Source organism: Diplotaxodon limnothrissa, linkage group LG10 (genome assembly GCF_057381915.1).
Source record: "Diplotaxodon limnothrissa isolate DT_005_m linkage group LG10, D_limnothrissa_male_GT1.1, whole genome shotgun sequence".
Lineage (NCBI taxonomy): Eukaryota > Metazoa > Chordata > Actinopteri > Cichliformes > Cichlidae > Diplotaxodon > Diplotaxodon limnothrissa.
The window spans coordinates 13,991,534-14,061,797 of NC_140605.1; the positions used below are offsets into that span (position 1 = coordinate 13,991,534).

At 40.5% G+C, this 70,264-nt stretch overlaps 6 protein-coding genes across 7 annotated transcripts in view; 4 read left to right on the forward strand and 2 right to left on the reverse strand.

Moving 5' to 3' along the window:
• Positions 1-894, forward strand: part of LOC146624017 (short transient receptor potential channel 2-like) — a 7,848-nt gene extending 6,954 nt beyond the window's left edge. Inside the window, exon 13 of the mRNA XM_085363606.1 lies at positions 14-894. Coding sequence (XP_085219732.1) covers positions 14-894 — 881 coding nt within the window. The remainder of the gene's footprint in view (positions 1-13) is intronic.
• A 3,715-nt stretch (positions 895-4,609) lies between these two features.
• On the reverse strand, positions 4,610-13,000 carry LOC146624018 (ribonucleoside-diphosphate reductase large subunit-like). The gene is made up of 19 exons (XM_085364873.1): positions 12,916-13,000; positions 11,419-11,507; positions 11,131-11,308; positions 10,324-10,424; positions 10,174-10,233; positions 8,479-8,518; positions 8,227-8,389; positions 7,999-8,140; positions 7,825-7,908; positions 7,567-7,728; positions 7,388-7,467; positions 7,096-7,297; positions 6,838-6,987; positions 6,531-6,752; positions 6,364-6,440; positions 6,140-6,275; positions 5,954-6,049; positions 5,653-5,841; positions 4,610-5,559 (listed from the first exon to the last, which is right to left on the reverse strand). Exons 1-19 carry the CDS (start codon positions 12,998-13,000, stop codon positions 5,368-5,370), a joined length of 2,448 nt encoding a protein of 815 aa, XP_085220999.1. The 3' UTR covers positions 4,610-5,367.
• Positions 13,001-14,874: 1,874 nt separating this feature from the next.
• On the forward strand, positions 14,875-22,307 carry rnf121 (ring finger protein 121). Its single transcript, XM_085363607.1, has 9 exons — positions 14,875-14,973; positions 16,419-16,456; positions 17,150-17,291; positions 17,651-17,805; positions 17,927-18,034; positions 19,319-19,439; positions 19,517-19,650; positions 20,390-20,491; positions 21,036-22,307. The coding sequence occupies exons 1-9, from the start codon at positions 14,896-14,898 to the stop codon at positions 21,154-21,156; spliced, it is 999 nt and encodes a 332-aa protein (XP_085219733.1). The 5' UTR covers positions 14,875-14,895; the 3' UTR covers positions 21,157-22,307.
• A 198-nt stretch (positions 22,308-22,505) lies between these two features.
• Positions 22,506-23,255, forward strand: LOC146624020 (interleukin-1 receptor accessory protein-like). Its single transcript, XM_085363608.1, has 5 exons — positions 22,506-22,533; positions 22,611-22,652; positions 22,732-22,794; positions 22,879-23,008; positions 23,105-23,255. Exons 1-5 carry the CDS (start codon positions 22,509-22,511, stop codon positions 23,253-23,255), a joined length of 411 nt encoding a protein of 136 aa, XP_085219734.1. The 5' UTR covers positions 22,506-22,508.
• Positions 23,256-27,114: 3,859 nt separating this feature from the next.
• nlrc3l1 (NLR family, CARD domain containing 3-like 1) lies at positions 27,115-33,165 on the reverse strand. Its single transcript, XM_085363609.1, has 7 exons — positions 33,125-33,165; positions 31,212-31,446; positions 30,092-30,190; positions 29,762-29,839; positions 29,568-29,673; positions 29,227-29,467; positions 27,115-29,099 (listed from the first exon to the last, which is right to left on the reverse strand). Exons 2-7 carry the CDS (start codon positions 31,394-31,396, stop codon positions 27,499-27,501), a joined length of 2,310 nt encoding a protein of 769 aa, XP_085219735.1. The 5' UTR covers positions 31,397-31,446; positions 33,125-33,165; the 3' UTR covers positions 27,115-27,498.
• A 4,930-nt stretch (positions 33,166-38,095) lies between these two features.
• LOC146624022 (connector enhancer of kinase suppressor of ras 2-like) lies at positions 38,096-69,231 on the forward strand. 2 transcript variants are annotated; one of them, XM_085363610.1, is made up of 22 exons: positions 38,096-38,159; positions 43,290-43,453; positions 45,853-46,055; positions 47,114-47,219; positions 48,127-48,168; positions 48,260-48,379; positions 50,423-50,482; positions 50,604-50,672; positions 55,331-55,477; positions 56,848-56,981; positions 59,742-59,944; positions 60,132-60,221; positions 60,980-61,170; positions 61,269-61,317; positions 61,451-61,629; positions 61,726-61,799; positions 64,155-64,226; positions 64,459-64,529; positions 65,664-65,764; positions 65,865-66,345; positions 68,906-69,096; positions 69,184-69,231. In XM_085363610.1, the coding sequence occupies exons 1-22, from the start codon at positions 38,096-38,098 to the stop codon at positions 69,229-69,231; spliced, it is 2,859 nt and encodes a 952-aa protein (XP_085219736.1). The 2 variants fall into 2 exon arrangements, with proteins under 2 accessions (XP_085219736.1, XP_085219737.1); XM_085363611.1 differs by having other exon boundaries at positions 56,863-56,981.
• The last annotated feature ends 1,033 nt before the right edge of the window (positions 69,232-70,264 follow it).

The window sequence follows — 70,264 nt, forward strand, 5'->3', positions numbered from 1 at the left end:
TTTCTTCCCTCAGATATTGGAAATCGAATGACTGAGCTGAGCAAAGCGGTCGCCAGGATGCACAACGATCTGAAAGTCGCCCAGCAGTACGCAATGGACGATGGAAACGATACAAGCGATGCACCGACCAAGAATGGCTCCTCTGTACTGGGGAAATACATCATTGGTGCCAAGAACAATTTCAGAGGTTTTACCACCAGACAAGATGACAAATGCACAGATCTTAAGGTGACTGTGCACAGCATTGAGGAAAAGCTGGATAAAGAAAAGTTTGAAGCACAGATGGAATCAGACATTCAACAGAATGAGGTGGATGAATGTAGAGACGAGGGACAGTTTCCTGACTCTGTTGTGGTGAAAATGGAGGAAGGCCGAGCTCAGGCTGAACAAGAGGAAAAGAAGGAAATTAACTCAGATGAGAAGGAGAAAGCAGCCAAAGGTGAAATTAGTGTAAATAAAGTGAAAGAGGAGAAGAAAGGAGGAAACGGTTTTACTAACACAGAAGAAACGTTGAGTGACGAGGCCACGGATGAAGAGGCAGAAACCCTAAATGAAGGAGGGATGAACAAGGAGGGAAGAGTGCCGGATGAACACATGACCTCTGCACATGCCGAGAGCATCGAAGTGAGTGACGAAAAGATAGAAACCCAAAAAATAATCTGCAAGTTCAATCACATTGAGCTGCAAGAAAAAAAAGCAGCACAACCGAGCTGGATGAAGGGAAGAAAGCCTGAGCATAATGTAGCAGAGACGCCTCACAATGAGAAGAGCAATGAAAAACCTGAAATGAAGAAAATGATTCCTTCACCTACAGGAAGCAGCAGCTCCCAGGACATGGGCTTTGGTTCCCAAGAAGGGGAAGAATCGATCGATGGCACACCAGTGAGACCTTAACCTTTGAGGTGACCTTGCTGCCTCATTGGTCACTTTATGCAATATCTGACAAAAGTGCAGTTGATCAGAGTTTTGAGATGTCCACTTTTTCCCCATGTCTTAAAAAGTAAACAAAGGATCAGCAGAGAAACTGTCAGTTTGCATGCAAGATATTTTCCACTACCTAAAAACATTTACTTTTATCCATTCATCTTTAGATTGCCAAACATTTTGTCATGTAGTCTATTTCTAAGCCCAAGGATGAAAACTGCAGAGGCTTGCCAGCAATGCTTTAGACCTTCTTCATACCTTTAGAAAACCCCTCTTTAAATGTCTTGCAGTTTTTGTGCAGATCAAACAAAGTATAGTTGAAAGTTTTAATAAATGAGCTTTAAGGATGTTTGAGTGCAGATGTGTGTAGCAGCTGTAGCTCTCTGGATACCTGTGCACAAACTTGGAAATGTGTTTCTCAAAACCCAGAAGCTTCTGAGCTTGTTTTCATCTCCCAAGACTATTCCATTTCATTTAGGTTGTTAGTTATTTATCAGACAGACTGCTGTTAAAGTTTTCAATTTACATTCATTGAAATAAAACTCTCCTGTCTTAAAGTGTCGCCTCCTTTTATTTCCATCAGGCAGCTAACCTATACCCGTTGCTACATTGTGACAATACAGGTCTCAGCTTGCTTTATACATAATACTCCCATGAGGTCTCAGGCAGGAACACACTGGCTCATTACTTCATCACCTGCAGCAGCATCGGTCCCATGGCACATATCCAAACTCTTGCACTGGAAAATCACCTTGGCTTATAACCTTTTCTATCACAATGTCTCCTTAAACTTTGTTTTTGTTCTCATCAGCCCAACTTAAGCCCAGCGCTGCTGTCCAACAGGTTTTGATGTCTTGTAGCAAAATCCAAAACTTGTATGCAGTATCTTTAAAAATAATTATGCACAGATTGTGTTGTCATTGTAAACTACTGTACACTTGTCTCTCAATAAAAAATAAAAATAATTATGCTGAATCTCAGAGCATGGATAATATTTTATTTTCCATTCATTTAAAATGCAGGTCAACCTGAATTCATTAGTATGACCCACCTGAAGCTAAAAGAAATATTAATTCATTATAACCTATTAATTCTATACAAAACACGCATGCAATGCTTCATGATGTAAAAAAACCCCCAAGAAAACAGAAAAAATGTTTTAAAATCCAAAAAAAATATTAAATTATGAAAACTGTAAATATTTGTAATCTGAAGACATCAGCATTTATAAACCACATGTTACATCTTATACAGATAAAAAGCACCAAGTGTTTCAAAAACAGAGTGTAACCCAGTGTTAAAAACGGGATTAAAAGTATAAATATTCATACTCTCACGATGGGAATAAATATTGATAAAAACAAAATTAATTATAATAAATACTGATAAAAAGCATGTAAACATAAGTTTAATATGTACATATGTATATGTGGTATATAGATGGTGTGGGGGCAGGACTTAGTCCTTTAGAGTGTGTTTGTCAGATCCACTGAGCGACCAATCATTGGCCGGTCTGACCCTCCCCCCAGTCTGTGCGCTGCTGAGACACCTGTGCGTGCCTTCGTGCGCCAGTAAGATACGCCAGAGACACAGACGGTGAAAGATCAGTTTACCCGTGCGGCGAAGAAGCTAGCTGGATAGTGAAAGTCCTTTTTTCGGCGAGAATAATAAGAGGGATACTGTATTCCAGAGGCCGTGAGCCAACGTGAGCACTGTGAAGCCCCGTGTAGCATTTGTTGCTTTGCATGGTCAGGTTTTTTCCTTTGCTTATTTGGATTGGATTGGTTTTGAGGACCTGAGAAGAATCGAGGATCCCTTTTCCAGTACTGGATGGCGAGCCCAGCCCAAAGAGCCGGATGAACTGGTAGATTGTAACCCGACTGGTTACAAACACACTGAGTGACTACTGAACATTGAAAGACTGAAATTGACTTTTTAAAAAAAGACACAAAAGACAATATATCCTTAGGTCGACCATTTGTGGGGTTTATTTTATTTTGTTTTCAAGAAGCGCGCTCTACTTTTGTTAAATGTGCACAACTTTAATAATTGCTAATAAATGCAATTGTGTTTTCTACACCTACTGTGTACAAGTCCTCTGTTGTCATACACCCTTGGCTCCTACGAATCTAGAACCTGTCTGATCTGGTCCATATTTCCCTTCTGTCCGCGTACTGTGGTTAAAGGTAACTATACTGCCCGCACTACATGCAAAGAAGGCAAGAAGTAGCACTAACAGGTCTAGTATTGCACCACCAGTGTTACATAAGTAAAAGTGGCGAGCCAGCCAGGAGCCTAGAGTGTTGTGTGACAACATTGGAATCCTCTTTGACCTTTGATCAAATGCTCACATACTGTGAAAATGGATTTTGTCGAGAAGTATGCCGTTAAAGTACCAAATGCCATTATTGTTAGCGGTGTTACAGATAGAGAGAAAGACAAAGAGGTATTTGAGTTTCTGGAGCAACATGGTACTATTCGTAGAGTACTCGCTGTCGATGATGACTCTTCTGCATTCCACAAAAGCCAGATTTTAGAGTTCGAGTCCAGTGCAGCCGTTGAAATATTAGCACCTAAGCTGCCTTACCTCTCACAGTCCACCGCGATCTCTTGCTCCCTTGTGGTTTTCTTGCCCCTGTTGAAGAGAAACCTGTCCAACCAACTCATGTACGCAAACCAAAAACAAGGCAATCACCTAAACAACATGAGGAATGTGATCATTCAGAACTGGAAGATGAGGATATCTGTTGGTTCAGAGAGGAACCTCTTCAAGAGCCCATAAAGGTCACTCGAGTCTATGAGATTCCCCAGCCAAAGACACACCCTAATGATCACGATCATACTGAAACTCATTTGCCTGGAGGAGACAACTTACATGAACATGACAACCTGCCTGGAGGAGACAACTTACATGAACATGACAACTTGATTGGAGCTGACAATTTAACCGGATGTGACAACTTACCTGAATGTGGAAATCCACTTGGATATGGAAGCCTAGAGGAGAGTGAAACCATGGTGGAACACTCAACCACTGACAATGAAAGCGAGAGTGATGCCAACTTACCCGATGGATCTACCTGTGATGGGCCAGTGGAAGAAGACAACTCAAATGATAATCAAGCAAACTCAAGTCAGTCAAATACTGAGAGTGAAGCCACAGCGACTGTAAGGCGCTCAGAGAGAACAAGAACCCAACCAGAACGACTGCAATATAGTCGGTTGGGAAATCCTCTCGTTTCCATTGCCCAGTCCCTGTTTCAAGGTCTAAGCCTGGCTTTTACCAGTGCCTTGACAGAACAAGATTCTGTGGTCATCCCCATGAAGGCTGGTTCCCCTGTCATTACCGTTTAGCTATCCCATGCAAAGGGACTTGCATGATTCTAAGAGGGGATAGTGTAACCCAGTGTTAAAAACGGGATTAAAAGTATAAATATTCATACTCTCACGATGGGAATAAATATTGATAAAAACAAAATTAATTATAATAAATACTGATAAAAAGCATGTAAACATAAGTTTAATATGTACATATGTATATGTGGTATATAGATGGTGTGGGGGCAGGACTTAGTCCTTTAGAGTGTGTTTGTCAGATCCACTGAGCGACCAATCATTGGCCGGTCTGACCCTCCCCCCAGTCTGTGCGCTGCTGAGACACCTGTGCGTGCCTTCGTGCGCCAGTAAGATACGCCAGAGACACAGACGGTGAAAGATCAGTTTACCCGTGCGGCGAAGAAGCTAGCTGGATAGTGAAAGTCCTTTTTTCGGCGAGAATAATAAGAGTGATACTGTATTCCAGAGGCCGTGAGCCAACGTGAGCACTGTGAAGCCCCGTGTAGCATTTGTTGCTTTGCATGGTCAGGTTTTTTCCTTTGCTTATTTGGATTGGATTGGTTTTGAGGACCTGAGAAGAATCGAGGATCCCTTTTCCAGTACTGGATGGCGAGCCCAGCCCAAAGAGCCGGATGAACTGGTAGATTGTAACCCGACTGGTTACAAACACACTGAGTGACTACTGAACATTGAAAGACTGAAATTGACTTTTAAAAAAAAGACACAAAAGACAATATATCCTTAGGTCGACCATTTGTGGGGTTTATTTTATTTTGTTTTCAAGAAGCGCGCTCTACTTTTGTTAAATGTGCACAACTTTAATAATTGCTAATAAATGCAATTGTGTTTTCTACACCTACTGTGTACAAGTCCTCTGTTGTCATACACCCTTGGCTCCTACGAATCTAGAACCTGTCTGATCTGGTCCATATTTCCCTTCTGTCCGCGTACTGTGGTTAAAGGTAACTATACTGCCCGCACTACATGCAAAGAAGGCAAGAAGTAGCACTAACAGGTCTAGTATTGCACTACCAGTGTTACAAGAGGTTTAAGTGGCAAAGCTGAGGTGATTTAGTAATGCGATTGTCTGAGCGTAGCAAACTTCATTTAAGAGCCACACATCAGGCATTCGTCTTTGTTTGCTAAGGAACAGACCATGGCTGCGGTATTGCGCTCTTTGGTCTCCTCCTTCACGCTCTTAGCCGATTGGCCCTCCTTCAGTTTCTCTTTGTTCAGGGTGAATTGAATAGGGTTGGCAGCAGGCTTTGTCCGCAGGTAGTACATGCCAGTTTTCAGGCCCTGTGGAGGGAGGAAAAAAAGGGAAGGTTTCAAACACTGTTTGGATATTTCTCCATTTCCACCTCAACCATGAATCAGTTGGTCTTAACTTACCAACTTCCAGCCATAGAAGTGCATGCTACTAAGTTTTCCATAGTTTGGCTCAGCAATGTGAATGTTAAGCGACTGGCTTTGGTCAATGTATGCACCACGATCTGCTGCCATCTTGAGGACCGTCTTCTGGGAGATTTCCCACACAGTTTTATACAGCTGCTTCAGATCATCTGGGATCTCATCAATGTTCTGAAAAGAAGAGGGACAAATTCACATTTTATTTGTTCTCCACAAGTGAAGTTGGGCTTAATTATAGGAACAATTAGAGCAGTGAAATGGAACAACTGAATAAGCCTTTTACCTGGATGGATCCATTATGAGCTATGAGCTGATTCTTCATATCCTCGTTCCACAGTCCTCTTTCTGTGAGGTCTTTCAGCAGGTGAGGATTCACAATCTATAGGACAGGTTGAAAACACACATAGTAGCCTTGCCTTTGCTGTGCACATGTCTTAACACACAGTCGGCAGATGCATTCAGCACTCACCTGAAACTCTCCTGAAAGCACCCTGCGGGTGTAGATGTTGCTGGTGTATGCCTCGATGGACTCATTATTACCCAGGATCTGGGCAGTGGATGCTGTGGGCATTGGGGACAAAAGCAGGCTATTCCTCACACCATGCCTGAGGATGGACAGGAGTAAGAACTATGGCCACCATTTATGGTTAACGTGAGCAGTAAATTGAAAACCAGGCATTCAGGAAAACTTACTTGGCAATCTTCTCCTTTAGTGCTTTCCAGTCACATAAATCTGTTGGAGTCTTATTCCACATTTCATACTGAAGGATCTGAAAAAACAAACGTGTTTGTTAGGTTTTGATCTCAAACTGCTAAAATGTATCCCAGGATGGTTTTGAGACACTCTGATATCTACTCACTCCTTTGCTGACAGGAGAGCCGGGGTAGGTTTCATAAGGGCCAAGCTCTGCTGCCAACTCACAACTGGCCTCCAGGGCAGCGTAGTACATGGTCTCAAAGATCTGAATGTTGAGCAACTGGGCCTCTGGGCTTTCAAACGGATAGCGCATGAGGATAAAAGCATCAGCCAGACCCTGCACACCAATTCCAATTGGCCTGTGACGCTTGTTAGACCTTTCAGCCTGAAAAGAGGGACAGAGAAGTTATGTTTACATAGAGCTTATGAAACCCAGCTGCATGGCTGCAACACCAGAAAGGAAGTCATACCTCAGGCACTGGGTAGTAGTTTATATCGATAATCTTGTTCAGGTTCTTGACAATGACTTTGGTAACAGATGCAAGTTTCTTGAAGTCATAGGTCTTTTCTGGTGTAACGTACATGTTGACGGCGATGGAAGCCAGGTTACACACTGCAACCTGAGTTAGGAGAACAAACCAAACTGAAAACAAGTTCTGACAGAATAATACACATAGTTGTCCCAAAAAGCTAAATTTGTTGTGACCAGTACATCTTTTACCCCTCACCTCATCTTTGCTCGTGTACTCTACGATCTCTGTGCACAGATTGCTGGATTTGATGGTGCCCAGGTTTTGCTGATTACTCTTTCTGTTGCAGGCATCCTTGTAAACCATGTATGGTGTACCAGTTTCTGTCTGCGACTCAATGATGGCGTACCACAGCTGCTGAGCCTTCACCACACGCTTAGCCCTGCCCTCCTTCTCATATCTGAAAACCAAGACCATCATTGGGACAGGTTAGCACTGGGGAAAAAAAAAAGCTGTTTGTTGAGAACAGAGTTTGTTGTGCTGATCTTACCGAGTGTAGAGCTCCTCAAACTCCTCCCCCCAGCATTCGTCCAATCCAGGACATTCACTGGGACACATCAGAGACCAGTCCTACAATCACAGCAGAAGGATAAGATTTGTTCACCATTTAGGAAAAAATAAAACCCTAAAGTCAACTCTGGCCAGCATGGAGTTCCCCCCAGTAATCACCTGATTGGTTTCCACTCGCTTCATAAAAAGGTCTGGGATCCACAAGGCGAAAAACAGGTCCCGCGCCCTCTGCTCTTCTTTACCCGTGTTCTTCTTCAACTCCAAAAACTCGAACACATCAGAATGCCACGGCTCGAGGTACATAGCGAACGCCCCAGGCCTCTAAAGTACACAAAAACCAAGCCATGCGATTAGCACCATTTTATTTACACTGTTGTTACACATCTTCCATAATTTATGGGAAAATCTCATCTTTACCTTGTTGCCACCCTGGTCAACATAACGTGCTGTGTTGTTGTACACACGAAGCATAGGAACCAGCCCGTTGGAAGTGCCATTAGTCTTTAAGAAACAAAACAAACACGCACCACTTTAAGTAAAAAACAAAACACATTTGTATAAATGAAAGCAACTCGTCAAAATTTTACTCACCCCAGCGATGTAGCTGCCTGTAGATCTGATGCAGCTAACTGCCACTCCAATACCTCCAGCTGATTTTGAGATGAGCGCGCACTGCTTCAGTGTGTCATAAATACCATCAATGCTGTCATCTATCATGGCTAGCAAGAAACAACTGCAGAAATCCAAACAAAGTATATTAGGTGGAAAAATCCCCACAGTATCAGAGAGTATCAGCACCCTCAATTATAAATTCTTTACCTGGACAGCTGGGGCCTGTTGGTGCCAGCGTTGAACAGTGTAGGAGAAGCGTGAGTGAACCACTTCTCTGACAGCAAGTTGTAGGTCTCAATGGCTGCATCAATGTCAACTTTATGAATCCCGACTGACACTCTCATTAGCATGTGCTGGGGTCGCTCGGCAACTACAGAGAAAGACATTAAATTGTTAGTCCCTGATGGCCTGCACCCATAAACATGCTTATCAATAAGTTGTAGGGAATTTAACTCTCACCTTTGCCATTAATCTTCAACAAATATGATCTCTCAAGAGTCTGTTAGAGAAAAAAGCACAAATTAGATTCATAATCATAGTGTATGCACAATAGGGGTCAGAGAATAAAAAAAAGGGGTGAATACTAGTGATGTGCGATACCACTGATTTCCTTTCCGATCCGATACCAAGTAAAATTCAGGGTGGTATCGGTGATACTGATCCGATACCCATACTCTGTACAAAAACTTAATCTTTCATTGCATTTCATAATACAATATATAATTGTATTATGTAATTGTAATAAGAACATAACCATATTGCTTCATAATGATTAGAGGACATCAGACAACTTGTTTTTATTGCTTAATAATGCAGAATAATCATATAGAAATAAAAAAAACTGACGTTGTGCGCTATTTGAGCATGTTACCTGCCTGCAGCACTAAAGGACTCTGCGAGAGACGTCTGTCTCGCCCTAGCAGCACCTGTCCCTGTCCTCCTCTTCAGTTCGCCTCAACATAAGCTTATCATATTCTGTGATGTGATTTACTCCGAGGTGTTTGACGACATCAGTGGTGTTGCCACAACAACGTGTCCACACAGGACTCTGTTTGCGCTCAGCCATTGTTGTGAGTGTGCACGCCAGGGGCGGCCACACATTTATACAGCCGTATTCGGCACATGACTATGAAAGGCGTAAGAGGAAGTAGTTCCTTCCAAATTAGACTCCGAATTGTATAGTTTCTTTCCACTGCGTTCATTTTAATGGAAAAACTACAAATTTACCCCAGAGTACTAAAATATCGATATTATAATATGAGAATCGATTCTAGAACATAAATTGCTGGTATCGGAAGAATTGATATTTCAGTATCGATCCGCACACCACTAGTCAATACTTCACAGTATCCCAATAATTTCGATATTTTATTAGATAATGAAAATAGTTTTTCCAAATTCTGTCATCTTTGCAACTTGTGGTGACTAAATGGTTGCCCAGAGCTTCTGAGGGTGTTGAACACCAATGACTGCTTGATAAGAGGCAACTTTCCTTCAATCACTCTCAGAGATTGTGGAAGGCTTGCAAATAATCCCTGTCTGATTTGTAAATACAGATAGATTGCCAACATGTTGCAATCAGTCTGAATGAATCTTTGTCAGTGAACACAATTCAAGGGGACTCGAGTCAACTGGCTGCCAGGTGGTTGTATTCTGGCACAAAATTTTTGGAACAGGTTTTTGAGCGTAAATGCAATAATGTGATTTTTTCCTCTATGTAAACAGCAACAGATATGTGATTTTTGACAATCTATAAGTTAATTCCTGTATTATCAGTAACAGATTGCTTATTATTGTCAGCTTCAGCCCATTTAGTACCAGACTGATGCCGGTTTATGGCAACATGTACGGCAGGTTTTAGTGACACCATTGGTTTAGCAACACCCCCCTCCCCTAGTAAATATATATATATATATATATATATATATATAAAATTATTTTTTTTTTTTTTTTGGGGGGGGGGGGGGGGGGGGGGTGGACAGATACTGACAAACTTTGACGACATATTTTGCAGCTGAAAAACCGGGATAAACCACAGTGTTGGTAAAATATTCTGCATAATGCAACATGTTAAACATTGCAAAAGTATCGTATTCTGGTAATATGTGTGTCTAATGGACAGGATGTTAAATGTAGGGTAAAATGAGAAATTACCTTAAACCCGAAGAAGTTGTAAGAGAAATCCCTGTCGTAAATGATTGACGAGTTGAGGCGCTGCAAAAAATTGAGGAAAATGTGTTAAAAAGCTTCACCAAACCTTAACTGTGAGGAGACGAACAAAGGATAAAATCAAACCCCACTTACAGCCTTGTTTTCAAGAACAATGTCCAGCGTCTCCTTGGAGATCATAGGAGAGTGACGTTTATTTAAAGGGTTGATATAGTTGTAGAGGTCTTCCATAACGTCTACACAAGCAAAGAGGAATGTCAGTTCAATATTAGTGCTGATTATTTAAGTCTTCCTAAAAAGCTAAGCAACTTCCTGTGTGCAGCATTATTAGTTACTACAAAAGATGTGCACCAGGGGGTGTTATAGTAGACTACAGGTGCTATGATTTCAATGTAAAGTCATACCTATAGATACATTTCATGAAATGCACAGAAATTCAGGAAGTTGGTGCAGAGCAGGGGTGTCAAACATAAGGCCTAGGGGCCAGAATCGGCCCAGAGAAGATTTTAATCTGGCCCACTGGATGGTAATGCATAGATTTTGACTTTTAATTATAATTTCAGAAGTTTTGCAGTGTTTCTTAATGATAAAGACTCTACTGCTATTCATACTACACCAAAGTAATTTTTTAAAAAGTTAATTAAATGACATAAAACTTTCCACTATAGGACTTTGTCCTTTGAACTACCAGAACTTTTTTGTGCGTGTCATTTTTTAGATTTATCATGTAGTTTCACTGGTCCAGTCTACTTAAGATCAAAGTGTCAGAGTATGGGAACCCACGCAAACACGGGGAGAACATGCAAACTCCACACAGAAAGATGTTGGAATTGAACTCAGGACCTTCTTGCTGTGCGGCAACAGTGCTGCCCCACCGTGCCACCAATTTCTAATCTCAATGAGATTTTTTACCTGGATAAATAAAGGACTAATGAAACTCACCACTGAATACTTTCTTGGTCTCTTTGTGCAGGTTAGATACAGCGATGCGTGCAGCCAGGACTGCATAGTCTGGGTGTTTGGTTGTGAGAGTGGCAGCAGTCTCTGCTGCCAGAGTGTCGAGCTCCACTGTGGTGACTCCACTGTACAAACCCTGGATCACCTTCATGGTAATCTGGGCCTGCGGAAACACAAGATATCAGCTTTTATATTAATTCATCACCTGACCTTTCTTTGTCTCTCTCTCTCTGTCTTTTTTTTTTGGGGGGGGGGGGGGTGTTAGCAACTTACAGGATCCACAAAGTCACAATTGAGTCCATAACAAAGCTTCTGGACCCGAGAAGTGATTTTATCAAAGGAAACTGCCTCAGGGCGTCCATCTGAAAACCAAACAAACAAAAATAACACAAATTTAATTCAGTAGTCTTCAAACTCCTTTGGTCGTTTATCTGAAGTAAAGTATCCTAGCTAGTTAATATAACTTAGTCTTAAACACACCGCATATCACCGTCTAATTGACTCTCCTGCTCAATTTATTCCCCCAGTTTACTCATTAGCTCAGATGAGGCTCCCAGTGATCAGCTGCCCAACCATTTAGTGTCAACAAAAGGCAACACCTCGCTGCTGCTGCGCGCCAAAAAAAACAGATGATAAAAACACGCCAAAAGCGCCCTCCCCACACACACATCTGTCACAGAGGGAAGCCTGTGGACATGGTGTAAAACAAATTTAAAATTTCAGCTGTCCTGCTTCTATTTTTACGGAGCCCCCCAGGGGACATGGGAGAAAAAAAAATTAGGGAGGAAAAAAAAAAAATTAGGGAGAAAAAAAAAAAAATTAAGACGGACTTTTGCGAGATCTCGCAAAAGTATTGCGAGATCTCGCAAAAGTATTGCGAGATCTCGCAAAAGTATTGCGAGATCTCGCAAAACTCCAACAATGGCGGCAGCTACTTAGTTGTAATATTACTCTTTCTGGGTCACAAAATACACTTTTAAGATATTTTGAGGCGTGAATGTAGTTGTGTAAACGTCAGATACCTGCTCGGTTTACAAGACATCACATATTTGCAAAAGAGCTCCGACGTTTTTGGAGATCTGACACCCACTAGCTCGAAGCTAACGGGCGGTCGAGACCTACTACAGCCGGGAGGAACACCGCTTTCCCGGCACATCGTGCCTCGACCTCCCGGTCGGCTTCGAGCTGGCGGCCACTAGCTCGAAGCTAACGGGAAGTCGAGACCTACTACAGCCGGGAGGAACACCGCTTTCCCGGCACATCGTGCCTCGACCTCCCGGTCGGCTTCGAGCTGGCGGCCTCCGAAGAATGCGGCTAAAACTTTTGCGAGATCTCGCAATACTTTTGCAAGCGCTCGCAATACTTATTGCGAGATCTCGCAATACTTTTGCGAGCGCTCGCAAAAAGTCCGTCTTAATTTTTTTTTTCCTCCCTAATTTTTTTTTTTCCTCCCTAATTTTTTTTTTCTCCCATGTCCCCTGGGGGGCTCCGTATATTTTGAATACAAATGTTACATATGTAAATAAAGAAGACCAAAACAACATAAGAAGCCGGGGGAAAATTAGCAACCGGTTCTGTCCGCTTCTTCTGCCCTTTCATAACTCGGGAGTCTTTGTTTGGCGTTTCGACGGAAACACCACACAAAGAAACAAAAGCACCTTTAACGTGTATTTAACACACATGCACACAAAATGTGCAATGTTTCGTTGTGCTATTAATATTTACTGCAACGTAAATACATTTCAAGGCTTCCCCCTCCCACGACTGTACCAAAGCCGGTGACCGGGTTTGCATCAGCCTCTTTGATAATGGAAGTATTAAAGTTAGCTACAGTACCTCGTTTGATAACATGCATGATGACAAATGAAGCGGCGGGTCTCCTCAGAAAGCAGGTGCTGTTGGTATCTTCTCAGCTGGATGCTGGAAACGAGCTAAAGAAACTGTGGCGCAAAGTAGCTAACAACAAGCTTATAAACCCTGTGAGAACAATCAAGCATCACAGCAGAATCTCAAACTGAGCGCGCCAAAGAGCCCGAAGTCAGTTACACCAAAGTGTGTCAGTCGCTCAGCCAATCACACGAGACTAATAGACTTCTAAACCAATCACGTTCGTCCTTTTACGTTTTCCGGTGACCTCTTTCCGGACCAAAAATCTGGCGGGATGCAACAGTAGAACATGCAATTATGTTTCTACAACAGGACTGGCTCGTCCGTGCAGTTTGGCGACGTGTTTATAAACGTCTTGAAAACCAGAAACAAGTTGTAACACCGAATTTCATATTTATATGTGCCACAAGCATAGCTCTAGGAAATCTACATCTGCCTTTCATAGTCATATGCGGAATACGGCTGTATAAATGTGTGGCCGCCCCTGGCGTGCACACTCACAACAATGGCTGAGCGCAAACAGACTCCTGTGTGGACAAGTTGTTGTGGCAACACCACTGACGTCGTCAAACACCTCGGAGTAAATCACATCACAGAATATGATAAGCTTATGTTGAGGCGAACTGAAGAGGACGACAGGGACAGGTGCTGCTAGGGCGACACAGACGTCTCTCGCAGAGTCCTTTAGTGCTGCAGGCAGGCAACATGCTCAAATAGCGCACAACGTCAGTTTTTTTTTTAATTTCTATATGATTATTCTGCATTATTAAGCAATAAAAACAAGTTGTCTGATGTCCTCTAATCATTATGAAGCAATATGGTTATGTTCTTATTACAATTACATAATACAATTATATATTGTATTATGAAATGCAATGAAAGATTAAGTTTTTGTACAGAGTATGGGTATCGGATCAGTATCGCCGATACCACCCTGAATTTTACTTGGTATCGGATCGGAAAGGAAATCAGTGGTATCGCACATCACTAGTATTGACACGATTTTAAATGAGTTTGTCAGAGGGACAGCTCAGGTTCAACTTTTTGGAGAGGCAAGGTTGAGGTGGTTTGCACATGTGCAGTGGACGGATGTTGAAGATGGACCTACCATTCAAGAGAAGAGAAAGACCACATAGAAGATTCATGAATGTAGTGAAGGAGTACGTGCAGAGAATTGTGTGTGACAGAGGAGTATTTGTATATATGCATCCATGCAGGGGGGCTGGAGCCAGCTGTCTCAGGGCGAGAAGCAGGGTACAACTATGGGCAATTTATAGTTTCCAATTAACCTATCCACCACTAACTGCATGTCTTTGGACTGTGCATATTTTTTATACATTTACTTGGGTAGCTTTGTTCTATTAATTTTGATTTCTATTTTTTAATTATCTTTTTTTTAAACAATTGTATTACATTTATTTTGTCATATCATATTTCAGTATTTAGTACCCGTTTTATTTCAGTAAGCTATATACTAGTCTACTAATTTAAGCAGGTCTGTTATATGTTGCGTTGAACGGAATTTTTAACTGCTGTAAAAACTTGTGGGATTATCTGTTCTTATCTTATTTAATCTTTGCTTATCTTATCTAATCTTCAGAGCAAATTGCTACACAATTATAGCGTTAAAATACAGGGCGCCGTCCAAAAAACACCGTGTAGATGTGGGGAAAATTTTTACGGTGACGACCTGAGACTTTCAAACATTAACTATGACTTCAAGAGGGAACAACAAAAGGCTAAGCTAAAAATTCTGAACATGTCCCGCCCTTTATTTTGAAGGAAGAAAAACATCCAAGACCGGATGTGCCCGGTTTTTCGCTAATGCTAATGTACCCGGAACGATAAAGCAGCACTCCGAAGATGGCCGGGGTGTTTGAGGTGGAGGTTGATGGTGTTGAGCACGATCATGGACTGGAGCATCACGATGAACCGAACCAGGTGAGAATAACGGACCGTTCTGAGGTATTGTGACAATAAAACGGATTTATGATGTGGTGTATTACTTGCTGCTAACCCAACTGCTACTCCTGGGCTTAGACTCCGGTAAGTAGCTAGCTGCTTGTTAACTGCTTGTTAGCCATATTTTACTGAGCAGAGGTGTGTGTATAAAATGCTCTGTTCTGTTCACTGGTCAAAGCGACAGTGCAAGCGTAAAAGGACTCTTTTTCCAACTGCCAAGCTAATTATTGTTAGTTACTTTCATGTGACTAAAGTAGCACCAAAGTTTACTTATTTTTATAAAAAAATACTGTATTTCATACGAGATTTGTGCACTCGCGATTGTTTGATCTGAGCTGTGAGATATGTGACCGTCTGAATTAATAACCCTACAAATAAAGCTGATGTGGCTGTTGGGGTCAAAGGTCACCAAATGCATTAGCCGCGACAAGTCAGACAGAAGAAAAGACTACATCACTTCCTGTGGGATTTCAACATTCTGGTCAAACCTAATCGAGCTAGATGCTAAACTAAATAAGGTCACGGTGTAAACCGAGTCCGTGATAAAAGCTCTCAAAGTCTGAGATGTGAAGAGCAGGTGGTAGGAGGCAGAACATTTACTGTGATGCAAAAGTGGCATCACAACCTGAAATAAATCCCAAAGAGGTCTTTATATCCGTCACTGATGAGTTCACTCTATCTATCTATCTTTCAGTAGGAACTTTAATATGGCACACTGACCTATTTTTGTATTACATCTTAGTATGTGCAGTGAAAAACAACACGTAGATGAGCTAATCTGTTAAGTGAGTAAAATGCAATGACGCTAATGATTGGCAGGTATACCTAAAATGTGTTGTTTTCATGGTAACAAGGTATAAAAGGTAAAAACTGATTTTTTTTTTTTTTTTTACAAGGAACATCGTACTATATGGATGTGAGCCCTTAAATGTGTATTTGTGTCTGTTATTCATATACCATATTTAGCAGATGATAAATAGAGGAGTCATCAACAGTTCTTTGTTTTGAATACAGGGATAGTAGCTTAACAAGCTCAACAACATGGGAGGGACTACCGGTTAATCATGCCAGTGTTCTTGTTGTTTAAATATAGATATTTCAGGATGCAATTGCCTTATATCTTGCTGCTCAACCAAACCTAAATGTTTCAGTCCCATTACAGTTTTTTATTTTTTTTATTTTTTATTTTTAGCTGCTCTGTAATTAGTATGCAGCGTAAGATCTTGGGGTTTGGAGCCAACTGTGTAAAAGGTGAAGCAAATGCTGCAGTTTGGTGGGATTGACTTGTTTTATAGGAGTTTTAAAACGATTCTGTGATCAGTGTGCACACTATCATATGTCCCAATTTAAAAAAAGAAGGATGTAATATCATGCAAGCTTTTAGTTTGATAATTTGTTACTTATTTTTCTCTCTCTTTCTTTAGTATGATTTGTCCAAGCTTTCACCAGAAGAGAAGTGGAGGTTAGTGTCTTTGCCATGCATGTATACATTTTCCTAATATGATTCTGGATTCTTTGGCCATTATTATTATTATTATTATTATTATTATTATTATTATTATTATTATTATTATTATTATATTTTAAGGGATTGAAAAATCAGATATTGATTGCAAATATTTTTACCCATATCTCCAAAAGTTGATTCTGTTCATCTGGACGTAGCGTTTCGTGGGAGAAACGTTTCGTCACTCATCCGAGTGACTTCTTCTTTTATCCATACAATGTCTTATAGTTGTGTTGAAAAGAGAAGCAGCATAATGTAATAATGCTGCTTGACTCAGCATGACTATCTGGTTAGCCGTGATGCATACACTGCTACAGACAGTGCTGAGACTGTTGTACACAGTGCAGTCAGAGGTGTAATTTATCTTTTGAACAAACTATCAGGACACCATTTCTAAATTACTCATCCCTCTTTTTTTGGATATCTTTTGCACTCTTTAAAAAAAAAAAAAGATATTGGACATTATACTCTCATCCATCTGCTGACCCATATCAAGGGGTTGACTAATCTGTATAACAAAATGTTTTTTACTTGAAGATGTAGAGTTGATCTTGGAACAGCTTTTACGCATTAATTCAAGTTTTGTTTAAGGCATCACAGTCTAATCAGGCTTGCCAGTTGCTGAATTAAGTTTGTGTTTTTCCACAGGATGGAGCATGCAAGAATGCATGCCAAACACAAAGGCCATGAGGCCATGCACGCAGAGATGGTGCTGATCCTCATTGTTACCCTGGTTGTCGCCCAGCTAGTCCTCGTGCAGTGGAAACAGAGGCATCCAAAGTCATACAATGTAAGGCACAAAAGAAACACTGATAATTTGGCAATTGTTCAGTTTGAATTAACACAGTTGTGTGTGTGTGTGTGTGTGTGTGTGTGTGTGTGTGTGTGTGTGTGTGTGTGTGTGTGTGTGAGAGAGAGAGAGAGAGAGAATGGGAAGTGAAAGTGTACAGTAAATGCTGTGGTTTTTATGGTTTCTTAGTTGTCATACATAATTCCAGTTAAACCTGTTTTCTCAAAGAGAGATCCTGTAATTTCTTATTTTCTTCCACATCATCAAAAATTTGAAGTTATATGTTTTTGTGTTTGCACTGTCTGATGGTAGTCAGGACTGCATGAATATTCTAACGCACACACTTTGCTGTCTTGTAGTTGGTGACTTTGTTCCAGATGTGGGTAGTTCCTCTCTACTTTACTACCAAACTTCACTGGTGGAGGTTCCTGACCACGTGGTTTATCTTCTCTGTAATCACAGCGTACATTTCCTTCCGTGCTACCCGTAAGCCACTGGCCTGCACCACACCGAGGTTAAGCCATTGTTTACACTCACACGTTCCTGTAAATATACCCATTCCTCTCTCTGTGTGGGAACAGAATTGTCAGGAAAATTTCCTGATATATTCTGATTCAACTTTTTTGTTTGTGTAGGTTGGTGTACAAGTGGTTCCTCCTCCTGTATAAAATCAGCTATGCCACGGGAATAGTTGGCTACACTGTCGTCATGTTTACACTTTTTGGTATTAACCTAATATTCAGGTATGTATTGCACATTAGTTCAATTTTTTAAAAATGTCAGTGAATGTCAATCTACTGCAATTAAAACCCTTCAATTGGGAGACTATAGAAATATTTTTTCAGTGAAACACATTCTGAGGTTCTGTGATAGGTTGGATGCATCCTCTAGCACTTGGCTGCCACTAGATGGCGCTGTTTTCCATATTACGAGTTCTTTCCTCCTTCGTACTTGTCCATCTATGTGATTTGGTTTTTTGCTAATTTATGAAGTAAAGTACTTGATGTTGCACACACTGCGATTAAATTTTTTTTCCAGCGTAACTGAGAGCTGAGAGTATTACAAGGAGAAGCTTTAGTGAAAAGTATCTGTTTACTTGACTGACTACTTTGATGATGATTTTACCATTCAAAATCTCTCTTTCATTAAACCTGCCTTTTTTAACAGGCCTCACGTGTGCAGTGGGGGAAATAATTATTTGAGCCCTTCCTGAGTTTGTTCATTTTTTTGTAATTGAGACTGAATGAGCACCAAAAACCATTAAAACACACATTACAAAAGTTATACATTGATTTGTCCTTGAGTGCAATAAGTATTTGGTCCTGTACCACGCAGGCAGAATTCTGGCTCCCACAGATTGACACTGTGCCCATGTTCCACACAGATTAGTCAATCAATTACAGACACTGACTTACTATCTGGAGGCTTCACCTTCATGCTTTGCATGAGGATCAAATACTCATTTCACTCAGTGACAGACTCAGTGGCTGAGGCCAGTTTACTTTTAAGGTAGTGCATTTTTGTTTTTGGTTTATACTCTGTCCTCTCCATTAAAATAAAAATACTACCATAAGAATTAGTGACTGTTCATTTCTTTGTGAGCAACTTAAACCGGGGATCAAATAATTATTCCCGACACTTTATGTATAAAAAGGTGAATTACAACTGTCAGTTGATTCGTTTTATAGTACAGTGCTTTCATAAAATGTAATTTTCAGTTTGAAAACGTCATATTTTGTCTGCTCTGTTTCACTGTTATCACTGTTTATGGTTTGATGTTCTGGGATCATCATAAAAGGATAGATTTCTAACAATTTTTAATTTTAGCTTGGTGAAATATAGTGATTTATTTATTTATTTTTAAACAGAGGGGAAAAAAGCCACAGTAAAACAGAAAATTGAAATTTTATAGTCTAGTCTTTCATGCAAAATGTAAAGCATTTGCCCGTCTTATGGAGCAAACTGAACTTCAGGTTGAATAACAACATTATCAGTCAGATGATTTCAGTACTGTGTTCTCTGTCCAGGATAAGTCCAGAGGATGCCATGGACTTTGGTGTTTCACTTCTCTTCTATGGACTGTACTACGGGGTCCTGGGAAGGGACTTTGCAGAGATGTGTGCGGACTTCATGGCTTCAACCATTGGGGTAAATGCGCAAATTTAAAACTGTATATTTTCTCCTGGCTGTAACCTAAAATTTAATGTAGCTTTTCCCTCCCGCAGTATTACAGTGCATCTGGCATGCCAACCAAACACCTCTCAGACAACATCTGTGCTGTGTGCGGTCAGCCCATCCTTGTCGATGTCAGTGAGGAAGGGATCATTGAGAACACATATCGATTATCTTGCAACCATGTGTATCCTTCCTGTGACATTTACTGACACATTTTCGTGCCTTTAATGGTTACCGCTGAAAGAGAAGTTCAGGTGCGTGATGGAGAATTCTGTTGGTATAAAAGGTATGTCGTGGGTTGGCATGGAACTACACTGTGTACTCAAATTAACAGCTTAAAGAGGAATTGCCAGGGTTTACCTGACCTTTATGCCAGACTGTTGATGTCTCTGTTACTTCCCCAAGGATCTGTTGTGTGTTGTAAATGATACACAGTGCCATTTCACGATTTTTGTTTTGTTTGTTTGTTTTGGATCAAGTTTGACACGTTCCTTGATGTATTCTTTATAGGAAATCAACTTTCTATTTAAAATGCTGTTTAAAATTTACCTCTATCTTATTTCCTTACAAAAAGATGTGATCAAAAATGCATTATCCACACCTGAAGATTATTCTTTTATTACACATAAAAGCAACACCAGGTTTAGATAAAAAAAACAAAAAAACAAAAAACACATATTTGCAAAGTGAAATGTAATTATTAATTAATAGTGCAGTACAAGTGTCTCGCCCTACAGTGCAGTGCTATCTGTAGTTAAACTAGCGCAGGAAATTATCCTTTGTCCTTAAATTGTACTATTGTTTTGTATAAAATTTAGTATCAGATGAATGTTGTCCTTTTGACTGGTATTAGAGCATTAATGTTGGATGAATGTTCAAAGATCTCCGAGTATTAAGTATTTGAGCCTTAACTCCAAATCCAGGTTCCATGAATTCTGCATAAGAGGATGGTGTATCGTCGGGAAGAAGCAGATGTGTCCGTACTGCAAAGAGAAGGTGGATCTGAAGAGGATGTTCAGTAACCCGTATCCTTTTTATTCTGGGATTTTGTCTGCATTAGTTACATTTTTTTTAAACTAAATATTGAATGATTCCTGAATTAGTTGTAATTTCAAAGATTCTAATGAAATAATAACTTTCTGCATAAAAATGCTGACAAAAACAGACCCTGTGAAGATTTTGAATTTACTTTTAAGTCCAAAACTAAGTATGACAGATGAGATCTGACAAAGCACTGAAACCTAATTATGCCAAGTCACAGCGCGCGCGCGCGTGCGTGTGCGTGTGTGTGTGTGTGTGTTTTCCAGACTGCTAAGTACAGGCTATTTCAAACAAACAAAAGCAAAGCATAAATTGTATACGAGGTTCCTGTTCCTTTTTGTGGGTTGGAAAAACACTTTATATAACTGACAAATACATGTTATATATAATTAATGATTTCTCAGGAGCTAATGAAGATTTCTGCTTCCTTGCGTTATCACTGTGGTTACATGTTGACCTCTTGTTCTCCATTTATTTATCATTTCTGATTGTTGTCAAGGGTTATTTCCTTAACCATTTCTATTCTAGCTGGGAAAGACCGCACGTCATGTACGGACAACTTTTAGACTGGCTTCGGTACTTGGTGGCCTGGCAACCTGTTATTATTGGATTTGTGCAAGGTATCAACTACGTCCTGGGTCTGGAGTAGCCGGCAAAAACCGGCAGAAACGGACACGCATACCATGTGGAGAAGATTATGCACTGGCTCAAAAAGACTGAGGGCCTAACATTGAACTAAAACACCAGTTTAAAAAAAAAAAAAAAGTGTCTATACTTTTTGTACATATTTATAGGCACATATCTGTATTTGCAGTTTATTTGAATTTTCTTAGTAACCTAAAATTGGATGTGTGTCTCATTTTCCCAGGATTTGATTGGTCTGTATCTCATGGCCTAGTAAAGCGGTTTTTGAAATCATTAGAGGGTTTTTTTTTTTTACTAATTTATGTCTTAAGTGTTAAAAGGTTAAAGGATCATACTGGAATGTGTCATCCTTGTGTCTGATGGTTATCAAACATGAGTAATAAGTATTTCCTCTGGACTCCTAAATATATGAACACTATATCCACAGACATTAGTTTCGCATCTGCTTTAGTTGCAATTCCTGCTTCACATCGGTCACGTATTTTGACCACAAGTGGCACCAGTTTCATAAGGGCCTGTCATATGCCTCGTGGAGCCAAGTTGTAATCATATGTCAGAAAGTACTACTCATATTGGTAAGAACGGTACCTCCTACATTTACGATGGAAATTCTAGTGTTACTGGAATCCATGATGTCCTCTTTTAGGGAAACACCAATCTTTAGCCAAGTAGTAACAGAGTCATTTTGGTTTGACCTTTATCCAGTGTCTCAGCATATGTGAGTGCTAAGTTAAATTCCCTTGCATTGTCTTGGTGTAGCAGAGATGATGATAAGGGAGGCAAATTTAAGTCAAAACTGTGTGTGGAGAGAAATAAACAATTCAAAGTTATAATGTAACTGAACTAAAATCCATCAAAAGTATTCAAATTAAATTTAAGATGAAAAATATCCCAGAATGATCCTTTAACCGGTGAGCATGCAGATGGGGACGGTCTTATTTTCACGTGGTATGTGCATTATCTTCCATCCTGAAATTTCTGGAAGAGAATGGTTGGTAATCTTTTTGTGGGTACCTGTCAGACTAAATGCATAAAGCAGTTGTTTTAGGGCCCATTTGTGCACCTCACCACCAGCTTAAATGATAAAAGGACTGGGTGTAACCAGACCAAAATATGATCATTTTGTTTTGATCCAGACCGATTAATAAATGTCACTTCGATCATGTGTGTTTTGTCCATATGTCTGCGAGGTAGCATTCACAACCCTCCATAATGTCACAAAGAATTAGTCAGCACATCTCATTTGTACTGTGTGGGTGAAAAGGGAAGTTGAGTTAAGTGCGTGTGTGTGCCCGCATACATATATATACAGTAATCTGAAACACTGGTCAGCAGCAAAAGACTCGAGGAATCGATATGAAGCTCTCATCTGCTGTGAAAGGTAAGGACTTATTATGATACCAAAGTTTGTTTTTCTTTGCATTATATTCGCTGGTGAACGCTTTGTCTCTCTAACAGTTCTGGGATCTCTGTGTCTGCTGCTCGTAGATGGATTTCCAGGTACAAAATAGTTATGTAATAGAAAAAAGTTTTGTTTTTTTTTGTGTAGTAAGATTTTTAACCTTAGAATGTTTTGCAGTTTCTGAAGATGAATCTCCAGAGATAATTGGACCAGGGTTTGTCCAAATAAAAACTCATCCAGGTAACGCATCAAGCCTCTTTTGATGGGACAGGCTGTGTAGTTGTGAAACCTTTCTTCGATGTATGGATGTGTTCTGCCTCCTAGGTGCACCGCTGGTGCTTCACTGTGATGCGTTTGTAAACTGTGAGGACGATATGACTCTAATCTACTGGCTTGTCAATGACACCTTCCCCGAAGACGCCCCCAGCAGCGACAGGATAAGAGAATCTAATGAGTGAGTATCTTTGTTACAATTACAGTGGAAGTGTACATTAAATTAAAACAATTAAAACAGTCTGTAGCTGGGCTGTAATGGCTGTGTTTTCATTAGATCCACTCTAGAGGAGGGTGCAATCCTTCAGAGGAGTTTGCTGTTGAAGAACATCACATCCGAGGACCTCAAATCCACCTTCACGTGCGTTGTGACAAATGCTGTGGGAGTGGCCCAAAAACACATTAAATTAATATCAACACGTGAATGACTGAAGATAGTAAATGACAACTGTGTAAAAGATCTTGATTTTCTGTCCTCTGCCTTGTGATATAAGTCATGTCTGTCAAGAGTCAACATTGCATGTCAGCATTTTCATGTAATACTTTTGTTTGGCAACTTGTGGATGAACTCTGCTGAAGAGCTGGGGCCTGTTCTTCGTACCGCGCTAAGTGAGTTAGCTGGATTTGATTGTTGACGATTTCGCGTGATCCTGGATCGTTCGGTTCCCCGAAGCCCATCCGGGACTTGCTGTCATAGCAACAGAGCCGTAAGCGTAAACCTGCTGGGGAGCAGGTTTACTTTATGTAAACAGGATTAGATCGCGGCCACGCAGGTATGTCCGCGTCATTCATACGAAAGCAACAGCGATATTCCACCACTGTTTCACCATAAATAAATAACATCAGTGTAACTAAAGATAATGCAGCACTTGATCCTTTTATTGATGTCACACAGATACATACAGGTCATTTCCTAAAAAAGGGAAATGTACTATTAACATTCTATTACATGTATGTGATTATTACAGATGTAATTCATATTTCAGAGTAGTAATTGTAAATTACTTCGTGTAATCAAGATGAGAGACCACGGCTATAAAAGCGAAGGTGGATTTGGGAAGCCTGTCGCAGTCATATCCTGTCCGTTTACGCGAGCAACCCATTGCGGAAGGTGCAAGATTGATAAGGAGAGTCCTCAGAATTCAGCGTATATTGCGGGACAGACAGGATCCTTTAGCTCAGCGCGACAGTGTGCTCATAGAGAGATATCGATTTTCCCGTGAGGGTATTATTCACTTAACCAACTTGTTGACGAGGGGGTGCAGGACCACCACCTGTCTTTGTTTTTGCTCTGCCCTTTTCTTGGTTGCTGTTATGAACAAACAAACAGAGTATTCCAGGGTCTCTTTCCAAGAGACGACAAGCAATATAAGTGATAAATATTACCATTCTGTAGAATATTCTTATATTTCACTTTTACTTGTTCCCATGTTCTAGTGGGTCCTGTTGTGGCTCTAATGTGAAAGGGGATATAATATAACATATTATAATATAATATAATGTAATATAATATTGGATAATATGGTGTGCTATGATAAATCTACCCTACCGCCTACTGGTGTTGGCCAGAGGGGCCGATGGCGCAATATGGCAGCCTGGCTGTCAGTCTGCCCCAGGGCAGCTGTGGCTACAACCGTAGCTGTCTCCACCAGTGTGTGAATGTGAGAGTGAATGAATAGTGGCATTGTAAAGCGCTTTGGGTGCCTTGAAAAGCGCTATATAAATCCAATCCATTATTATTATTATTATTGAATTACTTACGAGTTTGATTTGTCAGCAACTTTCTGCCAGCCCTCTCTCCTTGCTTTTGCAGCCTTTGCAGTGTTCCCTTGCGTTTTAATTAAACTCTGAAACTCCTGAAATCCCTCACTCAAGAGTTCTTGCTCTGCTGCCGAAAAATACCGAGCGCGCTCCTTCGACATTTTCGCCGACCAATCAAAGGGTGGCCGATCAATGTTTCTACTATCGATGCGTAGCCCCTGTTGGGCCACCCAGTGATCTCACATTACTTCATCCAGCTATACTAATCGTCAACAACAGGTGTGTTCGGGGAACCGGAATAGCGAGCTCAGAGTTAGCGCGATGATTTGGTCTTGGATGTTTCATTTGATCTTGGATGTAGTAAGCGACGTACGAAGCACAGGGCCCTGGATGGTTCAAAACCTAAACTCCAGTTACGCTCAAAGGTAAAGCAAGTAGCTGCTGAATGCTCTCCTTTGCTCTCCTTTATATCAATCTGACAAACATACAGAGGCGCCATCTGATGTAGCAGTGTTGTGGTCCAGTTGTAACTACACTTACCCACCTTACAGTCATTTAGACGACTGTACCACACAGTGAATGTGTTGAATGTTGTGTCAGCAAACTGTTTTCTATGCCTGTGTACGGTTCCTGTACTTGCTGAAAAAAAATATAGTGAAAATTAAATTTAGATACTTTTAAATTAATAACCATGTTTTCCTTGAGAGTTACTGTTATTCACACTTAGATGTTTGAAATAAGCCAACTGCTCACTATTCCTAATATCTGAGTAAGCATTTCCACCATCTGTGCAGCAGAGGTCAGCAAAGCAGCTTTCTTCCTCAACCTTGTTTTGTTGGGGACTAGATTTAGTTTTGTAGACGCAGTCAACATGCCAATGTCTAAGTTGTGTTTAATCTTTTTTAGATTTATGCTTGAAAGCAGATGTAATTTCTATTGATAAATAGCAGTTCATTTAATTTGATTTGAAGGAAAAGAAAAAACAATAAAAAAAGAGTTTTACTTAACATTGATTTTGTTCTTGAGTTAAAACTAGTTATCAAATATCACCGGGTCTTTATATTGATATCTGAAGCAGATTCATGAGAAATGTGATTAAAGCTACAGGAGTCCATATTCTTTTTAGTTATGTAGTTTAAGCTATAGAAGAACTCCTTAATGACATGTCGAAAGACACACGTCGTGGTTGTGGAAAAGATGTTAGTGTGTTTGAGAAGGGTCAAGTCATTGGCAAACATCTAAGGAGATTGCAGAAATTGCTAAAACTGGGTTAAGAACTGTCCAACGTGTTATTAAAAAGTGGAAGTATATTGGGGGCCCATCGTCTTCGAGGAAGAAATGTGGCCAGAAAACCCCCTGAATGATCGTGATCAGCGCTCACTTAGACATTTGGTGAAATCACATCAAAGAAAAACTACAGTAGAACTCAGGGCTATGTTTAATAGTGAAAGTAAGAGCATTTACACACGCACAATGCGAAGGGAACTTAAGAGATTGAGTCTGAACAGCTCTGTAGCCATAAGAAAACCACTAATCAGTAAGGCAAACCGGAAAAAAAGGCTTCAATTTTCAAGGGAGCATAAAGATTGGACTCTGGAACAATGGAAGAAGGTCATGTGGTCCGAGTCCAGATTTAGCCTGTTCCAGAGTGATGAGCGCATCAGGGTAAGAAGAAAAGCAGATGAAGTGATGCACCCATAATACCTAGTGTCTACTGTACAAGCCTGTGAGGGCAGTACTATGATCTGCGGTTGCTGCAGTTGGTCAGATCTAGGTTCAGCAACAGTATGTGCTCCAAGAATGAGGTGAGCTGACTATACTGAATGACCAGGTTATTCCATCAATGGATTTTTCCTTCCCTGATGGCCCGGGCATATTCCAAGATGACAATGCCAGGATTCATCGGGCTTAAATGGTGAAAGAGTGGTTCTGGGAGGATGACACATTTTCACACACGGATTGGCCACCAGAGTCCAGACCATAACCCCATTGAGAATCTTTGGGATGTGCTGGAGAATGGTCAGACTCTAACATCGTTAACGCACGGTGAAAAATTAATGCAACACTGGATGGAAATAAATCCACCGCAGAAGCTTATTGACACAATGCCACAGTGAATGCGTGCTGTAATCAAAGCTAAAGGCGGTCCAGTGAAATATTAGAGTCTGTGATCTTTGTTTTTCTAGCCAGGCAGTGTATCTTTTGCTCTTTGGCTGTTCATCTCCCCTTCTTGTCTGCTTTTTGCCTCTTTCCTTCTTTCAGAACACTTTTCTTTTTTTTCTCCTTGATCATACTTCACATTACGGTTATATGTTCACGTTTGTCTAAAAACAAAAAAAAATGTAATCACAATAAAAGCGTAACGACTGCATGAATAACTAAATAATGCAAGAGGTCAACAAGCAGTTAGAATGAACTCAGAGTAAAAGCATTAGTCAGACACTTTTATTATAATATTGATCCTTATTTTTTAAGCAGATTTTAGAAGGTAGATTATTTTTATAGACTAACACATTTCAGGCACAGCAACAGCAGCAACACAACCCCACACTTGACAAAAGAATTTACACATTATCAAGAATCTTTGATCCTAGATGCACTATGTAAAATAAAACAAAAACACAAAAACCCCAAACTTCCAATATAAGGCACCTTAATCTCACACCTTTTCTAAAACAAACATCACTTTAAAATCTTCGCTTTACACATCCTTGTTATGTCTGACGATTTTAAAAGTCTAAAAATAAGCATTTGTACCCTTAGTTTAGCTCCCTTAAACTCGATAGTGTTTACGTTGGCTGAACACTGATCACGTTGTCATAATGTAGAGAGACTGTAGCTCACTGTGCAGCCAGCTTTTTGAATTCATTGAAGACTTGGACATGAATAATTCTACGCAGTCATCAGCATTTAACAGTCAGTTAAACTGGACACTGAGCCCAGTGATTGTGACCCGAGCTCCTTCAGGCAGCAGTGCAAGTTTCTATTCCTCTCAGGATTCTGACTGTCTTTCATTCTCTTCCTGATGAGAGCAGCAGCATCTCCAGTGGCAGTTGGCCACTTTAAGGGAGAGGTGAAGAAGGGCTGCAGAAGTTCCTGGTTGGTTTTAAGTGTCATTCCAAACAGGAAACGCAGAAAAATGTCCAATCTGCCGTCCTCGCACTGCAGACTCCTGTCCACAGCGTTCTTGTACATCTCCGAGGGTGTGGGCCCCCTGAACATCCCCTTAACTTTATTTTTCGGTTTCTCCTCGAAAACATTCTTCCCGAGATTTGCGAAGGTGAGCATTGCATAAAGAGCAGCCAGGTACTCCTGCATGGTGGGGTGGATAAAGCTCAAGACATTCTCGTTGACCAGCACGTATGGCTTTGTGACATACTGCGTGCACAGGCCTGTGTAGGGCACTGCCTCCGGATCGTTGATGCCATTTTCTTTCCAGTTAGTCTGTGTTATCTTGTACTGGCCGCGTTCCAGCATCGAGAAGGCCAGCTTTCCAAGTTTAATAAGAAAGTCTCTCTCTTTATCGACGCTGTTTTCTGGAGCTCTCCATTTGCGATTCTGACGCAGGAGTGCAAACAGCAGCTTTGTGTACATGTAGGTGATGCTGTTTGGCAGCTCTGCGTGTGTGCCCTTTTCTTTAAATACGTGCTGGCACTCATCGGCCACTATAGAGCAGAACAAGGGCAGGTGGCACATGATACGGAGGGTTTTGGTAGAATTGATATAATCAATAACTCGAGCTGCTTGGTTTGAGTCCTTAAACCTCTTCTGAAAGTACTCGTCCCGTTGAGTGTCACGGAAACCAAGTACTTCTATCTCATTGTAGTGCATATCCCATGGGACGCAGGCGTGTACATATGGCCGAGTAGTAACCAAGAACAGGCCGCGGTAAAGCAGCCTCGCTCTCATGAGGTTGACCACGATGACCTTCAGATTTCTGGTATCTGTGGGGTCAGTCATAAGCTCTGTGTTTTCAAAGTCAATCTTCCAGTGGTACTCATCCAGTCCGTCTAAGACAAACATCATTTGGCATTCGTCGCACCTGTAATCCCCATCTCTCAGTTTTTCTGTTGCCGGGTAGAGTTTTTTAACTAAGCCTACCAAGGAAAGTTTTTCGCCCTCAAACTGTTTGAGTTCTCTGAATGGCAAAGGAAACAAGAAAGTCACGTGCTCGTGTGCTCGTTCTTCAATCCAATCGAGGACTAACCTTCTGACTGCCATAGACTTCCCTGATCCTGCCACTCCAGTGAGCAATATAAACCTTGAACTTGAGGTCTCCAGATAGTTAGGAGTTAAAATATCTGCAGTAGAAATCTCCTTGGGTGCTTCCTGGTTGCTGTCCAGCTTTCCTATTTTCATGACCTCGTGTTCGATATTGGGGCCATTATCACACGTGGAAACAATTTTGAGAGTAGTATGAACATCGTCAAAGGGCCTCTTCTCACCATCATAATCCTCACATTCACCGTATTTCTGCTTCAGACACTCGGCTAATTCGTAGCGTACTTCATCTGAAAAAAATAAAGAAAAGAAAATGTGCATACATGAAGAAGTTTGTGCAGATGTGTCATCATTGCTTTCATTAAGGTTAAATTAGCAGCCAAAACAAGACATTAAGGCATACTCAAGGGCACTTACTTCTAAGGCACAAAGTATCGACATATTCAACCAGCTTCTTTTTCCCCATCTCAGCCAGTACGGTTTTGGTGATCTGGAATGAATTTTCAAGGCTGTAACACTCGAGTAAGCGGTCGACCAGGTCCACTAGGTCCGTGTTTTGTGGAGGAGTGTTGAACGACTGCGGGTAATACTTCCAAAGCTTCCTTTGGAATCCCATAAGTTCAAACTCTGACAGCTTTCCAAGAGTTTTTGAGATAGCCTAAACCCAAAACAGCAGTCAAATATAACTATGTCTATATAGTGCTTGTTTTTATCTTTAACAAAAAATGGACAAAGGCAAAAAAAGAACAGTGACTGACCTTAAAAGTGAAAGGAATTGTTAGAGATGGATGCCTTTTCTCACTTATGTTTTCGATTAACTTGTTTGTGTCAGAAGATTCAGGGACATCCTCTTTGCTCCTGGCCCTAGTGACGTCACAGTGAAAATGTGGCAAAATATTTTAGTGACAATACTGGAAAAAGCCACACACAGTAACATGTGCAAGTTTCTTACTTGCGAATCTTCTTTTCACAGTCGTCACTGTCAACGGAGTAACAGCTGGAGTACGAATCTGCTCTCTGTCGGCGGACACTAAAAACAGGGAGACAAAGCTGTGTTTAAATGAAGTGTTTCACTCTCTTTCCAGGAATTAATTTAACAGAGACAGATTTGGTCCCCTCTGAATATTCTTAATGAAAAGCTTGTGTATTTTTTGGATAGGTTGCTTGGACTATTAATCCATCTTCTTTAACTGGAAAGTACTTTGGTTCAACTTAGTGTTTTTGTTTTTTTCCCCCTTAAAAAAATTGCTTTCTGATTAAAACTGACATGACTTGTTTGCACCTTGTGGAAGATGTGTCATCTTCTCCCATTTTGTCTGACTCTTCGCTTGTCATTGTGCTGTAGCTCTGAGCTGGAGACAAGGCCTGGTCCACGTAATACCTAAAAAAGAAGGAATGGTAGAATGACAGTTCTTTTAGTTACTTAGTGACCACACGGCAAGTAAATTTCCAGACATCATGCAAAATAGCCCAGTCTGTGATTTTTCTCACGTATCTAGAAAAGTCTAAGTTATTCAAACTGAGGATATTGAGCAATTATGATGCATGATGGAAGGGCATTCCTTCACTGGAGTGACTCTACTAAGACTCAGCATATGTGATGTAGCAAAAAGACAGCCAAAGTTGCAGACTGAAAATCCCACCTGCGCACAAAAACAGCCAAGCAATGACGCAATCAAGAACAACTGGAGTTTCCAATATTTCCAGTTTAACTTCACTGTCTGCAAATATTTTTCAACATATGTCAGAAAACTGTAGTTTATTGAGCAGGTGCTGATGCATAAAGTAGAAATAAACTGTGCTCTATTTGGCCCCGAAATTCTAGTTCAGCAGACTTCAACTATGAGGGGAAAATCCCCTGTCAGCAGAATCACAACCACTTAGTAGTGTGACCGGTCAATAACCCAGTGAAATTCTCACTATTAATGATGCGTTCAATTTTCCTGTCTTTAGCCTGTGCTGATAACTAATTGATTAACAGTTTCATGTAACTAGTCTGGTTTTTAATCATTTCTGAATGTAATTGAGTATTTATGCACTGGTAGTAAACCAAAAGTTCAAAGACATAGTTTGACATCTTCAACTTAAATATGCGTAGAAAAGAAAACAAAGATGGATGCATAAATTACGTATGTACATGTGTAACATGTAACGTTGTACATGTAACAACCCAAAAAAAAAACCAAGCTGAAGCTGAAGACATCAAGACCAGAAATCCCACTGCAAACTGAGTGATGCTTATTTTTATGTAATGTAACCTAAGAAATTACAGACAGTCACAGCGTAGGTCGGCATAAATTTTACTCACTTAACAATACTTAAAAAGCATTTTCACTACAAAAACACAGTGTTAGAGTGAGAGAAGCACAGGAAGGGGTTGCAAGTCAAACATTTCTCCATACCAGTGGGTTGTGTCCATTGGACTGGGTCCCAGGTCAAGCGAAGGTCTTCTCGGAGGAATGTAGTAGAGGTCCTCATCTTCATCTTCTACCTCCTCCTCAAGCCCACTTTCCGGTCTTCCAGAAGCTGCTTCCCCAATGGAAGAGCCTTCTGATTGCGTGCCCATCGCTTCGTCTACGTCGCTCATGATGTCATGGAGAGGGTCAGTGAGCAGCACTGATAAGAAGAAGAAAAATCCTGGGGAAATAAAGGAGACGGATATTAAGCTTTCTACTCGTGCTTATTCAACACATTTCTGCTGTTAAAGATGTCTTTAGTAATCTTTTGACATTGCCTTGCCAAAAGAAAATCATACAACTTTCCTTTAGAGGTCTTGAGAAAGTAACTAATAAGCATAAAAGACTGTGGTTTCAAATATTCTGACATTGGCTCCTACATTGGTTTGAATAGCGGTGCAGGGGTTAGCACAGCAAGAAGGTTGTTGGTTAGCCAGCTGGTGGAGTGTGCATGTTCTCCCTACACCTGCTACTGCTCCCTCCCACAGTCTAAAGACATGCATGTTAGGATGACTGATGACCTGTCTAGAGTGCATCCCATTTTGTGCCTATGATTGCTGGAATAGGCTCCTGGACACGATCTGATATTGTTGTGTTGGTGTTGTTCCCGAACCGTCATAACACTTGTGGTCCAGGATCAGAATTGCAACTGACCAATCACATTGTCTGAGCATTCATTTAGCATTTCTTTCCTTCTCCCTCACATTGCAAAGGTATGACAACAACAGCATGGCTGGTCAATTGCAATGTTGATCCTGGACCGACATTATTATGGTGATGCAGAAACAACACCAACACAGGGATATCAGATACACTGACTCCAGGCACACTGTGACCCCCGAATAATGAGAAGAAAATGGATGGACAGCTCCCAATTATTTTGTAATTATGGCTTCTTTTATGTGTAAACCTAAACTCTCTCACTAGACGCCACCCACCCTCATTCCCATGAAAAATAAGTAACATAAGTCCTAAGTAGGAATGTAGAAACAAATAACGGTGCACTTGTTACTTTTTAGATTACTGCAATTCGAGGTGCAGCAAGGGTGCTATTAGTATCAAAGTGATCACGTTTCCCACAGCATTACCAATTGCTAGCATTTGTAAGTCTCATATCACATTAGCACTTTGCCTTAATTACACTTCCTTGAGTTTTGAAAAGTAGACTGGGAGGTGGAGCCTGGAGCTATCAGCACAGTTTTGTTACCAGTGTCTATTAATATGCTGTGTCTTTGCTCTTTGTCCCCTCCCTCTCTCTTCTTCTGTGCACTCCTGCAGGCAACTCTGGTTTATTGTTATACATGTATTCCTACTATCTGTCAAGCTGATCACCGCCCACGCCGAGCCTGGTCATGCCGCAGGTTTCTTCCTGCTTAAAGCAAAGCTTGTTTCGCTACTGTATCCATGTGCTGGCTAACAGGAATTTGTTGGCCTTTCTTACTCTAACTGTTTGAGGTCTACATTCATAAAGCAGAGTAGAAACTGGTTTAATTTGACATTTTTGGGAACTCTTCCGCTTTGCGTTTTCCTTTTCTTCATGTTATGAATGGGAGCTCGTGGCACCTGTCTGACCTACAGCAGCCTCTACATACCATGATAAGATTATGCCCGCGACTTTTCATAATGTCTTTCTGAATGATTTAATGCTAGCCGTGTTGATTTTGAACTTAGAGATTTACATAAGCTAACTCGATGAAGCGCAATAAGAAGACTCCAACAAGCAGCGAGGAACACGACGTTTACACAAAACGATGACAAATGCTTTCACGACACTCAATCATCTCACGCAATTTCACTGTTTATAAAATAAATACATTATTACTACATTAGAAGCATGCAATGAACAGTGAATAGCTTACCCTTCTCCGTGACTGGAAGTTTCTTCTTCCTCTTCGTCTTAAGTTTCTTCTTCTTATTATGGCTATACTACACCTCACTAGGCCTACACTACCACCTACAGGATAAAATGTGAAAATCAAGAGAAAAAAGACGAGTAGTGGAGGTGTGGTACAGTACACAGAGGTCTTGATGCATTCTCAATCATCCAGGAAAGTAAATCTCCAAAAAGTTGATTCTGTTCATCTGGACATAGATAGATAGATAGATAGATAGATAGATAGATAGATAGATAGATAGCGTTTTGTGGGAGAAACATTTCGTGACTTCTTCAGTGAAGAAGTCACTTGGATGAGTGACGAAACATTTCTCCCACAAAACGCTATCTATCTATCTATCTATCTATCTATCTATCTATCTATCTATCTATCTATCTATCTATCTATCTATCTATCTATCTATCTATCTATCTATCTATCTATCTATCTATCTATCTATCTATCTATCTATCTATCTATCTATCTATCTATCTATCTATCTATCTATACACACACAATTGACAATCGGTTTTGTATGTAAATCTTATCAATGTCTAAATAAATGTGGTAGTGTAATAAATTCCACCTAAGCTGCCTGTAAAATTGACTCTTCACCTTTGCTTTCACCACAGAAAATATTACACAGGAAAACCTGAAAATGTACAGGGCTGGTGGAAAAACACTGCATGGCTTAAATTTAGCTGCTTAGGTGTTCTGATCCTGGCTGTTAGAGTTATATTATAAGTGACCAAAGGACTGGAAAACTTACCGCAGAGATGTGCTCGCCACCCAGCAATTTACAACTGCAGTCCTTTCACTGCTGGACTCTCCACGCACAGTTATTCGAATGACAAATAGAAAATTGCTGCAGCACAGTCTTTTATTTTTTCCACAGTCTTTATATTAAATGCCGACTGTTAACTATTTTGGCTTTTATGCCAGCAGCTAATGTAACTTTAAACAGCCAACTCCAAGCTGATATGATGACTGGACTGCAAAGACGTGCAAAGCTTTTAGCTCCATATGATTACTTTTGTTTTCATTTTCAAACTTGTGGACTTTAAACTCAGGCAGACTTAAACAACATCACTTGAGACAAGTGACAAACCTGAAACCAGTAACAGTAACTGGGTGCATCCCATGTAATCAGATGCGAAATGTTTGTAGAGTACCACTTCGTTGCTTTCATTTTGAACACCTTTCCCGACCAAACTTTTAATTTCCTGTTTCTCTGAGCTCATGAAAAACTACATGTGGTTCTCACAGGACAGCACTACTACTATTATATAAAGCAATGTCACAGAATCTGATCTATTGGAGTAGGTGATATAATTTCCTCAGGGATTAATAAAGTATTCGGATTCAGATGAATTCCTTAACAATAATGATAATTAACATTTTAAAATGCTATAGACACGTTAACTTTGGCCACCACTGTTACAAAATTGTTGATTTATTCTTATACCTTTAGATAAATATGGTATTGAAATTTGCACAGAGTGGTGTGCAAATGAATTTAATGAGTACTTCCTCCATCACTGCACTTCTTGCAAATCAGTGTCATCTTGAACTATATGATGACCCTGCTGTTATATAAGTCTAATACTGAATGTCAAACCTGTGAGAGCTCGTGCTCATTGCACAGTAATACACACATTTCCCTCGGCTGTGTCCCTGCTGCACAATATGAGTCATAAAGGTGAAAAAAAAAAAAATCCAACATTGCTTAAAGGAGCTGTAGCCAGTGAAATGATTAAGTTTCACACTTTCTGTATGCTGAGCGATGGGGCAAGATATTGGCATGGCAGCATAATATGTTGCTTCCTATTGCATTACTTTATGGAGGCACTGCTGCCATTTTTTTTAAAAATTTAAAATAAACAGGCAACCTAACAGGTTACACCCCCATCCTTACCCACCCACCCACACCAATTTAAGGTCTTCCCTAGTTCATGATTCCTTTTAAAAAGATATCAACAAAAAGAGGACAAACACCTCAACAAAGTAAATTCATAATTTGCTTTGATATAATTCATACATTATATCATGAGTGCAATGCAAATGCTTTATTGCAATTGTGTAATGATAAGGACTGTTTCCTGATAGCACTGAGTTCTTCTGGGAGTACCACTATTATTTGCAATGATCTTGGATCCCAGCTTAATCTACTTCCGCCTATCTGGGTGCTTATTCTGACATCAAAAAAAAAAAAAAGCAACATTATGTTGTTCATTAAGCTTAAGAGGAGTATTTTTTTTAATTCCTGCAATTTTTTTGTGCCATTTTTCATTATATATATATATATATATATATATATATATATATATATATATATATATATATATATATATATATATATAAAATCTTTAATGAATGTGAATTAATGTAATAGAAAGTAAAAAACAACAGCAACCGAATGAAATATGCGCTCATCAGTTAATTTATATTTTAATTTAAAAAAATGTGTATTTATATGTTACTGCACTTAGTTAAAATGCAGAATTACCATTTCCAGGCACTAAGCTTTCCCCCCGAAGCTGTTTACCATACATGAAAAAAAAACACAGGCACATGTCAGCATCCTTGTCTCGGTGGTGATCGTTGTTTCCACTACACTGCGCTTTGTGTGATGGAGGCGTGAGCAGCGACAAAGACAGTAGGAGGAAACAGTGGGCTGTATGAGGGGTGATTAGTGCCCCAGGGCCTGAAAGGAAAAGAGGAGAAGTGGTTCCCAGAATACCCACTCTGCCTAGTGGAGTTAGTGGCATGTGTAATGACGCGTCGTCGTCAGATTGCGGCAGTGTTCAGAAGACAAAAAGCAGGCTGTTCTCTTTTCCCAAGCAGCATGCCTGTTATCAGTGCTGCTAAAGCTTATTCCCTGTGGGGGAAAGCATAGGATATTAACGACAAAGGTCCCTTTAAGTGCAGCATTTCCTAAACATTATATGTGTAACTAATTTAGGGAACACTTTTTTTTTTTTTTTTAAATGTGACCACAGTGGTGTGGTTGGCAAACTGTTATGGAAACATGGACACGAACACAGTAACACAGACAACCACATCTGCATTTGAAAACATGGTTTCAGGTTCTTATTGCATAATAGCGAATAGGGTCAAGTGTGGCATTGACTCCTCAGTTCAGTAGCATTTGACAGTGTCTCATTGGGCTCTTTCTGTGAGTACTAGATTTTCTAATGTGTTTTTTGGACCTAGCATTTTATTGAAACTAAAAATAATACAAACTAAAGTATTTATAAAATATTTTTATAAAAAATGATACATATGCTAAGGCTCATTTCTAGTTGTCATTGGCCAAAACTGCTCGATGTCTAACGCAGATGCCTCGGGATACACATTTACTGTTTACAGATGACACGCTACTGGCTTCATGGGGCGAAGACCTTCAGCTCGTACTGGATTGGTTTGCAGCTGAGTGTGAAGTGGCTGGGATGAGATTTAAAGAGGCTTTGATTCTCAGCTGGGAATGAGTGGAAACAGCATCCTAAGCTGGGAATGAGTCGTTGCCCCAAGTGGAGGAGTCTCAAGATTTTGTTCAGGAGTGATGAGAAAGTGGAGAAGTAGATTTACAGTTGGACCGCCTCAATGCAAATCTGTTGTGGTGAAGACGGAGCTGATTTCTGTAATATTTGTTGTCTGTAGTTATTAATTTACTTGTTTACACACTGCCTGATTCTGTTGTGTTACAAAGAAATATGGCCAACAGGCGATGCAGCACACCCTCTGGTGGACAAACTATGCAATCTCAACACTCATGGAATGCTTCTTCCATCTCTTCTTTACTTTTCAATTTTTAATTTATCAGCTGTTATAAATACCATGTCAATAGATAATTGACAAATATCTACCACTGGTCAGTAAAATTAGCCAACTGATTAATCAGCGGGGTTTAGTTTCTAGCCTAAACACTGGTGACTCGTGGGTCTGGGTGTCTTCTTGAACTGTAGCCCCCTGAAGATAAACGGTAAAATTAGTATTTATTGATATTTAACCAAAAGAAATAAAAAGTACAATTCAATTTTCAAATGATCCAGAAAGATTTTGGAATTAAGTCCCGACCTCTATTATGTATCTTTATCTTTCTAGATGTTTATCAAAACTTATATACTTGACTAGAGTCACGATTTTCTAGATACGATTTTGTAGGGTTTTTCTAATTAAAGAATACAAGCTAATATACAAATCGCTTTTAATTTTTTTATTTACATTTTTATTACCACTGCTTTCCTGTGGGCTGTGGTTGATGGTTGAGTGCTTTGCTAAAAACATGGCAAATAAGTTCTGCCACTCCAAAAGCTTTACATGGATCCAGCACTTCTTATCAAAATCCCTTATAATCTGGATCCCTTCATTCCCGTTAACAGCCCCCACCCCACCCTGCTCGCACTCCTCCTGGCTTCTTGTGGCATTAATCACACCACATACAGAGGGTACACTCCGCGCGGTGAAAGCTATGACTCCATGTCTGTGTATGAGGGAGGATGCTCGGAGCGAACCCATCCTTCCCAGACGCCAGTGTGAAGTAACAGTCTGCGCGTTGTTCTCCGCTCTGGATGGTACTGGGATGCATTTTGGAAGAGGGGTCGGGCAGCAGCGACCCACCAGCATCCGAGCCTGACATGAATCACAAGTAAAAGAGCTCTTTCAAGCAAGTGAAGAGCACATGAATGTGCACAAGTCCGCCGAGCTGCACTCGGGCTTCTCACAGCGACATTTTGGACCTTTTGGACCTACCTCGATTTGTTTGTAAATACTCAAACCAATCACAGAAGACTTTAGATGGTCACTGAATCAAGCCTATTTTAATATCTTTTCTAATTTTCTTTCTATTTGTTTTTTTTTTTTTTTTAACGTTTTGGGTGGGGAGTTTGGTTTGTGGGGAGTGTGTGTGCGTGGGATTTTTTTTTCTTTTGTCAAGCGCGAAGACAAACTTCTACCATGGCACTGGTTATGGAGCCCGTGAGCAAGTGGAGCTCTAGTCAGGTGGTTGACTGGATGAAAGGTAAGGCATCAGACGCGATGACCATTAAACTGCTGCGCTGCAGTGAATCGCATGTGTGGTGTTGCGCTGAAATGCATTTCAACACAGACTGACTGGAGATGCCAAAACACCTGCTGAGCCTCGGGGTTTCGCCTCGTCGCCTTGCAGCTTCGGGAAGCTTTTAATCACAGCCTTAAATCAGTTAATCGATCTTTTTTTTTCAAGCACTTCTAGCTTGCAGACGTCTTGCCCCCCCACTCCTTTTAAAAAAGATGTTCTCAGATTCAAACAGCTCTACACGGAAAACCCGTCTATTGTGTCCTGCGGTGGTCATTGTTAACATAAGGCTGCCTCGCAGATGGTTGTAGCGGAGATCTAGTAATTACACACGAATGATTCCCCCTCTCGCTGGATCTGGGTGCAGAATCTGTGTGGAGGAGGAAAGAAAAAGAGGTTCGAGTTATTGACCAGGCTTTGCATGTGCACAGAATAAAAACAGAGCTGGGAGAGCAGTACACTATCAGAGCTTGTACAGCCATCTGTGATATGTTTATCCACAGATGCTCAAGTCATTAAGAAGTCACAGCTGACTTAGATGAGCTTCTAGTAGTTTCAAAACCTCCCAAGGGTACCTAAATCCTGAGGCCTATTATAAAGATTATTCACTCAAAAAAAACAAAACAAACATAAAATCCCCACAAAAATCACTTAAATGCGAATCAAAACATTCCTCTTTTTTTTTTTTTTCATTTTTCAGGGATCCTCCAGCAGAATAATGAGGTTCAGTTTGGTGATGAAGCACTTTTAAGATTTTCTTCTTGAGAGAAAGAGACTGTGACATTTAGACTGAATTGAGGACTGGAAAGGGGTTAGATAGACATACAGTTGTTGTTGCAATTAATTCATCATCCGCTAGTCTCAGTACAGCTGTCGGATGAGCGGCTCCTTTGAGGAAATTTGTCCGCTTATTCAGGCTCCAAAGATCTATAAATGTCCCAAACAGCTGTGGAGGATTTACTTCCACAGACTGTCAGGAATACTTTCAGGGCACAGATTTCTCATTAGCCATGCTGCTTTATTGTCTCTTTGCATTACAAAGTTGGTACTTTGAGGGGAAATGTGATAGAAATGTAAGAGGAGACCTTAAACTCAGTGGGAGGACGCGATCTGCCTGTGTATTTGTCTTTTAACTCACATAAGCGCTCCTGCGATGTGTGTTGTTTTTCAAAGCCACGTGCTCACGTGTCAGGCAATGGCCTGTTTCAGATGAAACATACACATCCATAGGCCTGCATCTTTACCGCCTCAACACACACACACACGCACATATGCACATACACACAAGCGAGCATTATTATTCTAAGCCTGTAGGCCTTTTCTGCTGGCTCAGATATGTCATGATTGCAAGGATCAGACGGTTCTTAGTATGAGTTGTGTATTACAGATTGTACCTCAATCTGATGTGGCCTTATAAACAGGCTGTTTAGGACTGGATGCTTGCTCAGAAAGGAAACAAGATCCATGTGCAGCTTTATTTATAGAGACACACAGGGATGATTAGACGCTGAGATGGGCTGAAATTGAATGTCCGCAATAGTTTTAAATGAGATCCAAGATGATCTGTAAATACGCTGGTGGCACAAGTGAGGTATGTAAAGAGCAAGGAGTGGAGATTGGAAACGAGAGAGGACTCTTCAGTGTCCCACATCTGACAAGTGGAGCAGAGACAGTTCTTGTGCCTAGAGCCCAGTAATGGTAATTTAAAGTGAGGGAGTGAGTGGCACGGAGAGACACTGAAACAGAGGAAACGATGGGGTGGAGGGGGTTTCATTCTTGTCTCGCATCCATTATCGAACCCGGAGGACTGGCAGCGTTTTGTCGTTAGCATTCACAGGTTCCATTATTACCATACCCGCTCCGTGATGTCACAGGAGGCCAAATAGGGGCACCCCGTGACCTTCCCACAGTCCCACTCTCCACCCCCTGTTAGTGTTTTGTGTGAGCTAGACGCTTTATTCCCAAGCTGCTTTAAAGAATAGATCCTCATCACAAAAGCGAAAAGAATTCCAGCTTGACTGGAAATTGGTTCTTACTAGGTGAAGGGTATCAGTGCAAACACATAAAATATGTGCATTTCAATGCAGTGTTGCACTTTGTACCGTCTGGGTGTTTTTAAACATATTTGTTGTCTTGCAAGGCATATCAGTTTTTATCTTTCAGTGCAAACCCTCACTGTCTTCTTGTCTAACACAGACGACGACAGCGATCAATGACAAGTCAGATCAACACAGATCCATAATAACAATGCTTAACCGCCCTAAAGAGCTCTCTCTCCTTACAATGCCAGTGGATTATCTAGAATGAAGATCATAATGTGTCAACGCTGTGCTTTTAATTTCTCCTCAGCGTGCCTGATAATCTGACTGACATGCAAGAGACAGGAAAATTGATGTGGCTGAGATGTCTTTCCATTCCACCAAAAAGGGATTTCTATTGCACATTGTTCTTTTGCATAAGGCTTTCAGCAAAATATGAAACAAAACATGGCAGATTTCAATGGAAAAATAGAGAATAGAGACTATTAGTGCCATTTTGTGCCATGTTCCCCTTTTATTTATAGTAAAAATCATTTATACAGCACATATCCACAAGATGCTTTATAATGTCATTTAGAAATGTGAAACGCTCTGGGAGTTATAAAATGCTAAAGTAGCTGATAACTTCACCAGCTCAATATCTCATGCTAGCATGTAGTCACTTTTTGCAAACTATCATGTTCTCCCTTTTCTTATTTCTTTATATTACCCCACGGTCAGCGAGAACCCCTGCCGAAAAACCTGCTTTGTGGTTTCTATGGCAACATGGGGAATACTTCATTGACATGATGAGTCTCAATTAACTTGGTAAAGAGGCTCATTAGTTAAGCCTTTAAATGTTATGCAAAACCATGAAACTCCCTATGTTTCCTCTCGACCGTTTAGCTGCCAGCTAAACCTGATCTGAATGCTTGATGGGGTTGAAGCTTAGCACTGAGACACATGTATATGATTGGTCCACTGCAATAAAAAGACAGGATGAGGAAAGAACTAACCCTGTGTGTGTTAAAGAGAAAGAGAGTGAAAAGGGAGAAATAGGGCCTGAGAAGATTAAATGTATAGGAAAAGCAATACAAAAGCTGCTCCCTTGTAGCTCATTTATTAATGTGTTTGCTTGATCTGAAAGTGAATAAAACATAAATAAGTAAATGAGTTTCTAGGAAGCCTGAGGCAGAAACATCAATTATCAAATCAAATTTCATATAGAAAATAAATCAAATTGTGGTTTAGTTTATGCAACATGATTCTGCATGCTCGATTTGCAACATAATTTACATCATCGGGACACAGTGCAGCTTCTGAAGTAAATACTTTCATGCATTACAGAGACACGCCATCAATAACTGCGGCAGTCTCCTGATTCTTTTCAATGTTTAATGCTAACACCTCGAGGACCAGTGGGTTAGAATAGAATAGCCTTTATTGTCATTGTACAGAGTACAACGAAATTGGAGTGCCACTCCCTTGGTGCAAGTTTCAATAATAAATATAAATGTAAAATATAAAAAGTACAAAAAAAACAATCGTAAGTACTCAAACAATAGTATGTACAATATATACAGGATAGCAGCATTAATATGATGACAGTATGAATAGCAGCATAATATAATGACAGTGACGGTATGGAATAGGTTCAGTTGTTTTTGTGCTTATTTACTACGGTGATAGCTCTGGGAAAGAAGCTATCCCTGAATCTGTTTGTCCTGGTTTTATGTGACCTGTACCGTCGGCCTGACGGTAATAGTTCAAACAGTTGGTTGCTGGGGTGAGAGTGGTCCTTGATGATATTGCCAGCTCTGCTGAGGTACCGAGTTAAAGTTAGAGTTGCTTTTATGCACTCCTCTCCTAACCATTCAACCATATGATCAAGTCCTCAGATCAACCTTTCAAGTTCAAATCGCACTCCGGGGACACGCTGCCATATTAGATTATCACAAAAAATGTGACAGACTTAAAACAGTCTATACAAAAACTGGCAAAGATGATCTTCAGATCAAGCCTAGTTTTTTAGTTTAACTTTTCAAAAGTACTGGCCTAAGTATTAGCTAAACTGATAAACTGGAAGTGAGGTCTTACCTCCTCAATGCTTTGATCAATCAAAACCAAAACCAAGCGTGGTACGTGGACTCCAGAGCATGTTTGCAAATTTGTGGCTTTTACCATTATTTGGGACTCCAATAAGCAGATACCTCTTGAATTATTAGCCTTAAAACTAATTATGAGACCTTTCAACCTAACTGTAAGATCGTAAGGCAGTGGCAACATGTATTTTCTTCAGAACAGGTGTATGGACTTTGCAGTCCTTCCTTTGGTTGTTCGTGAAGAAAAATCACCACTGGGGATGTGCAATAAGCAAAAACACATTTTTCCAATCAGAGCTCACAGCCATGCTTTTAACATGATCAAAATAAGTTGCCATGGGGACTGTTAGGTCCCCTTATCACCTACTGAACTGCTCGGCCCCCTCATCACGGCTTGAGGTATTTTTTGAAGGCTTTTCTTGGGATGCTTTGGTAACAGACTTTCTTTTTTTTTGTAAGTTTTTGATTTACCCTGTGTATATACTTTTTAGAAAACAGTTTCTAGTCATACATTTCAGGGTGTCTGTTGACGCAGACAGAAGTTACAGAATCACTTAGTTTGTTTTCGTCTGCTGCACTTCATCAACTCTTTCTCCAAAAGATTTCACACCTGCTGCAGTAGCTGAATATGTAAAACAACTCGAGCACACCTACGTAACTTCTTTCTAGCTGAAAGCGTTTTCTGGTTTGAAGCTGAAAATGCAGCTCAGAACTGTTGACGAGGGGGAGTGTGTCAGATTTCTTGTCTTGACACAGACTGCTTCACACTCGCACACAGCAAAATACAACCTGTGCTCACACTTTACAGATTTACAGCACATATTCTGGCAAAGCAAGTGATATCAAGTCCTGTTAGAATGCATAATGCAAACAGTGGTTTCACAAGAAATCTGAAAATCTGATGCAGTCTGCAAATAAAAATTCATGCTTTTGAGCTGTGCTGAAAGTTTTCTTGTCCTTTGTGTTCCCCCAAGGGCTGGACGACTGCCTGCAGCAGTACATCAAGACCTTTGAGAAGGAGAAAGTAGGGGGGGAGCAGCTGCTGCGTATCACCCACCAGGAGCTGGAAGATTTGGGAGTATCCAGAATTGGCCACCAGGAGCTGATACTGGAGGCTGTGGACTTACTCTGTGCTCTGGTGAGTCCAAGTTTCCCACACCATCTTCCCACTACTTTCTACTGTCACTTTGGAAAGTCAGTGCTGTCGGATGAAGTTTCTGTCGAACATTTGGCACCTCTGCAGCTCTGTGAAATCATTTAACAAGTCAGTGAAGATAACAAGTTACAGAATAAAGATATTTTCCAGTAAGCAGTTGATATATTTAGTAATGATGCAATTTCTATATTGTTATTATCACTGCAAAGACTGTCAGTTAACGAAATCAGTCATTCCAGGAATAAGTGGATGTAGATAGGATTGCTTTAGGCCCCAATTTTTAAACATCACAGCAAATCTACCAGAGTTACTAATCTGGCCAAAAGATCTTCCACAGGCAAATCTTACAACTGTCGTTAGTGTTGACATGGATTACTGCTTCATCTCGAAGGGATTTCTGCTCTTAGTTTCCCAAAACACAAGTTTTGTTAGTGTCAGCATGATAGATTGCTGTTCTGCTGATTTGGCTAATGTGCAGCTGGAGTAGCTGAAGCATAATATTTATTCTCCTTATAATATTCATTCCGGATGTTACTGCATACAGAGTAGAGACCTCGACTTGTTTCTAACACGAGAATGTAAGATTTAGGGGTCAGTCATGTAATGGCCAAATGAACAGCATTAAAATGAACGAATATATACTGCAATCATCAGAAGCATGCTACAGATTAAAAAATGCACTGGAAGCAGATTCTGGTCTCTGTGTGCAAATATGTTACATATAAAACTGGGGACTCATGAGCAAATATATCCCTGGAGCGTAAAGGGGCGATTCGGCAGCGGCACTAGCATGTCAGACGGAGAGATGGAAAGTTATGTAGCTTAAATAGACCACCAGATCAGGAAGGTATATTTGGTATATGATGCAAGGAGAGTGACGCAGAGCAGCTTGAGCTGTGTTTCTGAACTAGCTTGGAGGCTTTGCTTCATTTAAGGAACATTTTTTCTTAAATGGAGGTTTTCCCAGGATAGCTGTTCCCAAATGTTCTCTTTTGTCCGTCAATGTGAACATATTTTTAGACCCTACTTACTAAAAGTGTCCATATTGGTGCTTAAAATTTGCAGTGAAAATGTTACAATTTATTTACTCTGGAAAACACGATTTGATTGATGAAGTAATTTATTATTGTTTTTTACTCTTTTACTCACTCTTAGATTATTTATAAAATAACTGTTTGAAATAAGGGACAAATACCGTTAAGCAGTTTGTACTGATTATGTTGGGGTTTGGAAACTTTTCACTTTATATAACAGGAACTACACGAAAGAACTATTTGGTGTTGGATTGGATGCTCAGTAAGTGTACTTTATTGGTCCCCGTGGGGAAAATCCCTCTCTGCATTTAACCCATTCACTCAGTGAAGCAGTGGGCAGCCATTGGGCGCCCGGGGAGCAGTGTGTAGGGACGGTACCTTACTCAGGGGTACCTCAGGGTAGCTGTTCAGGGGAATCGAACCCCGACCTTCCAATCATGGGGCCACCACTCTACCTACTGAGCTATCCCTGCCCCACTGTAGGGGGTGTAAGGGTGAATCATATAAATGCTTTGCATCTAATTGAGAATACTTACTCTGGCCATGCTGTCCAGTTTACCACAAGAGGAAATGAAAATGTAAAGTCTTTTTGTAAGGTGTCTTTAGCATCCAGCTAAATAATTTTCTCTCCTAATAATTTCCTTTATTTTGAGGGTTTTTTTTATATTCACTTGCACATATAATTCCAGTATTTAATTCAAATTTTCTGTTTTTGAACCAAAGAAAGTTAGACTGCAGTAATATAAAAGTAAAAGATGGTAAATGATAAATGAGAAGCAGAAATAACAGAGACAAGGTGCAATAAAGTTGGACCTGGGTTTGTGTTAACTCTTGAGATCTATAGAAAAACTGGGTGGAGATTACCAGCCTAAGGTCACAGATGCAATCTGAATCTAAAGTCCACTCATCCTGCATCGCTGCACAGGGGGCCCTGCTTCAGCCCTAAAGCTTCTTATGTAACTGGGATTTAGTTTTAAGTCTCTCAGGCACTGCTGTATTAAATATGATTAGTGGCCCTCCTGCTGCGCTCTCCCCTCCCAAGAAACCCATGACATGATAGCTGCCCATAGGCCTACACGTGCAGTTAGCCGCAAAGTGTAATGAGCGCTCAACGATGCTCAGGCGTGCAAAGTGACAGCTGATTTCACACATTTTCATCATATGTGGAGCCTTTCTGTTGTGGAGCGTGGTGGGCTGGTCGGCTGTAGTATTCCTATTCATAAAGTGCCATCAGAGAACAATTGGTTTCTATCTCCAGGCTGGGGATATTCTTGGAATGTGTCACAGTGAAAGCAAACACTGACAAACTGGTCAAACACAGTGAATTTACTTTCCTCTCCCCTCTAGAATTATGGGCTGGAGACTGAGAATCTCAAAACGCTTTCTCATAAGCTTAACGCATCTGCCAAGAACCTGCAGAATTTCATCACAGGCAGGCGGCGCAGTGGCCATTATGACGGCCGAGCCACCCGCAAGCTGCCCAACGACTTTCTAACTTCAGTGGTGGACCTCATTGCTGCTGCCAAAAGCCTTTTGGCGTGGCTTGACAGGTGAGATTTGCAAAAAGATGAATTTAAACATTTGGTAAGTCATGTGTAAACATGTGGACGCATACTGTGAAAAAGGGCCCCACAGAGCTGTGTAGATTCAGGTACTAGTCCCATTTACAACTACATACACAAACACATAAATACAGGTTCACATGGACACATATTTATATGCATACTGGGTATATTCTTGCATACATTTCCTTAGATTCGTCTTAGATACAAACTTACAACCGTGCTAATTGCAAGCAAAAAGATATAATAATAATTTGAATTAATTATAAATATATAACTGACATCAAACAGGAATGAGACAGTCCTGTTTACATGCATTGGTACATGTAGTCTGATTTGGGATTTGTTTTTTTAACAGATACAGACTGGTTTTGTTTTTCTGTGTAATGTCCATGACCAATCATTTGACAAGAAAAGATGAGTAAAAGTCTTATATAAGTAGATTTTGACAGGGTGGCCAAAAAGACACCGAGAAAGTCTATTTATATGTCTCTTTATCCTTGCTTCCCTGTGGGATTGTGCCAGTCTGTGTGTTTGTGTCTGTTTGTGTTTGATGAATTTGGAAGTTCAAAGCTGACAACGTTCAGCAAAAATAACAAAGTGATTTGCTTTGCCTTTCCCCCATTATAGCTGACATGATTTACAGCATTCATCCCAATTAAAATTCACTAATCCGTGTTTCATTTCATGTTTGAAAATGCTTAATTGTTGACCAAATTGTACAAATAGAAACGTGGGAGTCGACGCTGCGTTTGTTGACAGTGGATAGGACGCACTTGTGAGGTTATTTGGAAAAAGCAGAACAGCAACTAATAATCTCTGCTCTACGTCAGCTGCTCTCGGCCTTAGGAGAAATGTGAATATTATTAAATGTGTTAAAAGCATTACAGACGTCACATTCCAAAATAAAAACCCCAAAACAGACTAACATAGGCAGAAATGTGAGGAATCCTAAAATGTAAAGGGAGAAATGCTGGTAAAAAAAATATGTAAAATTTACCAGTGACTGAGTCTCAAAGGAAGAATGATCTAATGGTTCATTCCAGGTGCTCTTTCTTTTTCAGATCTCCATTTGCAGCAGTGGCAGATTACTCTGTGACCAGAAACAATGTTATCCAGCTATGTCTTGAGCTCACTACAATTGTACAACAGGTAACAAATATGAAATGATTTATTGTATCATATCCTGTTGTACTGTATTACTTCATACTGTACAGAGCAAACTTGGGATCATCACAAAGCCTCTGTCAGAAAAAAGGAAGCTGATCCATATTAAAGTATAACGGCAGAATTGGAAAAATACCTGGTTCTTTGGTAAATGTGCTTATGATTTTTAAAATGAAATCTCAAAAATGTTTCTTCATTCCCTGCATAAATTTAAAATCTTTCTAAACCCTAAAGCAGATATACATTTACACAATTTTTTCCCCTTTCAGTACATCCTGCTTTTTTATTAGTTTTAGATTTTGCAGCTGTCAGTGATAATGAGAAGCTGAAATTGGACTTGACTACTTCACAACTTGTTTCTCATCTGTCAGATATGCTTTCATGTAAAGCAGCATCCTAATTAGAGCCACCTCAAAGAGTGACCTAAAAATATATTCTAAAGTGATAGAAATGATAGATGCTTATCATAAACTGCAGTTTCATTTTATTGTATCTGGGTCTGTCAGTCATATAGAGCCTCTAAAGACCAGTTAAAACTAAGAGAACTATACAGGTTTTAGGTTGGGCTCTGTGGAATATAATGTTTATATAGAGTTAAGAGAAAAATTAAAGTGGGAAAACATTAAAAGTGAGAGTGAAAGAGGGCAAAAGGGAAAATAATTGAAGGCTGAGAGAGAGGAAGACTGGCAGAGTGAAAGAGAGAGGGAAAGATGTGCCTCCGCATTGGTGATTCATTTGTTTTGTGTTTGTGCCTGCCTGTGTGGGAGTGTTGGGGGTTATAGGTGCCAAGCTGCTCGGTTTTTGCTTATATCCACCTACAGCAGAAATGCCAATAATAACTTCATTTTGACAAATTCTCTTGAGGTAACAGTGCTTTCTGAATATTCCTCAGGACTGCTCTGTGTATGAAACAGAAAACAAGATCCTGAATGTGGTGAGTTTGAAATGTTGTTCTATCGAAGAAATAATTAAACTAATATGTGCAAGCCTGAAGATTGTATTTATCCCTAATGTGTCCTCCGCAGTGTAAAACACTGTCTGAAGTGTGCGACCAAATTATCTCGCTCTCCTCGGATCCCATGGTGTCCCAGTCTGCACATTTGGAGGTTGTGCAGCTCCCCAACATAAAATCCACTGAAGGCTTGGTAAGAGTGACCCTCCCTCAGACTCTCAGAATCACACCCGTTTTGGGGAAAGGGGTTCGGTTTTAATTATCCAGCTCAGATTTTGTATCTCACTTTTTCAAGACTTATGAAATCTAGATTTGAAAGAACTTTTTTAAAGGATTTTTTTGGTGTAGCTTCAGAAACCCAGCAGAAACATTCATGCTGCTTTATTGTAAAATAATAATAAGTACGTAATAAATTCTTATTAGTTTGAAAAGATACTATAATAAGTCAACAAATAAATGACACATTTTATGTAGACTACATAGCCACATAGCTGATTAACTAATAATTACAGGAAAGGCAGAAATTTGTAGGTATTTCTTAGGAGTGGTTCATCTATCACACAGTAATCCCAGGCATACACACCTTGTACTTCACTATACGTAACAAGGCGTACATAACAAATACACATAACAAGTATTTCAATATACTTTTCACAAACTTGAAATATACTTAAAATATCAAGATGTTAAATTGTTTTTCAGGTTTGATGAACACAGGGAAAAGCCAAAACAGTAAAGTACAAAACTTACTAATGTGAATCGTACTAATGACGATTAAACAGCATGACAGAGTATTTTGTTTTATACAAATATGGCATGTGCAAATTCTCTTAAGCGTTTCTCTTACTCACTGCGAACATATTTCTGCTCAAGCCCAGTACTAACTTTGCCTGATTTTCCAGTTAAAGTTTTTATAAATACAGTTTTCTAATGGAACAGCACACACTTACTTTTTGAAGCATACAGAGGCTATTTTCATTAAAGGCTTGGTCAAGCCTGACTACAGCTGTATATATATTTGGTTATCTGTACATACCTGTAGAGGCATCAAGAAGTAGGCATACAATTTTTCTTTTGATTACTTTTTTTTGTCATATCTATCTCTGGAATTTCAACTTGGGGATAATAATGTCATGTCAAGTTTTCTGGGAATGACCAAAATTGCATTTCAAAGCAAACAGAACATCTGAAATATGGATTGTAGATTTTAAACCTTGCGTGCTGCTTTTCAGCACGATATCTAATGTAACTCACATTAGCTGACCCCAAACTAGGTTTTGCTGAGCTGGTGGGCATGTGAGTCAGTGGATAAAATGTGACATAAAAACAACATATTGGCCATATTCAGATGAGTGAAATGCAAGCAAATAGAATACAGCAACCGGCAATTCTGTTAGCACTTACTTTTAGGATTGTATATAACTGTTTAGAAGCAGAGAATACTTTTCTTGCACTGTATATAAACGCTCCCCTTTGTTGGACTCCATCTTTGCACTGACCTACACTCGGGCACAAGCTCCTTGCTTGGGGCCACAGTGAAAGCCCCACCCCCCACACATAAACGCTAGCATTGGGCATGGAAGTTCTTTCATCCGTTCAGTGAAACCTGAACACAACAGTGGGTCAAGTAGCCTAAAAATAAACCTCTTCCACTCATCTTGAAGACTGGCATGCTGCTTCTACGTTTCTGCGTGTGACTCGGTGTGTGTGTGTGTGTGTCACATAGTTATGCATGTATTTTCATGCATATCTGTGTGTAAATAGTTGTGTGTTTGTTTGTCTTGTACTTTTGACCCCTTTTAGTGAAAGCCTTGAAGGTTTTTTTTTTTCTTTTTGCAGCACCAGACTAAAAGTATTTGCAGATAAACAATCATTTATCTTTGATTTAATCTGCTTGCGAGGGACTCGTTACATGACACAAGTTTGCAGAGTGTTCTGTGCATTTAAAGAAAGTGCACCCGTGTGATATTTTATGACTTTCCTCTAGTTGTTTAAGACTACTGAAACAAATTGAGATGTGTATAAAAGCACTTTCCCTCTCAGGCTTTCACTGAGTAAAAACCCAGATTTTCTACCAGTTTTGCACCACAAGCAGATTAAAACAAATGGAGATTTGCAAATATGGAGTAGTCTGTACTGTAAATGACTGCGGGGCTGAGCTGAGGTGCAGATGATGCTGACTCCTAATGCTGTGCTTTACAAGGCAGTCATTTACATATCTGCTATATTCCCACAGGGCATGTATATCAAATCAACATATGATGGTTTGCATGTGATCACCGGCACCACAGAGGGAGTAAGTGCAAATGTCTTTCTGCTCACCTTTGCAGAGTTTCACCTCACTGTTCGTTCACTATTTATACTTTACTTGAATCAGAGCTGCTTTTAATGACTCGGTCTCTCTGTTTTTCCATCAGTCACTGGCTGACCGCTGCAAGAAAATCCATGCTGGAGATGAAGTCATTCAGGTCAATCATCAGACAGTGGTATGGTCGTGTTCTTTCTCTGCCTTATTATTGTTGTTTTTAAAAGAAAATTTGTGTTATTTGAATTTGCACGTTATTTGCATTGCATTTGCAGATTATTTATGCAAATGTTTGTTTAATTTTGACATATTTTTTACATACATAAAGAAATTATGAATGCATGCTGTTGTTTTATACGCTCCTGCAGTTCAGTGCTTTTATGAGCCACTGCAGCTCAACTGTTATTGTCTAGGATACTGGCTGTAGTGTCTCTCGTAGTAGTTTTTGAGGGCTATCATGGGGTCAGTTGGATTTTCTGTTAAAAGCAGATCAAGAGGTACCTGCTTCAAAAAGGTAACTTGTGCTAGCGAGAGTTCTGTTTTCGTTCCTAGAAACTAGTGGTACACACACATTGTTTTTCTTGATAATTAGACGATTCTTGCTAGTTGCGATGCACCTGAATGCAACTACCAAATTTTAGCCTTCTTCTTCTTTTTTTTTAATAGATAGCAGAAAAGAACTGAAAAGCAGATGGGAAATGGAAATAATAAAGTGTATAATCCAGGCTCAAAGTGGGGATGTTGCTGTTCATTCTTTTTATTTCAATACATGGCTTTTTGACCTCAAATTGTTCTCAGCTGTCCCCAGATTCAGCATGAGCACTTATCAGCCAAAGTAATTGCCATTGTTTCTGTCAGTGAGAGGCATAACTGCATAAAATGTCTGTTTCTGCAGCGTACACAGCATGATGAGCAGAAATGAAAGGGAAAAAACTTTCAACTTTCACTTTTCCGTAGAGTGGAATTTAAATATAGCACCCATTGTTTAAAATAATTGCTACTTGTGTGTGCAACAGCGAGATTTATGATAATTACACAGCTCAAGTCAGATTCATTTCAGTCAGTCAAGTCACCCACTGAATGCAGCCATGTTTTGGAGAAAAAGTGGAAATGCAGAGTTGATTTTCATTTTACCGAAGCATGCGTCAGTCAGAGTCATGCTCCTCATGGGGCACCAAAGGAAAATGCAATGTATTCAAACAAAACTTCTACGGAAGCTATTTTAGCCTGTCATAGTAATGTAAATATTAGCATTACATAAGCCCAACACAGAAACAGCTAATTGAAATAGGGCCTTGAAGTATAGTATAAATGATTTGAGTGATTTTGCAGACTGATTTGCAAGACATTCTCAGCTCTTTCTAAACAACACGATTATGATGTATTGGTTGCCCGAAATTAGTATGTGGGGTAGGACTGAGTAATAGGTGTTCTCAAACAGAGGATGGACTCTTGCAGCAGCCTAAGTAGGCAATACATTACTGCAGTAGAGTTACATGCTGAGCTAAAACTCCACTGTTACTCATAAACATCGCTTAAACCAGCTTAAACATTGTTAATGCATTTAATTTATTATGGCACAGTGTAGAGCAACTTAATTACGGCTGATTGTTCACAAACGTTCCTTTGATGGTTTAGAGAAACTGCATTGAACTAGATTTGTCTGTGATGGCCCAGATTACTGCCACCATCTCTTCTTACAGGAAAATGAGATAACAAGTCATAAAGAAAAGTTGTTAAATATCTTAATACTCAAGGACGAAAACACCACCAAGTGAAAAAAAACAAGGCATGTTATAAATAGTTGAGGGATTTATAATTAAGGCAGTAGGGAGTACTCCAGCAAAAAGACACAGAGCAGAGTTCACTGGATCTGAGCATCTTTTTTCATAAGAAGTGGATGTAGGAATGGCAGCTAAAGCAAACGAGTTACATCAAAGGAAACGAATGAAGAAAAAAAAATGCTCTGCCTTGTGATTAACTTGAAAACATGTAGAAAGACCTAAGGGTTTGCTAATTTGTAGGTTATTTTGGTGGTGTTGTGCACACAGAAGTAAATAACTCGTGACAACAGTGATAGAGTCTGGTGCAGGAATGGCCATTAAATGAAAAGCTTCAAACACATAAAATATCACATACACTATGGTACATTTTAACGCTCACGAGTTTTATCTGAATTTCCAGTGAGATGAAACAAAAGGAAGAAACCAATGACTTGATGTTGTATAAGAAACACTTTAAAGCAGAGCATTTCTTTACCAAGTAAACAGCTTAAAAAGCTGAAAATCAGGGATTTACTGTTTTAAATAAACACTTTTTTGTCTTCGCACAGAAGAACATTTTTTTCTCTACCATAGAATAAAGAATAAAAGCAAAGTGTCTGTCTGTCTGCCTGTTCAGTCAGTCTATGTCTTTAATGCACTTTCTGTGAAGAATTTCTGTGTAGTGGCTGTAAGGGTGAAAAATTACTTGGCAAGGAACAAAGTGATTGCCAGGTCAGAGGCTGAAAAATGTCTGGTACTTCAGGGTGCTTGAAATACACGAGACATACTGAAAATTCAGTGCGGTTGACCGAGCGGGGGAATTTTTTATTTTCCTCCCCAAACTGGACCTGGCATATTTGGTTCAGCAGCAGAGAGTGTTTCTCTGGGCGGGATGCTATTCGTGCCAAATATCATTAAAACTGGGTTAAAGAGTATTTACATGGCATGCAGCTGTTCGCAACACACAACATCAGGCTGTACCACAACATGGCAGGAGGCGTGCAAGATGCCCTGAGGCATCCAGCTTTGCATTAAACATCATCATCAACATGAACCTCAGAGGGCTGCAGGCTGTGCTACAGTTGTCAACCATCAGGATCCATGTGCATTACCAAAATAACAAAGTAACAGCACCTCAAATAAAACAGCTCGCATTTTCTGGTGAACTGAACTTCAAAAAAAGATTAGACATAAAGAAATGACTTCAAATCGTGAATGGAAACTACCTGAATCAGAATCAGAATCAGAATGGGTTTATTGCCAGATGTTGAGGTTTACAACATTAGGAAATTGCTGCGGTGCTTCAGTGCAGACAATAAGAATTAAAGTGCTATGTAGAAAGAGAGATATGTGCATGAGATATACATGAGATATATACATGAGATATATACATGAGAATAAGAATTATGAGTGCTACGTAGAAAGATATATACATGAGTGCAGGTGGTGATCAGTGCCAAACATGAAATGATGCAGTGACACAGCGTAGGGTCATGTGTTAGTGGCGGGGACAGTCATGTGGTTATTGTTCATGTGTCCAACAGCAGAGGGGAAGAAACTGTTCTTGTGGCAAGAGGTTCTGGTGCGAATGGACCGGAGCCTCCTGCCTGAGGGGAGCAGGTCAAACAGACTGTGTCCAGGGTGAGAAGGGTCAGCTGAGATCCGGGCTGCACGCCGCAGTGTCCTGGAGGTGTACAGGTCCTGCAGAGATGGGAGTCTGCAGCCAATCACCTTCTCAGCAGAGCGCACAACACGCTGCAGTCTCTGTTTGTCCCTGATAGTGGCTCCAGCGTACCACACGGTGATGGAGGAGGTGAGGATGGACTCGATGATTGCAGTGTAGAATTGCATCATCGTCCGTGTTGGCAGGTTGAATTTCTTCAGCTGCCTCAGGAAGTACATCCTCTGCTGGGCTTTCTTGATGACGGAGGTGATGGTGGGCTCCCACTTCAGGTCCTGGGTGATGGTGGTACCCAGGAAGCGGAATGAGTCCACAGAAATACTGAAATACTGAAATACAGACAGTTAATAAGAAGACTAAATGTGGCATTGTTACACTGAAATATCAGCTTCTTATGCCTCCTCTCTGATGATAGCATCACTGAAGACATTATGTTTTAAACCCGCATCCTTCCCCTTTTCATGATCAGACTGTCTCAGGAATTTTTTGAAGAAATTTGTTCAGGTTTGGTCCAGCTGTTCATTTATACCATTTAAAAAAAACAAAACATGCTTTTTAAGCTCATCTGGCTCAAGAACCAATGAGCTTATGCCATGGTAAGGGGTCCATTGATAACCCATCCATTTGTCCAACCACAGCTCATAAGACTCACGCCTCCTGCTAAAGTATTGGTCAGAATTTAAACAAACTTACACACAATGATCACCTAACGGGTCTTTGCCCACACTCTTCTCAAGATTAATGTCACCTTTGTCCTTTTTACAGGCATTTTAACCTGTTAATTGTCATGAATCTTGAACTGGGTGAGCTACTAGTATCATTGATGTTCTGGTTGGATCCAAAACTCAAAAATTGTTACATTTTTCACATAAATGTCTAATAGTATTGAATGATAAAGTAATAAAGTAATGGACAAATGTCAAATTTAGTCAAGTTTTTCTGTAAGAACTCTTCTGGTTATTATTCAGGAGCATAACTCTGGAACTTAAGGATACATTACAACCATATTTCAATATTGTTCAGATAACAAACTTTAGAGCCCACCTATTAAATTCTATAATGATCGCTACATATGTGAGTCTACAGAGACAGATACTGCAGCATGAGCATCTGGCAGATGAAGGTGAATTTTTAGAAATGCAATAGCTTAACAGTCCATCAGCTAGTTATATGAAAATTTCTGTGTAATAGTAAAAAACTGATTACATGATGACGGTCATATTCTCAAATATGCAAAGGTAAACTTCACTAATACATATGGCAAAAAAACAACAAAAACAAAACACTCCCTGTTTATTTAGTCTAGGCAATATTTCCAGTTATTTCTGCAGTCTAAGGCATTAAAATGCCCGTGTGGGTTGAGGAAACCCTTATTGAGCTATTCTTGTACACTAGGTGGGCTGGCAGCTGAAAAATCTGGTGAACTTGTTGCGTGGAGATCCTGCAGGTGTCACCCTGACGCTGAAGAAACGCCCCCAGAGCACGCTCACGTCAACCCCTGCTCTGCTGAAAAACATGAGATGGAAACCATTAGCTCTGCAGGTATGATGACTGCCTTCATGCTCCACAGATATAGCTTTCATTCATGTCTCTGTGTGGCTGTTGATGTTGTTCGCTTGTGTTCATCTCTGTGCCTGTGGTGAATATAAACGTACAAAGCTAAACACCAAAAAATGCGATCACCCTAAAATAGGTAGAATATAAAATGAGAGTGTAACATGAATCTGCTTGTAGAGTAGCGTCCAAACTAATCCACTTGACTCCACCCACTTTGTGATCATAACTTTCGACTTTAACACTTTTTTTTTTATCAATTATTACATGTTTGTAATGCACCTTACAAATCTCAAACACTCTTCTTTTGACTAACTGATGCCCAGCATGATCCATACAGATTTTGACATTTCAGCCCTAAGTGGCATCTGTTGTCCTACTTCAGCCAAACCAATTACAATATTAGGACCGTGTGCCTGCGCCAGAATGGGTGGAAATGAGAGGGACGTGTATTAAAGTAGTCCAGCCTTTCTTTGAGTCCCATTCCAGAGAAAATGTTTTCTCCCCCTGAGGCCCTGAAGCGCAGTGCTGCTCAGCCTCCTCCCCCTTCACGTCCTCACATTCTTCTTCTCCACCTAAATCGAATCTGCTATGTCGCTGGCATTTTTCTGGGGCAAAAAAAAAAGAAAAAAGCCAACCAGAGACTGTGGTGTTTTCTGATCTGAGCTGTGACTAAAATTTAAAATGTCAAGGTATTCTGCTAAGTTATTGAAAAGAACATTGCGCGGTGACTCATATAATGGTCTTATGATGGAGCACACAGACCACTCAGTGTTACATCTCAGCTATTGGTCAGCGCTGAGTTTATGCAGCATAGTTTGAGTAATGTCTTATTAGTATTCTATTGTTGAAAAACCTTTTTTTTTTGGAAGTCGATGATTTCTTGCGATTGGATTACATTTCTCCGACTATTCAAGTTAAGCTGACGATGTTGCATATTCTTATTCTTACAATACATTCGGCAAATTTGTTTTACATTGTGGTGCTTAAACACAAAGACATGTTTTCTTTAGAAAACAGTCTACTGTACATAACAAGCAAAGTAGGCTACGGCCAGATCCTCCTTGACCTGACTAAGAGGGATGACTAGACCGCACGCCAGCCTCTCTTCCTCTGTGCACCAGTTAGAACTAAAGCATCAGAAACGTACAGTACACAGCTCATTTCATGGTTGAGATGCTCAGCTGCACAGTCTGAACAGAGTGAACACTCCCGAACTGACTGACTGAACTGCTGTGAGCTCCAAATTTTCATTGTGTCGGTCCCTGTAACTGTTTCTCTCGCTCTTTCTCTCTGTCTGCCTTTTTCTCTGTCTTTCACACATGCTCACACATACACATACACTCACTTACACACAGCCAATCTTCCCTCAGAGCCCCAGCAGCAGTGTCGCTACGCCGACCAGCACTTTAAGCACTCCGTCCAGGAGGAGTAGCTGCGCCCTGCAGGACCTCTACATTCCCCCTCCTCCAGCAGAGCCCTACACCCCCAGGTGAACGCAGATGTAAAACACAGAAAACTTTGCTTGCTTTGCAAAAGCTTTCCTACCAGAGTTTTCTGCTCTAAGTGTGACTACAGGGCAGTGTTTTTATGTGCACATTATGTACGACACAGTCATGTTATTTTATTGAGTGAAGGTGTACCGTTGTATCAACAATGGCAGTGAGAGGAGGGGAGTCTGTTTTAAAAGATAGAGGTGAAAAACAATGAAAAATATGTGAAAAAAAGAACAAAAAGGAATGCACAGTTCATATTTTGAGAAATCTTTAATGTAAAACAACCACTGACTCATTAATTACACCTTGCTGGTGCCAGGTTGGACCCATTTGTGCCTTCAGAACTGCGTTAACTCTTCATAGCATGGATTCAACAAGGTGCTGGAAATGTTCCTCAGAGATTTTGGTGCATATTAACTGGATTATATCACACAGTTGTTGCAAACTGCAAATCAGCTGCACATCCATAATTTGAATCTTCCCGTTTCACCACAACCCAAACATGCTCTGTTGGCCTGAGATCTGTTAACTGTGAGTAGTCAAGTCGTTGTCATGTTCAGCAAACCAGTTTGAGATGATTTGAGCTGTGTGATGGGTGGGATTGTGATTGGGTGGTATCCTGCTTAAAGCACCCATCAGAATCATGGTGAGCAACAATACTCAGGTAGTCTATGGTGTTTAAATGAGGCTCAATTGGCACTAAGTGTGCTAAGAAAATATGTCCCACACCATTACACCACCAGCAGTAGCCTGAACTATTAATATAGCATGGTTCCATGCTTTCATGTGAGGTCTGACCCTACTAACTGAGTGTTGCAGCAGAAACTGAGACTCATCAGAGCATCCAATGTTTCTCCAAGTCTTATCCAATTTTGGTGAGGCTGTGTGAATCGTAGCTTCAGTTTCCTGTTCTTAGCTGATTGGCAGTGGCAGCATGTTTTGTCTTCTGCTGTTGCCTGTCTACTTCAGGGTTTGATTGACCTCTTCCGCATACCTTGGTTTTTAAAAAGTTGCTATTGGCTCGATGCGCACTGGTCATTTTCCTCTGGCCCCTGACAGAGGAGAATTACATCAATATGGCATTTTCACACAGAGAAGTGGTGCTCCTTGACATTTTCTTTTTTCCGTACCAAATCCCAGCAGATCAGCAGTTTCTGAAATTCTCAGATCATTCTGTGTGGCACCAAACAGCCCTGCCACGTTTAAAGTCACATAAATAATTTCCAATGCTTGGTTGGAACTTCAGCGCGCTCTCTTGACTATGTCTACGTGTCTTAATGCATTAAGTCAAAGCCATGTGTTGGCTGACAAAATGTTAGGTTTCCCCAAGAAAATTGTTTGGTGATTTAAATTTTACCCATCAGTTTGATTTGTCAAAACTTTTCAGTCTAATTTCACCCATTTTTTTTGCCACTTTGCCACTTTTTTGACAACTTGTAAATACATAAAAAGAGTAAATGATGCCATGCAATGAAATTCACAGGATTACCCATTTTAAATAGGTTAGTTTGCTGCATTCATTGCTATTGAATGATATCAGTCTGAGTTTTCTACTACAATATCTAGCCTAGCTCATTAGCTGTACCCTCTGCTGTTTGGATTAACTCTACAGGAATGAGTGGGACTAAGAGAGAAAATGAGACAGTGAGAATCTTTGTTTTCCTTTTTGTTTGGTAGCAAATATGATGCGCAACATTTGGATAAGCTTTACAGTGAAACTTCTGAACATGCAGACAGCTTGTTGCACCTCACGGTGGCTGCAGGTGCTTCTCCCACACTCTTGTCACAAAGTTCCCACAAGAACGGAGCCATGTCACATATTGAAAGGCTCGACTGGTGACACGAGTAATAATTAGTTCCTCCTCAGATTTCAGCTTCTCTCATATGCAAACAACAAACACAGTGCATCGTGTTCTGTGGATAAAGAAACGCTCTCCTCTGAGAGTCATAGAGAAATCGTGAATTTTTGACTGATGCTTGAAAGCTTTGATTTCCCAGGGTCAGCTCCAACACGCGACTACAGATAATAACTAATAAAGCTACACGATTAGTATTGTTTACCCAGAGATATTTGTTTCTGTGTAATGTTTTACTGAATGTATTGTCCCAAGAGGATGAATCTTACTTACTTTGGATATCCCCAAATGCCAAATCAGGCTGGTGAGCATTATTGAGCTAAATATATGAAGTTTGTATTTGTCCTCAGTGGATGCATGTTAGAAATCTCATGTTAGTGATCACTATTTGCAACTGGTTTAAAGAAAGGGAATATAGCTACAACAATATGTGTTATGAATTTTAAATCATGAATAAATACCATTAAAATACCTGGACTTGTACCATTAAAACCATCAAAACTGATAATAAATTGACCACTGCTGTTGAGAAAAAAAAGGTGTTGAATGGGGAGATGTGCTCCTTATTTTTCCCTGCTGCTATTTCCCTGATTATTTTCTCTGTGCTGTGCTTTGTTTGACTTAATACACGTGTAATTGCGTAAACACTACCTAATACCATAAAAACTAGAGCACAAAATGTGTAGGAATCTGCAGCTGAATATACTCCTGTTTGAGTAATGTTTGTTCAAAACTAAAGTACATTGGCAGTGGAAATGATTTAGCCCCAAGAAATCTAAGTATATACAAAAATATATATCTCCAATGGGGACAGATGGGCTCGGAGCAGAACAACGTCTTCTCTCTGATCTTATTCCAAACCCTGACAATAAAATGACTTCCTGCTTTCTGTTACCGAAGAGATGACAAGGGAAGTCTGCCGGATGATGATCCTCAATCAGATGTCCATGTGGCAGAGGGATCTGAGTCACCAAACTCCTACTTGGATCAGGAGTGTCGAAGGCGATTTCCTCTGGTGGAGGAGGATACTATACTGTACTGTTACGAGTACGACCAGAACCAAGAGGGTGCCTCAGTCCGCAGGGGGAGCACGCCCACCTACGGTAAGACCTCTGCCTCATCCGAGGATTCACCGCTGTAATCGTGGGAGCCAAGAATTTAAAGCCGTGCAGATGTGACGTCTTAATGTTTCTAGGTGTTTTTGATTTGTGTGTGTGTGTATGTGCGTGTGTGTCTGTGTGTGGGGGCAGGCTGTGTAATATTGCCGTTCCCTGTGCCTCCTTGCTCTAGGGAGGCTAAGGCCCATATCAATGCCAGTGGAATACAACTGGGTGGGAGACAACGAAGACCTGGCCAAGCTGAAGAGAGAGAGCAGGAGAGGTGAGTGGGAGGCAGTGGGAAAGAGAGAAAAAGAAAGGGAGGAAGAAAGGGACAGAGGAAGCTGAGGTGAGTGGGAGGAGATCTCATAATATCCTCACCCTCTCAGATCTCCCAGCCAAAAAGTAGAAGGATAAGCTGGCCTGTCAAAACTGATAACATGCTGGATATCAGCTCCTGCCTGTATCTCCTCCATATGTTCATTATCTATCACAGCTCTCCCCCTTCTTCATCCCTCTCTCTGTTTCTTTTTCCCTCTCAGCTTCGCCGTGCCTCCGAGTTTGGATATAAAAAGTACGCTGTTGCTTTGGCAACTGTATAAATATATTTTCCTAAGATTTTCACATTTTGCTGGTGACTGTTGAGCTAGGTGGTAAATGGAGTGGGAGGAGACTGAATTGCTTTATTTCAGCCTCAAACAACGACTTGAGTGATGTGTTTGTTTCCTCTGAGGATGCTGCTGATATGTTGCTCCTTTGGGCTTTTCAGAAAAAGTGATGGAGCTATATTTATCTACAAGAGGCAGTATTTGGAAGTTTTGAGGGCTTCCTGCCTGACAACGGCTTCCTTGGTAGATGTTTTAACACTTTTCACATATTTTAAGTGGAAAGTCTTGAACCAAAGTCTTGCCGATAGGCAGCAGATTCGGTGTTTATTGACGTTAGTAAGAGCGTGTCGTTAGGATTTAAGGAAAAAAAATATAAATCAGTTTTGGGTTGTTGTGATGTGTATAATAGTCTGCCTCTGTTGTGTCCCTGCAGAGAATTCTCTGATGCATTTTGAGAGCGAAGACAAGACCTCACACGAAGACTTCCTCCTGGGTCGCAGCCTGAGTCAGAACAGGAGGAAGACCGAGCGAGGAGCCAGCCCGACCCATTACACACTCGTCCCTGCCCTCCAGATGGAAGTCTCCCGGTCCACGTCTAGCTCTGACTCTGCATCCTTGTATCACGTTAGTCTGTCCTGTCCACGAAAAGTGAAATCATTCTTTGTCAGAATCCACACCGGGATTTATTTCATGGCGTCATGTGTTTTGTTTTAATTTCGCAGGTTTTTGAACGATCCTCATTGCTTTCAAGATCAAAGAAAAAGGGTAAAGGTAGGATCATTTTTCTGGGATTGAATTTTACGTGCATGCTCACTTGTACTCAAATCCTTATATAAGCAGGTGCTTCATAAGTAGAGTTTTCTGAGCCCCCTTCTCTGTTCTGCTCCCCTGCTGGTGCCTGCAGCTGGAAGTCCTCTCACTTCAATCAGCAAACGGCGGATTTCCTGCAGGGACTTGGGTCAAGGCGACTGTCAGGGCTGGCTGTGGAAAAAGAAAGACGCTAAAACCTATTTTTCGCAGAAGTGGAAGAAGTACTGGTTCATCCTGAAAGACACGTGTCTGTACTGGTACATGAATGAGGAGGTGAATATGATCGTTCCCATAAAAGAGCAATTGATACGTTTTAGACTTCATTCTTCAAGCTGAACTTTGAATTGACTCTCTGTTTGCTTATCTCAGGATGAGAAGGCGGAGGGCTTCGTCAGCCTACCAGAGTTTAAGATAGATCGTGCCACTGAATGCAGAAGGAAGTTGTGAGTGCCTGTTTTTACCTGAACACCAAATATAAATGTGCATTTCTTTTGCATTTAGGCATGTCACATATTTGTACACAGCCCTATAAACATCAGTTAAGCGGTTATCTTCTGCAAACTGGTTCCTGGCAAGAAAATGGGCTCATTCTTAATGTCTGTTTTGGGCCAGATTTTATCTTTTCACCCGAGAAATGAGCAAAATATGTAATTTGTTTAAGCTTTTCATACAGCTCTATACTGAAAATTTAATGGACTGACCATTCAGAGTGGTGGGATCGAGTGCCTGACTCACAAATAGGCAATATTCTGACAGCACAGCAGATGTTATTTAGTTTAAGATGTTAATTTAAATCTGAAATTATGAAGACAAGAGAGAAATTGCTGAAGCAGCAGCTGTACTAATAGTTTTTGGTATATTACTACAACATGAAATATTACAGTAACAAAGATCTTTAAAAAGTCTGCTGACTGAAAATGTCACTGAAGAAGGGTGTGACACATTTTATGAGTCAAACTTGAAATAATTCTAAGAAATTCTTGTGGGGCTTTTTGGGCCCGGAGTGCTTTCTGGTTACAGATGGAGGGCTGGAAGCGTGATGAGTATGTGCACATGCATTTAGTAATTGAGTAAGAGGGGAAGGCTGTGACGTAGTTGATGATTGGGGCAAAACTGTAAGTTTTAAGATAAAGACAGGCAGATACGAAACACTGCAAACTGTGTGCAGGATTAGAAAATAAGGTGATTTCTATCTTAATTGGAGCATGGCTGCCTCACAAAAATTGCGTTTGGTATCATTGCATAACTACCTTCCTTTACTACAGTGGGCTTAATGGAGCTATAGCTTGTACTATGTTTTAGGGAAGAAATTTATTTAGGTTTTTCTGTATAATTAGAAAAATAAATTTAACTTTTGGTTATTTTAAGAGCTATTCTTTCTAATTTTAACTTGAAAGAAAAGAAAATTCTCCAAAATTTTGCTGGTCTAGACCAGGGATGTCAAATGACTCCAATACAGCCCACTGAACAGCTTTGGAAACTGTTAAGCAGGGCGTAAGTTTTTCAGCTTTTCCTACTGATAAATACCTTGCCCATGACTATTTATGTTACACCAACATTTCTACAATTGGCCCACAGTAACAAAACAAGCTAACTTAATTAATTAATAAATAAATAAAACATTTTCAGTCAGTCAACAAAAATAATACATCCTTTATGTTTGTTTTTAATGTTTTTGAATGAGAGGACTGTCTAGTCAGTGTGCTACCAGAAACAAATAGTAAATTTATATATTTATTTCTTATAATTTAAGCCCAAACAGTCTTCCTGAGAGATTTCTGGCACTTGTTTTTCTTATATTACTTTATATTATATTTGAATATAAAAGGCCTTGGAGTGACTGTTGTTTTGAACTGGTGACAAATCAACATTTGAATTAAATTGGATATTTATGTATCAGGGAATTAATGTGTAGTTAAGTTTACTAATTGAAGTGTAGTTAAATGTTTCAGTGGTTTGGCTCACTTAAGATCAAATTTGGCTGCATTTGGCTCACGGACCGTTTACAACAGTCGAAATGATGTTTTGCGGCGGTTTACTGTGAGCTTAAAGAGTTAAAATCATTAGGAGTGAAGGATTAGATGGGTTTTGTCATAGTGGTACAGTAGGTACAATGGTTGCCTCATGGTCGAGTTTGAATCTGCTAGATAGCTGGTGCCTTTCTGTGTAGAGTCTACATGTTCTCCTGGTGCCTGCATGGGTTCTCACTGGGTATACTGGCTTCCTCCCACAGTCTAGACATGTGAGATTAATTGGCAATTCCAAATTGGCCATAGGGGTAAACCTGAGCATGAATAGGCGGTTGTCTGTCTCTCTGTAGTTGCACTGTGACAGGCGACCTCTGCAGGGTGCCCCCTGCCTGTCACCGAGTGATAGGGATATTCTCTAACGCCCACAACCACGAATGAGATAAACAGAAGGATGTATGACTTGATGAGTTGCTGTTCAGTACTGAGTTAAACAACAGGAATATTACAGGGTTCGGAGTTGTGTTTAATAATTATGGCTCTATCTTAATTATTTATCTTAATGATGCCCTTCAGCTTTTGGGTTGAAGACTGTGACTGTATATAAATGGAATCGTACTTCATGAGGCTGACTCCAACTTGTGCAACTCCCCAAAATAATCAAAGCGCTTTATCTCATGACGCGCAGTCTTGCTGTTTTGGTGTCAGCATGAATCAGTATATGCACGGCCATGTGTCGGTTTATTTTTCCAGTCGACAGCATTCACATGGAAATGCGAGCCATACGTTGCTGTCCTTCTGCTTACGTGTGATTAAATATGTCCCTTTTAGTGCTTTCAAGGCTTGCCATCCGAAGATAAAGACCTTCTACTTTGCTGCGGAAAATGTAGACGACATGTCCCGGTGAGTTAATGAGGCTTTTATAGCCGTATTGCACACTCCCCAAACATTTAAACCCATACTGTCTGCAAACTGAATCCCCCTACTAATAGACTGCCCTCTCTGTTTGAAACAAAGTAGTTTTGTAAGTTTATTAGTCAACCAGTTGAACACACACACGCACACACACACTGGTATGAGATGTTTCATTGGATGTTGAATTGCTGTGCGTCAGTGCTGTTGTTCTCCCCCACAGGTGGCTTAGTCGTCTCAGTATGGCAGTGGCAGGCTACTCTGAGCAGCAGGAGAAAATGCGCCAAGACCAAGGTGAGATTAGTCACAGTCTGTGTTCACGGTGCTGCAAGAATTTCTTCAGCTGTTACAGGTCAACAGTTATATAAAACTGATGATTTCTAAGCAGTGGGGCGTCACGCTGTTGCTTTTCGATTGAGGAATTACGTACATAAAAGTTGAAACAAATGCGTGAATAATTATTTTGCCTAGTCTTCATTTGGCAGAGGTTTTGATTTGCTGTCAGAGGCTCACAGCAGTAATTAAGCTCCTGTCTTTACTGTTTAGAACTGGAGGTGCAACAACTTTTGCACCACAAATGGACAAAACTGGTTGTTCCAACATTAACGTTTCTTTAAAAAAAAGTGACTGTAGAGATGACTCCATTTAAATTCTTGCTTCTTTAGTTTGGTTCACTTGCTTTAAAGTAAAGACTTCTTTGTCTGAATCTTTCCACTGGGAGATGAGCTCATTAATTATTTATTTGACTGTCAAAGTTTAGAAGAATTACAAGGAAATGAATTGGGGATTTGAAAATTATAACTTGGCTCAGAGTAAATTTGATGCTATGGCCTGGAAAAACAAGACCAGATGCAGAGGATTCAATATACAGATTTAGATCAGCAGCAGAGGCGTTGTACTTCCGCTTTACATCAGATTCAAGAATCGCTTCGTCGTGCTGAGTATAAATAGTAATTTTAAGGGGCTGAATAACTTCTTCAGCTTCTTAAAGATGGACCGGAAATAATGTAACTAACCCTTGCGCTATTTAGAGGAGCCTACGTAGGAACCTTGCATGGGTGGGTGGGTGAGAGCAGGTTTATCACAAGCTTCATGAAAACAGGGTCTTTTGCTTTACAGAAGAGTTTCTAAATTAGAACCATAACACCTCCAGAAGACCTATAAGGAAGTTCTCACATCTTAGATTCATCCTTTTTCACACTCCAGAGTGGACCCGGACTTGTACATCACACCTACCCATCCACACTCCTGCCACAGTGCCCTTGTCAGAGCTGTTAGTCAGAGTTTGATTTTTCCGACCTTATGCAGGTGTTCAGATTGCAAACTGTATGCGTGTGAGAAAAGTTACCCCTTTCTGCTGCATGTAGAAACAGTTGATTTTGCTTGAGCCTAGAAGTATTAACTCAACAGTACTTTTGTACATGACAGATTACTGGAGTGAGAGTGATCATGAGGACATGGAAATGCCCTCAATGTCCAAACAGGACAGTCCACCACCACCTTATGACACCTATCCCAGAGCATCCTCAGTGAGTCTGTCAGCCTGTAGTTCAGAAATTTATGGTTGATTTACTGAATTTTCCTCAGTGGCACACGTCCCTTATTTTTCTTACGTCTGTTTGTAATTAGGTGAGTCCTTACCTTGAACCGAAACGCGGGCATCTCTCCTCCTCTGACACCTTTCAGTCTCGTTCTTCTCACGAGGAGTTCCGCTCGGAGCCTCAGGAAGGCAGCAGCAACAATGGCATCTCCCCCGGGCCAAAGACGAGCAGCCATCGAAACTCGTGGCACGACCAGATGGAAAGCAACACACGGATGCACTACCTCCAGACGTTTCCCATGGAGGAATCCTTGTTATCCCAGGACAGGGACCAGTTGGCGATGGAGTACCGCAGGCAGGCCACGCTGCCTGCACAGCGCAGTCTGCTGCAGGAACAGTACAGAGCCCTGCCCTTGCCCCTCAGGGCCAGTATTGATTCAGAGGCAGGAGGAAAACCTCGCAGCTTCACACTTCCCAGGGACAGCGGCCTCCATGCTATCCTGGCTGCCACTGCTGCTTCTGATCAGGGGGAACCGCAGCACTATCCACTGGACCGGTCCAGGGATGCAGGTCAGATTCCTTATATGAATTTTCAGATTTACTACAGTATGCTGCCTGTCATGAGAAGCCAAACAGTTGCAGTCTTCTCTTTTGTATTTATTTTATAACATTTTTACAGGATTTGAATTCACCAAAGCCCCTTATGATTTAATAACACTATTAGGCTATAAAGCAATAGCAACATGCTGCTATGGCTAATGTAATCACAATTGTAATCACAGTGTCCCCAACAAGTCTTATTTAATCACTGTTTTGGAAACTTTTCTGGGACAAGTAAAACGCTTCTCTAAGTGGGCTTTTTATTTATATATTTCATGTTACAGAACCAAATGTCTAAACCCCGTATTCATCCAAGACCTTACTTCCAGCATCAAACCAACATCCTATTCCAAAGTGACCATGGATGAGGGAATGAGATGTGCAAACTGTAAAATCCTGCTGCACTCTATAGCTAACAGAAAAACTAATAAAATAATTATTTTCCTAAAAACTGTTTAATGATGGATTTTTGGGCTATATACCAATAAAGCTTAGGCCTCAGTCACACAGCTGGTAACCCTCTAGCAACCTGTGGTTGCTAGAGAATGATATGATTGGCAGGTGGTTGCTTCTAGTTGCTAGGAGGGCACTGCAACAAAAAAAGTCCTTGTGATTGCTTTGCTTATTGGTAGATTGCCGCTGCTGCCCACAGTCTGCATGGAAGATATTGATTTATCTCTTAATACTAGAAACTGATTGGTAGTGAAACTGGAAAGTGCAACGCAAGCTGCCTTCAGACTATTGCCTGCCTCACTGCTGCAGGTAATATGGTTCAAAAGGCAGGGCAGTGGAACTGCAGTGGTTTGCAGCGCTGCCTCACAGCAAGAAGGTTGTGGGTTTGAGTCCACTGGCCGGACGGGGCCCTCCTACTTTTAGTTTGCATGTTCTCACTGTGCATGCTTTGGCCTCTCTGTCCAATTTGTTGGGTAATTCATGACTGTGAAAAAACTTGGCTGAATCTGTGCGTTAGCCCAGACTGGCGATCTGTTCAGGTGCTACGTCACTTCTCATCCTATGACAGCTGGGATAGGCTGTGACCCCACTGAACTCCACCCTGAATTGGTTAAAATGAATGAAATCTATGGATGGGTTGAAGTATTCACATATGCTTGGGAAGATTTTTTTCGTTATTAGCACAAGTTGACATTCTTCTCACAAATTTGAGGCATATTGCTTCGATTTGGACAGTCAGGCACCACCTCTTACAATAAACAATGCTATAATCACCGTGTCTGCTGTATTCAAGAGAGGTCAACAACAATATCCACTTACGTTTAATCAAAAGCGTTAAATACCTCTGAACTGAAAATCAGTTCAGATTAACACATTTGGAGCCTGACAGGTGGCTGCGATGAAGAGTTCCTAGAGCTAATCTGACAGTTTTGTGGGGGTACAAAAATGTTGAGGTAGAGATGAAGACGTTGCACACTTAACAGCATCACTGAATGGTCCTGCTGTGAGAGCCTCTCCTGCTCAGTGTTATATGCAGATCAGTCTTTTCATCAGCACACGGCTGTGCAAATGCGCTTATTTGTCATCATTTATTTTATTAAAGCTGCTAACAGGCAGTCAGAGCCAGCAAATGTCAGAGGTTGAATACTCGCTATTATTGCTTTATTGGATTGGATTTAAAGCCAGCCCATTCGCCATCCCTTGAAGTCCTCCGGGGAAGTTGTCTAAGTGAAACGAAATTTTGTCTTATTTGATACTGATTTATCTTGGCAGCCCACTCTCTTTTTCTCTCTAGCACACTCTCTAGCTCATTCTTTCGCTTTCTCTCTCTCCTTTTTCCCTCTTGCCTGATCGAGATGTTGTCGTGCCTCTCGGCGGTGTTTGGATGGCGAGGCGAGGAGGAATCCTTTCAGCCCAAGTTAATGTTGAATTCAGAATGGGATAAAGAAGCTCGCCCAAGGCCCCTCTCTTCTTGTCCTCATTTATCTATTGCTCCGTGGGTTCGGTCTCTCCACCACTTCCAATAGGGATGAGAAAGCAGACACAAAACAGGCGGCAAACAAAGCGCGATACATTTCAAAGCACAGCCCAAAAGCCTCAGAATGTACCACCCTGCTTCCAAAATACAAAACAGTGTGTGACAACTCACATAATCAGAGCCCGAGTGCAGTGTATGAGTGTTGGCAACAGGGGGCAGTGCATGAAAACAGGAGACAAATGGGGTTTGGGTAGCTTATTAGAATAATGCATGAGATTCCAGTTTCCTAGGTTTAAGGTCCTTTTTCTTCCTTTATTGCTGTCTGAAGAAAAAAGCACAAATAATACATGTAGCTCTGACTAATGTCTTAAAAACAAAAGAAATGTTTGCTCATCTCGGGAGACGTCCATAGGCTACATAATTAGTCAATAGGCTAATCAGTAAAAAATGAAAACTAGAATTGATTCATCCAATTAGCAAAATGGTTTTTTTTAATCACTCTAGGGGGAGCATTGTTAGAGGGTGTGAAAAGGTAACAAATCTCAGTTTCGACTTTAGTTTACTAATATATGTTTTTTGGTGCATTTTGTGTCTTGCCAGGCCATGGACGTGACTGCAGGATGCAGACGGACTCTCTGGTAGATTTGTACCGTGCCCTGGAGCAGACAAACCTGTCTGATCACAGACCAGCCAACCGCCTGGAATACAAGCGCTCGTTTGTCCGCCGAGTTAACGACCCCCTGCTGAATGACAAACTTCACCGCTTACGAATTCTCCACAGTTCACTCAATGTATAACAACACATTTAAGCATGAATTATTGTTTTATAAATGAGTTGCATTTGCTGATTTCTGATTCGTGCTTTTATTTTCTTGCAGAACGTCCCCCTTCAAGACACAAATCGATCGTTGGGTTTTTTAGGGTAGCCTGTTGAGAATCGGTGTGGCGGTGACAACTAAGCTATAACACCTCTGTCTGCACTTCACACAGCTGGTGTCCCAGTGACAGAAATGAAAGGCACCAAAAACCATTGTTTACCTTCTTGGTTCTCCATCTCCTCTCCTTTACAACACCTTCAACTGCAGTCCACTTGCAGGAGCACAAAGACTCGCTATCCCTATTTGCCTCATCGCTTTCTTTTTAGGATGAGGGCTTTAACAAAAGGCAAAAAAAGATGCCTGGCTTGATGAAATAAGTTATAGGCCCCCAGGGTTTATGGCAAATAAGCACTTTGATTCCATGTCAGAAATTTGTCAGAGAGGTTTTTAAATCATTGCTCAAGTGCATGGCCACGTCCCTTTGCTTCTGTTGAGTTGTTTGAACATTATGCTGGAGTTGTGTGCAGCTGCTCATTGTGCACAACATTTGGTTATGCATGTGTGTTTGATTCATGGGTATGTTTGTTGTACGAGTGTACAGGATGCTATATATATATATATATATATATATATACACACACAGATATTATGATATTACATTACAGCAAAAGTGACTACACGGTGTTTTGGGTTACTTATACAAATTGTAAATCAAGTGCTGTGCCTCAGTGATAGTGAATGTACATTGTACTTTTCCAAGAGAGGTCAGAGAAGACACAGAACGCAAGCTATCCCTCAAACCAGAGGCACAAAAATAAAAGGCTTGGCAATAATGAACTCGTATTGTAAATTACAGATGAACGATCAGAATAGTCGTCTATTTTTGTATGCATGCTGTCTACCTGATTGTTTGTAAGACATTTTCTCCACCCCTCGGCTCACCCGCAGTCCCTTACTCACCCACACACACTCATGCACACAAGCGGCACAGTGTATTTTTAATTCTTATACAAACGGCCCCAGAAAATTGAATCATTTTCTTTCTGATTGTGCGCCGTAAAAAGCAGAATAACCGTATTTATTAAGTGTTTAATGTGCAAGCATGCTTTGTAAGACTAAAACATTGTACCCAGCCATGTGA

What these genes read in the sequence shown, in the direction of transcription:
- LOC146624018 (XM_085364873.1), bottom strand. Translation starts at nt 13,000, where the DNA reads ATGCATGTTATCAAACGAGGTACTGTAGCTAACTTTAATACTTCCATT. An exon ending in TTGACCAGGGTGGCAACAAG is followed by an intron (nt 7,729 to 7,824) that starts GTAAAGATGAGA and finishes TGTGTACTTTAG; the next exon opens with AGGCCTGGGGCGTTCGCTAT. An exon ending in TTTGAGGAGCTCTACACTCG is followed by an intron (nt 7,298 to 7,387) that starts GTAAGATCAGCA and finishes CTTGGTTTTCAG; the next exon opens with ATATGAGAAGGAGGGCAGGG.
- rnf121 (XM_085363607.1), top strand. Translation starts at nt 14,896, where the DNA reads ATGGCCGGGGTGTTTGAGGTGGAGGTTGATGGTGTTGAGCACGATCAT. An exon ending in ATCACGATGAACCGAACCAG is followed by an intron (nt 14,974 to 16,418) that starts GTGAGAATAACG and finishes CTCTTTCTTTAG; the next exon opens with TATGATTTGTCCAAGCTTTC. An exon ending in TCACCAGAAGAGAAGTGGAG is followed by an intron (nt 16,457 to 17,149) that starts GTTAGTGTCTTT and finishes GTTTTTCCACAG; the next exon opens with GATGGAGCATGCAAGAATGC.
- LOC146624020 (XM_085363608.1), top strand. Translation starts at nt 22,509, where the DNA reads ATGAAGCTCTCATCTGCTGTGAAAG. An exon ending in GCTCGTAGATGGATTTCCAG is followed by an intron (nt 22,653 to 22,731) that starts GTACAAAATAGT and finishes AATGTTTTGCAG; the next exon opens with TTTCTGAAGATGAATCTCCA. An exon ending in CCAAATAAAAACTCATCCAG is followed by an intron (nt 22,795 to 22,878) that starts GTAACGCATCAA and finishes TCTGCCTCCTAG; the next exon opens with GTGCACCGCTGGTGCTTCAC.
- nlrc3l1 (XM_085363609.1), bottom strand. Translation starts at nt 31,396, where the DNA reads ATGAGCGACGTAGACGAAGCGATGGGCACGCAATCAGAAGGCTCTTCC. An exon ending in CCAATGGACACAACCCACTG is followed by an intron (nt 30,191 to 31,211) that starts GTATGGAGAAAT and finishes CTTCTTTTTTAG; the next exon opens with GTATTACGTGGACCAGGCCT. An exon ending in CGATACTTTGTGCCTTAGAA is followed by an intron (nt 29,100 to 29,226) that starts GTAAGTGCCCTT and finishes TATTTTTTTCAG; the next exon opens with ATGAAGTACGCTACGAATTA.
- LOC146624022 (XM_085363610.1), top strand. Translation starts at nt 38,096, where the DNA reads ATGGCACTGGTTATGGAGCCCGTGAGCAAGTGGAGCTCTAGTCAGGTG. An exon ending in GGTGGTTGACTGGATGAAAG is followed by an intron (nt 38,160 to 43,289) that starts GTAAGGCATCAG and finishes TGTTCCCCCAAG; the next exon opens with GGCTGGACGACTGCCTGCAG. An exon ending in TCACCGGCACCACAGAGGGA is followed by an intron (nt 50,483 to 50,603) that starts GTAAGTGCAAAT and finishes TTTTTCCATCAG; the next exon opens with TCACTGGCTGACCGCTGCAA.